Below are 72,089 nucleotides of genomic sequence, written 5' to 3' on the forward strand. Positions count from 1 at the left end.
TTTAACACTTGAAAAGATGTAAATTTTGAGAATGAAAAAAATATTAAATCATATCAAATTTTAAAAAAAAATTATATGACGTTCTATAGGAGAGAGTCTTCTCTAAAAATGTATAATTATTCTTTTGGTTATGATAGATTTATTTTGAAAAATGTGGTCGGAGATGAAAACTGTCGATTTCAGGCAAGTTCAATATTAAATCATTATAAAACAAAAAATATAGGTCTAAATCTATTTTTTTACTGTTTGATTGTTCTAGCTATATATGTTATCTATAATATAGTTAGAGATCAAAGGGAAGTAACTTCATTTCTGTATAATTTTGTGGTGGGAACTAGACCCCTAATTTTTAGCATTTTGTAGCAACTAAAAAATCATCTATGAAAATTAGGAAAATATATAAATTATTATTCTAAATAATTATTAAAAATTATAATCTTACAATTCATCCATTTCTACACATTTCATTAGTTTACTTGATTTTCAAATTCTAAATAATAATATTAGTTTTATGTCATTGAAGGTGAATAGTTACACTTTTATTAGCCTTTTCCTTTACAAAAGGGTGACATAGGTTTGTATTTTTAACCTACTAGTTTCTTGATGTCATTTTCTATTGAAAATAATTGTTTCATTTGTCCAGTAAATAGACACATTAGAAGTATCTTAGTATTGAAAATACCTACTAGCTACCACTAAAAAAAAAATAACCACTACTATTTTCTCCTGTTCAGAGGGCATTGCCAATCGTATAATATAATATGTCCAATTCATAACTCATATACACAATCAAAGTAAGCTTTGTCTTATTTAATTATCTATATAGTCTTTTGTTAGTGTAGTACCATATGTTTTTACATTGAAATAAGAATTTGCAATGTATACTCTTAAATATTGAGTGCAAAATTTCATAGTGAATAAGTCACATATTGCATGCAATAAACTTTCACCAAATGTACAATAGAACTTGATAAATATTTCCTTTGGGAATAGTTCAATTGCCATGTTCAACCATGTACATACCCAATGTATGCCAAAAAAGTTGCCCCATAGTCCCTCTTCTTGGCATGGTAGAGAAGGTCACACAAACATGTGCATTATACAAAGATAATTGGAGAATAAGGAGATGAGATAATTAGTAAAACCCATTTTGGATACTACTGGTTGTATTGATGGATGAGTAGAGGAATAGCAAAGTCAAAACACCAAACATCAGAAATAGATTTCTTACCATGCTTTGTTGTGACATTGATTACATATCTTTTCCACTTACTTCCACTATCTAATTATTTGCCTACTTCACTTCTAATTTAATTGATCTATCCAAGCTTTCAAAAAGCCCTTTGTTTCCTATCATATGATTGCTGCAACCACTATCTAGAAACCAAAAATCATTTGAACTCTCTTGAGCTACATTGCAAGTAATGAACAATGTATCAGAACTACTCTCAGAAAAAATATCATTTGGCTTACTCATATCAACTTTTTTCTTTCTACACTCATTTGCAAAATGTCCAAACTTCTTGCAATAATAACATTGAACATTTTTTTTATCATACCTTTGTGATGTCTAGTTGTTATTGCATCCCCTTGAGTTGAAGTATTGAATTCTCCTTCCTCTTGGATCTGGAATCTTTCCTTCTTCCTTTTGAAAATTATATCTGCCACTTCCTCTTCCTCTAAATTTGGAATTTTCTCTTCCTCTACCTCTACCAAATGTCATTTGTGTTTTGAATGCATTCTCTAGTGAATTACCATTATGCTTGTTTAACACATCTTCATGATTGTACAAGGATCCAAACACCTCATCTATAGATAATGTTGTTAAATCCTTAGATTCTCCAATTTCAACCATAATATTATCAAATTTAGGAGGAAAACTTCTTAAAATCGTTTCTTCAAATTTATGATCAGTAAGCTCATCACCATTCATCCTTACTTTATTAAACACATTTATAACACGATGTGAAAATTGCTCTATAGAATCATAATACTTCATTTACAAATTGTCAAATTCTCTTCTAAGTGCTTGCAATTTAACAATCTTTACCTTACTTGTACCTTGATATGCGCTCTCAAGAATGTCCCAAGCTTTCTTGGCTATAAGAGATGGTTTAATTTTTCCAAGAAAAATGTCATCTAGTGCTTGTCCAATAATCTACAAAGCTTTTTTATTCTTTTGTCTATTTTCATCAAGCTTTTTTTTTATTAGCATTTAAAGTAGACTCATCTATTGGTTCAACATAACACTTAAGATTATATCTAATAACTCATAGGAATCAAATATAAGCTTCATTCTATAAGCTCAATCATAATAATTCTTTCTAGAAAACATTGGAATTGAAGGCTAAAAATTCCCTTAAGCCATGTCTAATAAAAACACATAAAAAATACACAAATATACTAAACCTAACTAGGGCAGCAAGAAATTTACGGATCTCACAATGAAATAGTATTTGATGACTTTCTATCCGCTTTCTTAGCTGCAATCCTCCTTACACACAATTCTTTGAACTCCTCTTTTTAACCAAGCTCTGATACCACTTGTAGAAACCCATGACAACTTTGATATACCTTGTGAAAGGTGGATGGAAAAAATGGTTAATGAAATATATTAGTGCCACAAGACATTGAGTATTTTTCTTTTTAGTTTAATTTTTTCATTTGCCTTTCTCAAGGTGTATTAGAGTTGTTGTGGGTTTCTACATGTATAATAGTAATGAACTTAAACTTCAATATTGTAGAAAAAACAACTACCACATAGTGGCTTAGTACTTGCCTTTAGTTTATATATAAATATAGTTTTAGTTTAATAAATTTACTATAATTTATAAAATATTTTAATTAATAAAAATATTATATATTATATAATTTAAATTTATATTTAATTTATGAATATAATTATTGATATACATATGCTTTATTGTATATATATCATGTGATACTATTATATTATAAATAAATTATAATATCTTTATAATAATAATATTTTTTAAATGATTGCCAATAGTGGCATGTTGTGATGGTTAAGTTGTTGTGTTGTTATCCTTGCCATCAAAGTTCAAATGTCATGGGGATGAGTTCCCCCATTTGTGGTCTCACTGATTCATAGCTCCTAAAAAATGTAATATTAAAATATAAAAATATAAACCAACCCACTTACATTAAAAATAAAAATTGACTATACAATTCATCAAACCCAACCAATATAAAAGCTAAATGAATTCACCCTAGCAAATCTTAGTGAAATATTTTCTAAAAATTGTAAAGTTAAAAGTTCTTGAATTATGCTATGCAATTTGATAACAAAAGTAATTAACTCTAAGTCTACAAACCAAAATTCAAAATGTGTCACAATAGTACTTAGCCTATGGACAACTACTAATATTATCAAACTATATAATGGACTGGTTGTAGTCTAAACAAATGCTCATTTTCCAAAAAAAATCAATATAAAATATAATTTCTCTTTTACTATTTCACAATATTAGTCATTTTCATAAATTTCCAATAATTGTAATAAGGGTAAAAAGAATTATACTTATTTGAAATTATATACTAATGACTAAACAATTTTTTTGAAATATTCAATAATTTGTTAAGGGTAAAAGTAATTGTACATATATGAAAACTTTCACCATATTCTTCATAAATAATTCTAATGTGATTTTATTAGGTGTGTAGAATAAAAGGTTTTAGTCTCTTATGTAGAAGAGTTGTTTTGAAGTAAAAAAATCTATATTTTCTTGTGTTAAATCAATTTGTGTATTTTTTTTAATTCTTCCCTTATTTAAGATTTCTTAGGGTACATTTAGATTCTGGATTTGAGAAGGAATTATAATTCAAAATTTTCAAAAGTTTCTAATCCACTATTTAGGTCTGTAAAATGGGAAGAAAAAAATTAGATTTAATATCCTTATGTGAACCCCGAAACAAGAATTCTATCTCCCCTTAAAAAACTTGTTACTTGGAATCAATGTTTTAAATCCCATTTTATGAAAATCGGGATTCCAAATAATGCTCATTGTTATTCAATTATTTCTTTTGTTCAGATGTTTTCCTCGAGTATATAAGGGGTCTTCATCAAATAGATTCTACACATTGTTGAAATGGTAGCTAGTGTTTGAACAGGTTCGAAGACATTGTATCCTTAGTTGCAGGCTATGACTAAATGTCTTCTACAGCAAAAAAATGACACTCAAACCCTCACAATCATAGAAAAAATTTCTAGGGGAAGATACAATTGTTACAAATATTTTATCAAATTCTATATTTTAAATAAATGAAAACATAAATGTTGTATTTTCTGATCATTGCCAAGTCAGACTGTCGAATTATCATTTGAGAGAACCTTGCCAAAGCTCTTAGGAAAGGACTTAATTAAATTTTGAACCTATAATTTATGCTCAGGAGTAATGTAGAGAAGCTCTCCATTCGGTTTCATTTATCATGGGTTACAAAATTAGTAAGATTTCAATAAAGATAAATGGGTTTCTAGACGTTTTTGGAATGGATAGTGTTCGAAGCACCATGAAAAGGTCTTGAATAAATTGGAGATACAAACTACCTCTCTCACTGTAACTTTTATATTCATTTTCTCAATAACATATTTGTATTTTGAGTCAAAGAGGTTTGGAATAACAAATTCTGAGATTTTTAGGTTTGAACCAAATGGTCTCAAATTAAATTTTGGAAACCATAATCCATATTTCATGTTCTAGAATGCCAAATCCAAAATTCTAAATTTTAATTCTCAAATCATAGTCTCGCAACAGACCCTTAGTTATTTTCAATGATCACATTCTTGAATGCAACTAAAATGGTAAAGATGAAGCTTTTGACTAGAATAGACAAAATCTATTTGTTAATGTTAAGCTATGAAAACAATTAAAAATAAATTTGATGTTTTAATAAATAAAAAATTAAAATTAAGGAGGGATTTGAATGTTTCCTTTTGTGCGTCTACTTTTTACCACACTCATCTCTCCCATATGAAATTCATTTAGGGCTCATATCGATATATATTTGGTACAAATTATAGAGACCTATCATCCTTTGAAACTAGTTAATTACTCTAGGTTATTCATTAGAAAGATTTTAGCAGAGTGCAAGAGTTAGAGTATAATTTCAAATTTTCAAGAAGTCACCTCCCATCCACAATTTTGATCATGTATTCTTTTTGGATCAGCTTGTTTTCCTACCTTGATGAAAGTGGTTTGATGACAATCATCTTTCTCGGCTGTATTTTGTCATTTCCTCATGCAAATTTTCTATTATTTTTAATCTTTCTTCTATTTTTCTTTATCACTATTATTATTTCTACCACTAACAATATTCCTCATTTATTTTATTGGTTACATTTAACTGGAAAATGCCCTTTTCATAATCCCAACCATTGGTTTGTTTAGTCTATTCAATTCTCATCAATGTAAAACATGTGGAAACACTTAGGGTTGTTTGGTTGCTGTCATGGGAATTAGAAATTATAATTGAGAATAGGAATTGGGAATGAGAATTAAAAATTACAATTTTAGACCAGCCTCAAATTTGATTGAGAATATATTAGTCAAGTGTTTAGTTGTATAAAACTAGATTTAGAATGCGGTTAAGTTTATATTTTTTACCCACCCAAATGATAGAAACTCGATGTGATCTGAAATGCCCATTGAAAAAATGTGTATAATTGAAATAAACAGCACTAAATAATATTTTCATTCACTATGAAAAAGTCATAAATTCATACTTTTTTGCTATAATCATGTGATCTAGTGACTCATGTGAAGGTAACAAATGGATTTTTTACCTTCTAAGAATCTATGGAGGAGTAAACTGGAATGTAAATTTCACAAATCGTGAGATATTTTGTGTGAATTATCTTCTTGTCAGAAAGGGCATGCTTTGTGCTTTTGCTTTTGAGTTGTATACTACTTTGGAGTTTTCTTAATTTGTTTGGATAATGCACGTATGCGAGATGCCTTTTGACTAACTATAGTTTAATTTTGTTTTGTCTTCATGTTGATAAGGGATTTTGGATTGTAATATAAATATAAGCTCATTCATAAAAGCCAAAAATAGCAAGTCATTAAACTAGAAAGAAAGACTTTTTAATACAATCATTCATATTCTGTTGTGTGTTAAATATTGTACTTGCTAAAGATTGGAAGAATAAGAAGGTAATGACCATTGCTTCATCATCATTGTGTTGTGATGTGGAGTCTAGTCAGACTTAGAGGTTTATTTGGCACGGTTTCCCCTATATTATTTCTATGGGGGATTGGGTGAACCACATTGTGTCATGTGTTCTCTTCTATGTAATTTATTATTTTTTGATATTGATTATATTTGCATGTAACTGTTATTTTTGTCCATGATTAATCCTAACACATTGAAACACCTTCCATTGATTACAATGTTTCATGTTTTTTGGAGGCCCATTTCATAGGTGGTAAGTAGCAAAATTGTGTGGATGATCTAAAGAATACAAGGGTAATAAGTAGCATTCAAAAGAGGCATACATGGTACAAACTAGAGGCAGTCCTTTGTTGTAGTAATCCACTGGTCGAATGTACTATTTCATATCTAACCTATCATGATTATGTCAATATAGATTGTTTTGTCCACAAGTGAGTAATTATCCACTACCATGACTACTTGCTATATTCCTCCACAATGTAATTGGCAAGATATGGATTTAGAGTGACAAACCTCACAATGAACAATCTACAAGGGTGATCATCAATACATTTGATTAGATGCACACTTCTTATGTTCTCACACATCTCTACCTAGGTTTTCTTTTAAGAGACTTGATTGCCCTGAGAAAGGCAAAGGGAGGAACCGCCCCTACTTGGAGGACTTTGTCCTTCTATACCATTCCATGGAGTAATTGGTATAACATGCTCTACCTTAAAGTGCAATCCTAGGGTTTGTGTTGATGTTGAATTTGTCATGATGTCAATTTGGAAAATTTGTAATGTGTTCCCCAATACAAGGGTCGAGACTAAAATCAATTATATTAATATCTAGACCCATTTACATGAACAATCTTCATTTAAGCAGTTGAAGCGGACCGTTGATTCAAAGATTCAACACTAAAGAAGTAGAGTTCCTTGTTGAATCATCCAAATCTCTCTCTTTGCAAGAAAAATGAATTCATCCTTTAACCCTTGTATCCTAAAAAAGTACACAATTCAAGAAAGTGAGATTGGGAATAGAAATAGTGTTAGTAGATCATAATGCCTATCAACCCCCACTCAACAAAATGAATTTTAAACAGAGTCTTTTCACCACCCAGATTAGACCACCATCCATTGCAACTTTTTGTCATTTCTATTAATGGCGATTTAATTGTATAAGCTAACAACCTGCAACCATATTGAATACATGATTTGAATGTCAATAGAAATGAGAGGCTCTAGATTGATCCAAGCCCTCTATAAATATTTAGATGTAATCAGATTTTACATAAGCAATAAAGTTAAATTTACCTTACAACAACATAACTTTTGAGTTTATTTATGTCTTTGCCTACCAACATTGTGGTATTAGATCCAAGTTGAAGGAGACTATTGGAGATTGTGAAGGACTCTATTCGAGATTTCTTACAAGAGAAGATGTGGCTTTGAGCAGTGGTTTAGATTGTTAAGTCTAAGCTACCGATGTTAAAGGTGTATCTTAATCAAGGAAGTAAAGGTGCAAGGTGAATTAGCAATTTAAAAACCTAATTGGAGGTTTGAATTCTAATATGTTGTATGTTCATCCTCAAATTCTACTTCTCAGTGGTAAAAAATATGATACTTGGGTAATTAAATTAAAAATGTTGTTTAGATCTCAAGGGGTAATAGATATTCTTGAGAAAGGTTTTGAGGAGCCAGGTGATAAATCTGATATAAATGATTATCAAAGAAGGGAATTGCAAAAAAGAAAAGAAAAATATGGTAAAGCTATGATGTTTGTACAAATAGATATGGAAGAGTTAATATTTCAAATATTTAGAAATGTAAGTTTAGCTAAACAAGCTTAGGAGATTTTGGAAAGTAAATATCAAGATACATCTAAGGTTAAGATAGCCAAATTACAAGCACTTAGAAGAAGATTTGAAAATCTACAAGTGAATGAATGAGAGTCAATAGATCTTTTCTTCAGCTAATGTTATGAATATTGTCAACCAAATTTTAAAAAATGGTGAAGATTTATATGATCACAAAGTTATAGAAAATTTATTAATATTTTTTTCCAATAAAGCTTGATACTATTGTGGTTATGATTGAGGAAACTAAAGATCTATCATTGGTTTCTTTAGATGATATGTTTGGATCATTGATTGCACATGAATCCAAGGTGAATAAGAAAACTAACAAAAATTTGGAGAAATATTTGAAGAAGACATAGATTAAATTTGGCAATGGTGGAGGAAGAAAAAATTCTTGACTCAGAGGAAGAGGAAGAGGAAGAAACAACTATCAAAGAGAAGACAAAAAAGTGTCCTGATCCTAGAAGATAGAGAACTAAAATTCTAAATAAAAAGGAACACAATAATAATTATGCATCAAAAAGGTATGTAAAAGCAAAATTTCAATGTTATTACTGCAAGAAATTTGGACATTTTGCAAATGCATGTGGAAAGAAACAAGTAGATATAGGGAAGCAAAATTTAGTTTTTTCAAAGAGTAGTTCTAAGACATTGTTCATTACATGTCATGTTGCTCAAGAGTACCCAAGTGATTCTTGGTTTATAGATAGTGTTTTTAGTAATGATATGACAAGAAATAGAGATATATTTTAAACCTTAGATACTCTAGCCAAATCAGAAGTGAAGTTGGGTAAAGATAACATAGTAGAAGTACAAGGAAAAGGTACAATTAATGTGATGAAAAAGCTTGGTAAGAGATTTTATAATGTTGGAAAACTTACATAAATAGGTTACAAAGTTATTTTTATAATAATGTGTGCAGTATATTTGATATTTATCCTAGTAATATGGTGATTGCAAGGGTTGAAATGACATAAAATAGAATATTTCCACTTCATATGAAAAGTGGAGTAATGGAGGACAATGGACCAAGTTTCAAGACAACATGTCAAGATCAAGCATGGAAATGGAATTTTAGGTATGGTCATTTAAATTTCAAAGGGTTATGTTTGTTGCAAAGGAAAAATGAGGTGAGAGGTTTATCCCCAATAAAAAACCATTGAGTTCATGTGAAATTTTAATATTTTCTAAGCAACATGGAAAGTTTTCCAGAAGAAAATTCATATAGAGCTTGGTCACTTTTAGAAATTGTGCATATAGACTTGCGTGATCGAATAAAAACACCATCCCTAGGGATAACAGTTTCTTTTTAACATTCAATTATGATTATAGAAGGAGAGTTTGGATTTCCTTTCTCAAATATAAATAGGACACGTTTAGAAAATTCAAGGAGTTAAAAGGCATTGGTTGAAAAAGAAAGTGGCTTATCCATCAAGGTTTTGAGATTATATAGATGAAGTAAATACAAGTAAAATGAGTTTATGGATTATTCCAAGTATCATGGAATCAAGAAACAATTAAATACAACCTATACCTTAGCAAAATAGTCTTTCTTAAATGAAGAATAAAAATAATAATGGAGATGGAAAGGAACATGTTGAAATGTAAGAATCTACCTAATGAATATTAGGTTGAAACAGTAGCATGTGTTATTAATTTCTTGAATAGAAGTCCAACCAAGATTGTAAGGAACACGGTTCCACAACAAGCATGGAGTGATAAGCATCATTATGTCTCTCATTTAAGAGTATTTGTTTATATTGCATATGCACATGTTCCTAAAGAAAAAAGTGAAAAGTGAATATTTATTGGTTATGATGAACAATATAACGCTTACAAGTTATTAAATCCTATAACTAAGAAAAAAATTGTAAGCCAAGATGTTATATTCAAAGAAGAAGAATCTTCAAATGAAAGTATAGATAATATAATTGTAGGTAATCCAACAATATCACGTGATGAGAAAAAGTGAAACAATCAAGAAAATCAAGAAGATCAATCAAATAAGAAAAGATGAACTCCATCAAGAAGACTATAGGGAGATAACACATAAATGGGAGATAAGCAAGGAGAATTTTCTTGTCCACTAAGTAATGACTACAATCCTATAATTGCAAAATTAAGATAAAGGCATAGAAGTAATAAGACTATAAGTTTGCAAGATATTTATGATCTAGAGGATAGGATAAATTTATAATTAAATTCTTCTCTATTTTCTCAAGATCCTATATGTTTTAAAGATGTAATTAATGAATAACAATTAATTTATCCAATGAATGATGAAATGGAATCTATCAAAAAAAATGATAGATGGAAACTAGTTGATTTTGTTAAACATAGAGACTACATCGCTGTAAAATGGGTTTATAAAAAGTTAAGTATAAAGAAAACTTTCACCTATAGGTAGACTATATAGTTTTAGAATAATTCTAGTAATTGCATCTCAAAACAAATGGATGTAAAATCAACTTTCTTAAATGAATATTTGGAAGAAGAAATTTATGTGCAACAACCATTAAGTTATGAAATAAAAGACATGAAGGAAAGGTTTATAGGTTTAAGAAGGCACTCTATCCATTAAAGAAGGCATCAAGGTGTTGGTATAGTAGAATTTACTCATATATAATTAAGAGTGGACTCAATAGAAGCACTAATCAATTTAACATTTTATATGTTGAATCTTTAAAGTTAGAATCTAAAAATTTATTAAAATAAGTGAGTTCTAATTCACCCCCTCTCTTAGAACTCTAATACTTCCAACAGAAATACTTTCTTTAAATTAAAGTCACAAAAAATGATAAAGGTATTTTTTTTTGTCAAATAAAGTATGGAAAAGATGTCTTGAGAAAACTTAGAATGATAAATTGCAGTCTAGTTTCAACACCTATGGAAATTAGCACAAAACTAAGTAGAGAAGATGATAAGATGAATTTTGATATGACTATATTTAAAAAACTTGTTAGTATTTTGATGTTCTCACAACAACTAGGCTAGATATTATGTATATAGTGAGTGTAATTTCAAGATTTATGAATTTACCTCGAACTCACATTAGCAAGTAGGAAAGAGAATATTGAGGAACATTGCAAGGACTATTAATTATGGCTATGCATTTGATCTTGGAATAGGTGTTGTAGCATGAGCATCAAAGAAGTACACTATTTTGGCAATCCCATCAGTGGAAGCAAATTATGTAGTAGTACATCAGCAGCATGTCAAGTAGTATGGATGCAAAGAGTCCTTAAAGATCTAATGCACATGTGCAAGAGGAATGCACTACAATCTATTATGATAAAAAGTCCACCATTGGCCTATCCAAGCATCATATTTTGCACAAGAGGACAAAGCACATTAATACCACATATCACTTAATTCAAAATTTTGTTAACAATGGAGAAATAAATATTGAGGATTGCAAATCAAAATATCAATTGGAAGATATATTTATGAAAGCACTACCTCAAGAACAATTTCAAATTTTAAAAGATAAACTAAATATTGTTAATCTTAATGTAATTAGTGGTAAATATTAGGAGGGAGTGTTGATAGATCATTTTTTTTTTCTACCAGTGGTCAACAAAATGTATTTAAAACTACCTGAATCATACCCCCATCCTTTGCACACCACCATTCATACAATGTTTTATCAATTGTAGTTATGACAATTCACTTGTATAAGCTATGAACCTATAGCCATATTGAACACATGTTTTGAATGTCAATAGAAATGAGAGGTTTAGATTTTACACAAGGCAATAAAGTTGAGTTTATTTTGCAGCAATATAATTTTTGAGTTTATTTCTGTTTTATCTTCTTCCTAGACATATGCTCATTTTAGGTCAAAATGGGAGTACTCATTTCTATTTCCAATTCTATTTGGTTCACCATACAAAAAAATAAAAATTCAACCTACAATTCTATTCTGGTTGTGGATGTCTATGAGTTTTTTTTAATAGATTTTACTTTCTAATTCTATTGTTACGCTAGATTTTACTTTCTAATTCTTTTATTAAAATCATTTTCTTCCAACCATGTTCCTCATGTTTATTTTTGAAAGGAAAATTCAATTTTGTTAGGATAAAATAATACAAAATTAACGTTCTACCCTTTATTAAACGTGTTTAGGTATTACTCTATTGTTGATTGAAATGCATATCATTATCCTTATCTTGTTATTTTTAAAAATTATTTCTCTCCTAATGTTTTTCGCCAACAAGATTACCTATTTTTCTTTCTTTTTAAAATCAAACAACTCAAAAACAAGCCATGAGATATTGAAGAATAGTTAAAAACTGACCAAAAATACCAATAGGGTGGCTTTCACAAAGAAAATACCTTTTCAGATAAAACAAACTAAGAAAGGAGCTCCATGAGAGGTTGGCTATACTCCTCAAAGGACTTAAATGAATCTACAAGAGAAGGATCTGTACCTCCATGTTTGAGCTTAATGGTAGGGACTGTGTGCCCATCTTGGTGCAAAAGATAGACCATTTTGTACCAACACCATGCTCTATGACAAATTCCTTGCACCATCACAAAATGGGAATAGGGTTCTCTTTCCATTGGAGTCACCTAATACTAGCACTTGTACCTCAGAGGTTCAAGGTTACGCTGATTCATGATGTCACAATATTTATTCTAATCTCATAATTAATTGCGTTATTAATCTACAACTTACAGGCTTAAATAAATAATTTATTTTCATAAATATATATTCTTTATAGGCAATAAGCTTAACAAAGATATAAGAACATTCCAAGAATATTTTTATTTATTTGTAGCAAAGACCAAATAGTAGAAACACAATAGGCTCTATTTAATCCAAAAATATATACACAAACACGAAAGTACTTGTTTTAGCAAGAGATACATTCAAAGATGGTTGTTTAATACAACATTTGAACAATATTTTTTTACGAGAGTAGAGGCCAAAAAATATTTTCTAGTTTTTAGATTTATACAACTATTTTTTTAATCTATGCAAAGATTTTGTGCCATGCAAATTAAAAAAAATTATGGAATTCATGCTGGAGTGCTCCAGTATCTCCCATGGTGAAGTGTTTGTCATATCTTATTTCTCGTTCTAGAGTGCAGTATTTTTGTAGCGTCCAATATGCTATGTCAAGTCGTTGCATAGTTGTTTCAATTTTCTCTATTTCATCATCCTGTAGGCTCTGTGTACAGGCATTTGCCTGATTGAGTGCTTTTAATATTTCTTGGCTGTCAGTAGCGATATTTGCAGTGAGTTGTTTGATATGTTTTTCATCTGATTGCGTCCAGTTTGTGGAAGCGAAGTTTGTTGCGGAGACCTCTTTCTAAATGGTAGCAATATTGTTGCGTACATTTCTATTTACCATGTTGGGTAGGCTGCAAGCATCAATTATTATAGTTATGGTACATGGTCAATACAATATTCATTAAAATTAGGACTAATGTGACTACTTTAGCAACAATCTGAGAAAAGAAGCTACATAAGTGTTGTAAAATAATAAAATAGATAATATAATTTTACAGAAATGTAAACAGTAAAGAGTGGGTTGTATATAGGAGATGATTGTAGGCATTCAAGCTATTTGACTGATGAACAATAGATTTGTGAACTATTGAATAGAAGATGAGGGGTATGCAAAACAAGATTCTATTGCTGCAACGAAACATATTTGAGGTTTTATTTAATTCTGAAAATAAGAATTGAACCATGTATTGATAGCTAAAGTCCAAAAAAATTAAATATGTTCCAGATTTCAACCAATGACTATTATAGCCACCTATCAATTTTTGAACCAACAGACATAATGTCATTCTCCAGTTTGTGATTCAAAGAAATTGTAAACTAATTGGTTTTCGTGGTGGTATCTTGAACCTATTGAGATGTACCTTGACATTATTCATATATCTTTGGGATTAATAGTAAGCAATCTTTCAAAATTTAAATTCAAGTCATTTTATTGCATGTTCGGATCATGTCCCTGTTATTTACTAAATTCGACAATCTTCTTTACTGGTTATATGGGATACAATTTTTTGTTATTTTTGGGCCAGTTATAGGGTGGACACCAGTGTTGGTTCCATTAGCTATTGAAAGTGGAGTTTGCATAATTTGAGGAGATCAAATGTAAATTTGGAAGCTTTCTAAATATGTGTTCTTGCAAGTGCACTGGTAAATGGGCTAGATGAGAGTAGTAATTTTTGTGTTGTCTTCTTCAAAGGTGAACTATTGAAATGTCTATGTCATCCATGTTGTTAACCTAACTATTGTTTGAAGAATCAACTGAGAATATCAATCAAGAACTAATTAGGGACATAAGTTGGAAAAATATTTTGTGCTGTATACTAATGTAATTGACTACAAATGAAGACCTTTCTCTAGTTGTATGTGCCGAGCCAACTAGGAAAAACCTGAGCTCAGGTAGACTGATCGATGCAAAGGTCTTGTAACTCCAGAGTGCCTCTGTGTGTGCTTTGGGTGGTCCTATATTTTAAGGCCAGCATACGAAGATCTCTAGTTTGGACTTATACAATTCATATGCATATATATAAGTTGAAGAGAAAAGGCTAGTTCTTAGAATCTGTCCAGATTTAGACAAATAATAGTACTATAAAGCATAGATAAATTTTAAATAAAAGGGTACATGTAATTAAAGGGAACTACAATAATGTATACAAAACATCTCTGTTCATTTTTCTCATTCAGGGGCATACAACTATACATTTAATACAACATGGTTGGTAAGACAATATATACAATCATCTATAGTTCTTTTGCTATGTCAAACATTGTGGGCATCCATGTAATTGCTTGATTGTCAAATGATGGCCACTGGAAAACAAATAATTTGTAACATATTAGTGATTACGAGAGTAATTTAAAAGTAACGGAATCATTAAATTGAACTGAAAACAAATTTCTGAGAAGCATATTGATACATAGTAATGGACTCTACTCAATGGATCTAGCATATTTATTAAAGAGCAAGGGTTGTTGACACTGTTGTGCATTAATGGACCTTTCATACCATTGCGCAACTAAATTTTAGGAAAGAGACATGCTTTGAAGTCGAGCTTCCTCATTTATTCGCAGCATTGTGTATGGATGGTTTTGCATTCTGACAAGTCTTTGAAAGCTGAATACTGGGTGGAGACAAATGCTATCTAAATTCTTAACTCTAGATAGTGCTGTGAATGTTAACCCTTGCCTTTCTATCCTGCCAATGTCGATCGCAGCTTTATGTAGGGTTAGCCCTTGAGACTTGTGTATTGTCATTGCCCATGCCATTCTAATTGGTAGTTTCCTTCGGCTACTCAGAGAGACGGGTGTTATTGGTACCAATGTGGGGTCTGCAACATTTCACGGTGGCTCAACATATTTCTCCATTCTTGTGACTACATACAATGGTAGATCAGGTGGCCTCACTTTAGTACTATAAACAATGTCTATTACCTCACCCAGTGCTTCATTTACAAGGCCTTCTTGGGTCCATATATTCGTTGTTAACATGATCCACTACTCTATACAAAGTAACACTTCTATCTCTAGTTGTTCGTCCTCTGCAATACTATTAATTGTACACCTTGTTTTTGTTACCAAGCTCAACGCTACTGGGAGGTTTAACTGTTGTAGCATTTTTTTGTTGTGGTATTTCACCAGATCATTAGTAGCAAATAGGTGTGTCGCACTTTCAAATTCCTTTCAGATAGTGGAATTTTCATGTGGCCACGTGTCATTAGGAGCTCCCAATTTGTTTGTGTTGGACTTGCATTCCGTATATTTTCTAGTGTCTTATGAAATTGCATTTGCTGATCTAAATCTCCTTGTCGGTGGTACAACATTTCTAATGTGACAACCGTTGTAAACTTTTCCCATAATAATCATGCTCCTGCACGTGCACTATAAAAAGGCCTGTCCATTACAGGTGGTAATTGTGCAAGGTCTCCAACTAAGACTATGGAGATACCACCAAAACATAGGTTACTCTTGTATGGAAATGCCTGACGCAACCTGCTATCAATCTTTAGTAACAATTTTGGCCCTATAAAACTCATCTCATCAATGAGGATGTATCTTATGGTCTTCAACTCTTCTTGAAAGGCTATCAATGCTTGGCCTTGCAATGGTTGCATCTCCTTGATAGGAATACACAATGCAGAGTGTATTGTTGATGCATGTATGTTGAATACAAAAACTCTTATTGGAGCAAGTATTAGCAGCTGGGTTGTTTCTTGTTGCATACTCCCATTCAGTGTAAATCTTATACAATTAATTAAGTATGATTTTCCTGTACCCGCAGTGCCTCTTATGATCATGTGTAATGGTATGATAGGGGTACATTTATTTGGTTAACAATTATGTCCAGAGCTTGTTTCTACTGAATAGATAATGCATGTGCATGGTTGTTACCAAAGAATAGCATGTTCAAGGTCGATGAGGCCCTTTTTGCAATCTCTATAAACTTTGTTGCTATCTGGTGAAGGTGGGAAGCTACTAGGTTCTGTTCCCATCGGTTATTGTTATCAAAATCATGCCTGCCAAGCATGTCAATGTCATTTTAGTGATTATTTGATGTTGGCCCCAACCGCAATAGCATTTTCCATTCATTGATCTCAAGAGTGCTATTGCTGGTAGTATTGTTCTCTTCCTCACCATCTCCGTACACATTTTTCATTGCCTCTGAAGCAAGATGTTGGATATGGCAAACAGTGTAGTTCATTGCATTCATTTCTCGCCAATTCCTTTCAATCTCATGCTTTGTGAGGCCCACTTCGTGCTCAATGCAACGAAAATGTTTGTATAGGAACAATTCCCTCCAAAAAAATATTTCAAATTGGTCCAACTCTTCTTTTGGAATGCTGTAAAATTTGGGGTGTATACAAACAATGGCTTCAACTGGTCTTTTTCTCCATTGGCTTTGTTTACGTTTTGCAGAGTAGGTAAATAACCTTGTAGAATCAAATAGTGTCAATGTCTCTAACTCGGGAGACTATTTCATGTAGCTTTGTATGTAGTTATTCTCCACTATTGTGGTAGTTGCCATTCTTGTTATTCATTGGAGTACCTTGCTACCCACATTTAGCAAGGCAAAAGGGCGACTACATTCTACAAGCGGCAACTTTTGTAGCATGTGGCATGTTTCCTGTGCCCCCACATCGCGCTCTGCAATTATCACCACCATGAATTTTCTATATGTTGTTAGTGTCGGAGTATTTGAATCTTGGCCTACACACATCCTTGATAGCATATTTGTGCATGTCTCTGACATCCTCTCTGCTTTTGTAGCATACTTGGCTATGTATTTAAGGACTAATTCTCTTGAAAAAATTGGTTGGCAATCTATGTTAACCCTCTAGACTTGAAGCATTTGTTTGTTATGGATGTTTAATCTATCATCATTTCTTGTAGGTTCATACTTCTTATTTCCTGCACTATCACATGTTAGTGTTGATGTAGGTTGCTCGTTCCAAGGAGCCTTGTAACGACATTCCATCCTTTTTCCTTTCTTACAAAGGCATGTTCCCTCAGTGCACCTTGTATGCCTTTGGACATGATTAATAAGCTCTTCATAGTCCTCGGAAGGGTCCATAGAAAATATTTCTACCGTGTCCAACAAACATGGATCATCATGTGGCGATTGGAATATTGTATTATTTCTTTGATTTGCCTCACGGGGATTCCATGTCATTACAAATTGATCAAAGAATTCTTTTGCCTTGTCTAGCTCTATGTTGTTATCCCAATTGAGCTTATTCACATCTGGTGCATTAGGAAGCCAAATAAACCTGTGCACATGTCCTATACCTCTACTTTGCCATTCAGTTCTGTACTAGTAGTCCTTTGCACCTAGTAATTTATGGATAACCTCTTCTCGAAAGATCTAAAACTGCTAATGTAATTAAAGTGATGTAATGTGAGGGTTGTTGACAAAATTTTCTAACCATTGCTTATTAGATAATGAAGCTATTGGTCGTCCACTACTAAAGAGTTGTTAGAGATCTGGCCATTTTGTATCAGCTGCGCTTAATGTGAAGGATACAAAAGGTCGTCCCAACTAACGGATCATGTCTTTCAACTTTGAACGTCGTATATTCCAATATGGCCTATTTCCTCTAATCAAGCAGCCAAAGTGCATAAGCTCATTGGAAAGTTGTGTATCCAGTACATCTTGTAGATGTGCTTGGAGGTTTTCAATAGTAGTTGGTATATTTTCTTCTACATTCCTCTTTAGAAAAACAATTGCAATGCCTTGTGTACGGTGTCGTAACATAAGATTATAAATGAAGTATCAGAATCAAGGATGCCTCCCAAATCTATTATTATAAAACTGCAATAGGTGTACAACATACTCATGCAGTTCTACCTAGTCCAATTGTGCCTATACAAATTGGACAGCTCCAGTTGGAAAGAGCGTTGGAAATGCCATATCAAGCAAGGTTTTAGTGTTGTATTCATTTATCGAGCACACATCCACAGTAGGCCAACATATTGTACTATTTGTAGGATCATCAAGATGCAAGGTGTGACATATCATTTCAAGCTCACGACGTCGATTTGGCATTTTGTTGATGAATGATGAGGTGTGGGCTTTATTAGCTGTAGTTTGGTCTTCATCTATATCTATCTCATTCCCAAGAATGAGAAGGTCATCTTCAAATTCAATCATAGTTAACATTGTTGATACATCTATTCTCTGCTCCGACAAGGAAAGTAAACATGTTGCATCTAGAGTTACATCAGAGTAGTATGGATCATGTTTGATCTTGTACAGAAGTGCATCTCTGACATGGCTCCTACTCACATAGTAGTCATCACATTGTGTTTGACTTTGTTGTTTTTTGAGTATCAGCACATCCAACTCTATAATTCTACATGGCAAGGCATTTACTATACTTGTGATGTCCTGTGCAAAGCTAATGGTATGTCCATGATATTTATATTGTCCACCAAACACTTGTGTCACCTGTATGATCGGGCTGATTTTGGCAATCAACATTTCTTCAACCTGTGTTAATCTGCCCAAAACAGCAGGTTGCTCTCCTGGGTCCATGTTGTTCAATCCAGAAAACTGTGATATGCCCCATTGTTTAGAACACCTTTTGCAGGTAGGTTGCAAGGCAGATCTTTGTAGTGCCATACTTGAGTAAGATTCATTGCACATCATGCATCTCTATAAGATTTATAGTTCATCTATTCTTTTTCTGAACCTCCATGCTATAGATGTGCGATCTATATAGTCACTTTGCAGCAGTTGGACTGCTGGTAGGTCTTGTAAGGACGCATGTCTTTGAGGAGGGGTCGATGGTGAACCTGTATAGTTGTTCATGTTATCAATAGCCTACGCAACACCTTCATGTTCTTTGCAACATACACGATAGCACTACTTTCTTGTAGACTCTTTGAGGCGTTGCATCTGGATCTTTTCTGGGTGGTTTTGAATGGGGTCTGCTCTCTTTGCACATCTACGAGCTAGTATTGCATCTTTATGAACAACATAATATTGTCAATCTCTACTCCATCGATCTTCTGTAGTGAGCTCAATTTTTTGATTATATCATTTTTGTTCAGTGTTAGACATCTCTATATGTTTCCTGTTATAAATAGCAAGCCTGAATTATAGCCGCAACCCTAAATACAATACTAAACATCACAAAGAGTGTTGAACCAATAGATACTAAAATCCTTCGAGCTAAACCTAATGTTCAGTGAAATATTTTCACTTTGACATATCTTATGATCGTAAAATAAAAGACACAAGATTTCTAATTTTTCTGATACATCCAGGATTGAGTAGTATTCCCAAGATTAGGGCTTGACTAATCTAGAATTGTAGGCTAATTCAAGTATTTATGGATAATAAATAAATAATTTCCTATATTATACCTGAGCATATGGATTATTTACAGAGTGTAGGTACCTGAACTATATTGCAGCCTAATAAGCCCAATATGATTGATATAATTTAATCCGATAATGAATGTGATGAACATAAAATAATTGAAAATAAACAAACGTAAGTAAAGTATCTTTTTTCTACCAATATGCAAACTTGTGTCTTATGTGGGACACATTGTTAACATGAATATTGTTTATGAATCAGACAGAAACTGATACCAAGTCAACATCAAAAGAAGAGATAAAGATATTTTTATTGATGTGGATTGAGGAAAAAGATGAGGCATGTGAAATTGAAAGGTAAACAACAACTTTTCAAAAAGCACAACACTAATATCTTATAAATTGTCCGTATTAACTTGAAGGGTAAACTAAAATCGTTTAAAAAAATAAGTGAACATTGGAATATAAATTATACACTAAAATGAAAAGAAAGTGAAGATGTATATTGCATTTAGTACATAAGACATAGAAAGACAACTGAAGACATCAAAATGAAGTCTGTTGAGATACAACATAATAGCAACCGACAACTTTTACCTATGTTTGCAATTATAGTCTCTAAGTCCTATAACGTTTGCTCACCAAATTACAAGGAGGAAATAGAATAATTACAGAATCATGTCATGGGAATAACAATATTATGAATCTAATTATTGTATAAATTCGTCCGACTCTGGGTATAGAATGTCAAACCAATAAAGATGCTCAAATATGCGTCGTTGTAGGCTAGAGTTGCCTATAGCAGGATCGACTATTGGATAATATGCACGATCAGTTTGTGTCCGTGTTGGTATTTGCTCTATAGCAGTTATTCTGATTCGCTCATCAACTGGCAAGGATAGATAGACACCCTGGGGGGCCCATCTCTATATGATCTGTTGGTTCCATATTGTGTCTGAAGTGGATGCAAACTGCAATCTAAATATTTTACCATGGTAGTGCAAGCATTGTACACTGGTACCACTTAGGTTGGACAGTCGCAACATTTTTTCCAACCACATTAGTCCATTCCCAGCCAGCAAGAAAGCATTTTCTAGTTCAGATGTTATGGGTGTCAGTTGGAACCATATCTCACCCGGAGCACAATGTGTACTCGTTAGATCACAGGTATTGCACCTAATCATGTTTGATATTTCGGGATCCATAAACATATGGTCAAAATTCCGTTGTGATGGTGATTGGTATGTGATTAAACCTCTTTGAGTCAGCAGGCATTGTGCGGTCATGTGTGCACATATTTCTTCATCGTGAATTCTGTATGGATCCATGTGCTCGAAGAAGTCGTCTGTCACGATTGTCCTGCACCTTAGCATATCTGGGCAATAGATTAGAAGTTTAATACTCTGTGAGACTTCGTACATAGAAAATATGTTACGTTTACCATTAGTTTCATTGAGTAGTAAAGCGCAAGATAGTTTCCATGGTCAATCATTTATATAGGCCTGGTAGGAAATTGAGAGTACTATGTATCTAGAAGGTTGTACATAGCATTTATATTTTATGTCCCATTTCTTTCTCTAAATACCACAATACAAAATACTTGTTCTACTATTTTTTTTTAAAATATCAGTAAGGCAACAACATATAGTAATCTCCAAAGGCTGTCATTTAGACTACATCCATCGGTGAAATTACAATGACATATAATAAAGCATGGTAGCAAAATTACGGGCAACAAACCATGATGACTAAGGAGGAATTGAATTTATGAGTATAATCTTTAACTGAGACTTTCTTGTAAGCATTGAGATATAATAACCTCGAAAGATTATGCTTTAGTGTTTTTTCATCATGGCAATATTGCAGCCATATAAAACAAAACATAGAAACGGGAATTCAATTTATAATTGTAGTTCATAAGGTATGATTTTGTAAAGCTCTGAAGCAAATTGAACATTTTTAACAAGACATCATTTATTATGTACAATCACAGACATCGAACATGGAACAACCTGTATTTATCTACTGTACAATGGTGGACATACAAGATGGAGTGGCCTACGTCTCACTACTGTACAGTCGTGGATATACAAGATGCGATGTAGCATCTTGAGTTCCATACAGTTGGCGATATATGTTGTTGGACAGTGGACAGTTCACACCTCACTATGGATATTTGTACACATGTTTGTAATAGCTTTCAGAAGCCAAAATCTACAAGTTCAATATGATCAGCTATTACTTTAATTCGGTCTATGTTATTGTATGTTTCCTTTTTGCAAATTAGATTGAATAGATACTCTTTGTTCAAGGCTTGTCTTATGATGCGTCAGGAGAAGTATTCATCCTCTTATAAAGACTCAACAGAGCATAGTTCCTTCGCAGGGATGCCAAGAAACTGAGTGGAAACCTCATCAAATGCAATGGCCCACAGTTCATCAGTATGGTCTTGTACATTCATCTGTAGTAGATATCTATAGTTGTAGTCAGAGTGACTCAAATTGCACTTTGAACACAGCCACCTGGCATCTTCCTCTTCAGTAAGCTTCTTGTTACACAAACATTCCCCAATTTCAGTTGGGCAAGCTAGATGATATAGGTCATCTTGCTTGATAGTTAGTATAGTAGCCTTTACGGTGCAGTGAAGAGGTTCAGCAATGTTTTCCATGTTTTCTCGAATCTCCAAGATTGACATCCTTGCTATACACATTCCTAAAGTTGCAGTTGCTGCTTCCGAACCCGCTCCAATTTCATTGTACCAAGTTCGGATCTCTTGAGCCTCTTCAATGTCTGGGTCTATCATTAAATTGATGGCAGCTGATGTTGACACAAGCTTCCCATGATACTGACCAACACGTCCATTCTTTAGTGCAATCACAGTTTCTTGATGTTGCTCATATTGTCGATAGATTTGATTACCCTCTTTGCCTGCTAGCTGCCCCCAGAGAGTGAGATCTATAGTGGTACCAAACTTATCTAGGAGTCGTACAGCACGATGTTGCACCTCTGTATTGTCTCTTCTTCTTAATGTTGACGATGATCCCACGAACGTAACAACTCCAATTATGTCAACATTTGCATTATCACTCATATCTGCAATGTGAGTGATAGGAGTAAAATGAAACTGGTGAGCTGGGATGGTCTGGTCATCCTGACAAAGGCATACCTTTGAGTCCTTTGATAAGATGATCTCAAGTCCACTGTTCAACTTGTTATACATTTTATTGGCTGTCTTCACATCTCTACCTGAGATTGTATACGTTGCACCCTTTTCTATATTTGAGAAGTATAGGTCAACAACCTCATTGAAGCTTGTGACACGGGTTTCTGATCCCTCACTGTCTATTATATCAAAGCTAAACACTTGTCCAGGGCCTCTCTGGTTTGTGTATTGCCTCTTCTCCCCTTTACTTGTGACACGACCATCCACCTAGTCTGGTATGGATTTAAGTTCCTTATGGGTGTAGGTATATTTCTGCTTTGAGCTACTATTGTGGGAGGTGGTATACCAAAATGTATCCTTTGAGACCTTGTGGGGGCAACTGTGGTTCAAACCGTTAAGCCTTTGGCATCCTCTATCAGAGACCTTGGATGGACAATGAGTTCATGATTTGTTTCTAGAATCTCAATGTCCCCTATCACCACCCACCTATACAGTTAGCACATATCAGAATATCTGTATTGTAGGGTGTCATACTACAAAGTGTACAGAGAGCAACATTTTTATGAGCAGGTTCATTTGCACTTACTTAGTCGTAGTTGTGCGCGAGCTGTTGTACCTCTTCAGGCATAGTATTGTCCCAACTGACAGCTTATGCTCTGACACACTCATTGTACTTTGCTGGCAATGAAGCCCTTTGCTTGTGTTCACCATCTGATATATCCAACTAGAATCGCTTTGTCTCTTCCTGGCCAAGCCTAAAATCAAAGATTGCAACCACCTGCATGTCTGGGTTCAGGGGTACTTCTCCATTATGAATAAGTGCGATTGCATCCTTTGTTAGTAATGAATCCATGCGGCCAAAGATGTGACAATTCTTGCACACCCATTTTCCAAATGGGGTTTTAAGGCACGAATAGCTTCAATTAGTGACAAAAGGCCTTACCTGACAAACCCTACATTAGAAGAATAAACACCCTGGTTCAGGAACTAAAGGTCTCACTATACAACTTTAACATTAAAAGCTGCAGTTGCATCATTATGTGGATCACATATCGAGCCTGCACTATATATATATCTACAATCATGTTTGCATATATTAGTATGCTGTAACTAACAGTATTTGTGAGCAGTTCACATATCAAGCCTGGACTATATATATCTACAATCATGTTTGCAAATATTTGTACCCCGTAACTAATAGTATTTGTGAGCAGTTCACTTGGAAGCGATGATCATACGTGTGAATCTCTGCCCCCATCTTAATCTTTTACACACATCTATTCAGGCCTTCCCTAGCCTACAGAGCCCTCTCTTAGAGAGAGGATTTCAATTTAGCAATTTTCACAGAAAAATGACAAGTGGTGATGGTAGAAAGAAAGATACTACTATTTCTCTTCTGAAATGTTAACTTTATGGAGTGGACTCCACTAGAAAACTTGATATTCTTCTCTACAGACTGCAGCAAATGGCAAGCAAAAGGTGCCAGAATATTAGTTTGGGAGAGTACAGGCAGATGATCTTCTAGGTAGTGGTGGCTCTATTTTGTTCTAAAAGACGGGAAGATGGAAGTCTGGATGCATCAACAGAGTGGTTCTGGCTGGTGTATTTTCCAACCATTGGTATATACTATATACATTGTGTTAGAAACAATCAAAACAAAAATCACACTTACGATGAAGCAGTCAATTTCTGTTATAACCGCACTATACGTGTGCAACCATATTTCCTTTAACTTTGGTAACAGATATGGATGCTGTCTTCTAGAATAGGTCATACAGCTTTATCTCCTTATCCTCTAGAAACATCTTTTATTAATGCCCTCATCTCATAGGCTCTCTATATATAAAGGCCATTGCATAGGTTGTAAGCAATCAGTTTGATGAATAAAATTTGCTTCTCTCTTAAGTGTTTATTTCTGTTTTTTCCATTGCCAAGTATTTGTGCTTATTTCAGATCTTAGTAAATCTTAGATCTCTTATTTTTATAATGGTATCAGAGCCAGGTTTAGCCAAGTTCAGCTGGAGATTTATTTAGAAATTCAGCTAGAAATATTGCTAGAGGGTTTTGCTACAGTCAAATAGTTTGCTGAAAATGGTTTGTTTGCAGGGCTGATTTTTTTTTGGAGTGATATTTGGTTGCAGGGCTGTTGTGCTGCTGGAGTATTGCTAGATTTGTTTGAACTTGATCTTTTTGCTAACATGGGTTCTTCAAATGAAGTTTTGCCTATCTTTGATGGAAGTGGTTTTGCAGATTGGAAGATTACAGTTAGATTAATGAAATAATTTTGTTATCTGCTGTCACCATGTTTCTTTATAGTTTTAATTTTCAATACATTGTTGTTTTAAATGGTTACAAAATTGCTCATGCTCTAAAAGCCCTTGTAACTATACTTATTACGATCTTATGTTTCTATGACCCTCATACTCTAATGGGCCTTGTTTTAAGTTCTCTATCTTGCTATAGCGGTTGTAGGCTGCTCACCAGTCTTTTTTTGTGTGTTTTCATTGATCATAAAAAGCTGGAAGCATATATGAATTTATCAAAGTAATTTATGTCACAACCTACGAGACTTTATATACCCGTTTAGAGCCTTTCTGTTTTGTTGCTCAGTTAGCTTTTCTGTTTTGCTGCTCAGTTTTCTTATGAATTCTCTGGATGTGTTGTTTGATTGCTCTGATAGCTCTATTAATTTGCCTAATTAGTTATCTAAAGGTATTTAAACAACTACATAGTTTATCAGTATCTCTAATTGCAAAGGTGAAATTAGTCTCTTATCTAAATCTCCAATGATTTCTAATGTTGTGTACCCAAATGGGCATTGAATGTAGACGAAAAGTGATTATAACTTTTCCCATTGACAAAATCCAATAAGGATCAGTTGGTCTTTGACATTTCTTAATTCCCAAAGTAGTCTAATCATTGTAATGTACATTAGCTTGTAAATGCCGCCTCCTTGTCCACATTATATTTGTTGTAAGAGTAAACGAGATAGAACTCTCCATCTCAACAGGCTGGTTTCAAAACCTGACATTTGTCCTCTGTTCGACTGATGTAGCTATCTTAGTTTTGTAGTCATGCAGCTTCATTTGGAATTAGAATTTGTTAGAGGCTTTTTGGACTACATAACTGTCTGTTAGAGTAGTTTTTTCCACTATGGAGAACTGCCAAGAAATCCTTTAGAAATGATCATGTTTCTTGTCCAATTTGACGTTCTTTAAACAGCATAGAATTTGCACGCTATAGCAGACTTGTTTTATTATAGAGTTTGATGCAAAATTCACCATCTTTATTTTTATTCAATATTTAGGTTTTGAATTCTGGAGAGAAAGAGTGAAGTTGATCTTTTTTAACACGCAAGAAAGAAAGGAAGGGATTTTTTTATTTAGCTCTGAGAAATAATCTAATGTCGGATTCATACATTTATGGTGCCCTAATTAATCCCGACAGTTGTTTTATGTCGGAGTTACTTGAATTCTAATCTGGAAGAGGTGAAGGTTTTCACTTTGAATACTTTATGTGAATGTTTATATTGATAAAAATCTCATCTTTTCTAAAAAGTTTGGACAATGTAGGTTTAATCCCCCAATTTAGCGATGGATTTGGTTGTAATCTAAAGAATCTCCTTTTGAAATGTTTTTCAATTGTAATAAATAACACACCAGACAGAACTGTGAGTGTTTTTAAATTACTATATTAAGAATGGATTTTGGAAGATATTCTATTGGTGATTCCACGAGCTATAGTGCTAACAACAAATGAATAACGTTCAGCGAACTGGCAGGAAGAGATGGATGTAGCTCATGAATATAAATGATGCTATTTCGACGAGGTTGATTGTAGGGAATTTGTAGCTTTAGGTGAAGCTATATCTCATAACTATGAAGCCTGTTGGTATAAGGAACTCGATTTTAGATAAAGAGACTAGGCCACAGAATGTTTTATAAAGAATGTGACAATGTCTTTCTACTGTAGCTTTCACAGTGGAAGATTTAAGGTTAACCAATAATAAGCTCATATTTAACTTATCCTGTACAAATCTGGTGATGGTTAGAGTCTAGGAGAGTACATTTCTTTCAGGCATTCTATCAAAATGTTCATGAATACAAATATAGAAACATTCAACCATGAAAACTTATAGTCAACATACATGTAGCGATCCAGTTTATCTAATACTCTTGATTCCATAAGAGTGGTAATCTCAAGGTCATTCCCAGTGGAAATTATTTCTACTTAGAATAGGTAGAGTTTACAAGAGAAGCTCTGAAAATTCAATCTGATTCAATAGATTATGGACTTGATTTGGAGTTTCAGTTGAACAAGCACTGTCAAAACCAGTTGCACTAAAATTTTTTAACACTTGCTTGAGAGTGCAAAATAAGTTGGGATTTCGTAGCATCAGAGAATGCAAATTATCTGATTTTTTTACAGAATGGACAAAGGACTGAAATGGATTTATCTCAAATCTACCGAGAAACTATTCAAACGAACCAAGCTCAAAAATATTTATTCACGAATACAAGATGGTGACAGTAAAAAATACACACAATTGAATCTAGAAAAATAACTAATTTTAATTCTTGTAATGGTCATCAATGCAAAGATAGACATGAAAGAAATCAGAATATAACAAAACAGCAAGGAGTCATCATTACCTGGAGGAATAACCGGTTGTCTTGTATTTGGATGTGGCTTGTGAACACCTGTCCTTGTATTGTCTTTGTATCTTCTAGAAAGCTACAAAATGGAAATGCATGGAATTAGTCAAAGGGACAGAGCAATCAAGCGTCTTCACCATATCACTACGAGATATTACCAGACAAAGTAAACATCCATGCATGTTCACTTACCAAAGAAAAACTATAACTCTCCCACAAATCTTTATCGATCAACAAAACATAATAATGTAAAGAAGAGTTATACTAACACTATACCAACATCCTATGTACTTACAGTTGATTATATTTCATATTATTGATTACATTTCTTCATAATCTATGGACACAGTTATTAAGAAGAAAAGCCCAACGTATGGAAACACAATAAACAGAGAAGACCTGGGAGGAGGAAAACATCAATCACAGGTTATAGATATTACTGATTAATGTTTGAAGACTCTAAGTTGGATGGTGATTAATGGTATCTACAAACATGCCTGCCATTACCTATATCTTAATGTTTAACATTAAATGTCTTAACCCAGCTGTGTGATTAGGAAATTTGTGAATGTCATTGCTGGAAGTAAAATGGTATGATAGTTTTGAGAACAACCGTAGTCCCAAACAAGATTCTAATGGCAACCTTGGGCTGTAGATTTTCCTTAAAGAACTTCGACAGGTGTAATGGAAATAAATTGGTAGTTCAGGAATCAAGATGAAGCCAATGTAAGGAATTAGGATTAGTTTCTGAGTCGATTAAAATTTCTTAATTAGTAACCCTTTTTTTGGGGTAGACCTTTGCTTGAGAATGATTTCAAATATTGCTTTGACAAGAAAGACAAGAGTAGAGAGATTGAACAAATCAATCTAAAAATCATTATAAAGTACGGTTCTTTACTTAAGACGAAAACTGGGAACCTCTACAGCTGTCTAGTACTGATGTTGAATTTTGAAATATTTGTTTAGCTAGGCATGCTGGATCAAAAAATGAATATTTCATTTCTGGAGAACAATCAGAATATGCAACAGTTGAATGACCTGCAAACCAGCCAACCTATCCATGGTGCCATTCATACACGAACTTCCCATTGGGCAGCATCCACAGTCAACTCCCTCTAAATGGAATGCTACTTGAGATTTGACATTTCTTTCTGTAAAAACATGAAATTGACATGGCTCAAAGTGCACAGCTGTGCAAACTGCTAATATGCTGTCCTATGCACCTGATTTATACGAATCGCAGTTGAACTAAGAAAATAATGACATGGCATTAAGGTTATGGGCAGCAGAGTAATCATTTCACGAATCTTGCTGATCGTTGATTCAGGGGAACAAAAAGATGGTGGCAAAGTTTGGTTTCACATTGTCCCCTGCTGTAGCGAGAAATTCCCATTTTAACCAAAGGAGGAATTTAGTGACAAGGAGCTGCCACTAGAGGGAATGGAATATGGCCACCATTAAGAAAATGGACTGATGTGTGGAAGCTCTTGGTATTTTAATCTTTAAAGATAAATAATGTTAAATTGTCCCATCTATGAGCATAATTATGTACAGATGAAAGCTAGTTGCACAATACACATACTCAACAAACCATTAGTATTATAGTAAGTATTCATAATCTGTTAAGGGTGCCTTAAAATAACAAGAGAGCAGCATTGAGGCCGTCTTAGGTAGTTGTCCGGTTGAGTGAGTTTGCTACAAAATTTTCAGAAATCACAAGACAATAACATAAAGAAGTAATTTGTAGCAAAATCCTCCGGTTGCTCATTCAACTTTCTATTCAGCTATAGCATTATTAAGAATTTGTATCCAACACAAAATTACTCTTCCTAAAATCTCTCCAGAAGGTGATCAAAACTTTCAGCAACGTGGAAATTCTCTTCCTAAAACAGCGCTCTCATGGAGAAGAGCTGCTATTTTCCTCTACGGTACTACTAGGAAAATCCATGAGCGTTTTGTATTGAGACGATTTGTTTGCAACTTTTTAGGGATAATGTATAAAGATTACAACTAAACAATTGCATCAAAAGTCCTATGAAAGCTGCCACTCAACAATAATGTTTACTTAAACTGTCTCTGTGGGTACTGCAAGAATCCAGCCACTCTGTTCAAAAGCTTGCTCATGTTTCCCCTGGAAAAAATTTCTCTGAATGATAAGCTAAAAGACAATTTTCCAAGCTTGGGACCACATCCTAAGCAATTCATTGTTTTGAATTTGAAGGGGAAATTCTATTTTGTTTTGATTTTAGTGACACGACATTTGTAGGACCCTGCAATAAAATATTGGCAAAAGCATCTGGATATGTCATTTGCAAAAGACAGCTAAAAGATTTATTTGTAAGTATAGATCTTTCATGCCTTATTGTTTTAACTTTAAGCAACTGTTCACTATGGACCTAACTAGGTTGACCGACATTCAAATCTGCAAACCAGATATAATGGGGTTTGCCCTGAAACCTTCTTCCCCAGAGTGTCTTCCGATGCCAATCCCACGATCTGTTATTCCTGTGCTTGATAATAATTCTGATTGTCCATCAGAGGCAGAGGAAGGAGGTTCATATTCAGAAGGTACTTTTCCAGTTATGGAGGATTTGAATCCTTAATTTGATTGTGATTCTGTGGTGGCGCCTCCATGAAGGTGTGGGATTTCTTAGACTGTGAGCAGCAAATCCAAACTAGACTATGGTGCGACTAAGAAGATGAAAGGGAGGAAGTCAGAGGCTGAAAAACCTCGAATCGGAGTCGAGAAAGATGTTGAGGAGGGATCCCAGTCGACTATGGATGCTCTCCCTCATCAGAACACTAGAGTTTAGTTTCATTTTGGCGTTGTGATTTTAGCTGTTAGCTTCCTGAATACTCAGGTCGATCCAGCGGCATGTAAACGCTCATCCACCCCCGAATTATTGAAAATTAAATGAACAAAATAAAAAGAAATTGCCCAATTGATCTTAACTTGAGGGCACAAGCAGATGAAGACATCAATATCAACTAGCTTATATATACCTCTATATATATTGCGCGGAAACTAATTGTTCTCGAGGCACTTATTTTCATTTAATCCCAAGATTATTTTAATCATAGTTGAGATTTATGAAAATGAAAATAGGCGCATCGAAAACGATTACTCTCGGCGTAATAAATACAGAGTAATATATATAGAAGTATATATAAGCGAGTGGCAATCGCGGCGCAATAAGAAAAGTAATTTAAAAAAATTTTCTATTTTTTTAAGGTTAGTGCTGAATTATTTATTTCCTTTTAAATACAATTGTATAAACTTACTATAAAAATGTAATAGTGTAAACTTACTATTATTCATGAATATTTTATTTTTTAATTCTATATATGGTATTTATTTGCATCACTTTAATTCAGTTTTATTTTAAGCATATTGTTACGTAAAATGTTATATTGAAGAGTAGAGTTATAATTAGGGTTAGGGTTAGTGTTAGGGTTGGGGCTATTGTTAGGGTTTGAGTTATGGATAGGGTTAGAGTTATGGTTAGGAATAGAATTACAATTAGAGTTAGGATTAGCATTAGGGTTAGGGCTAGGGTTATTTTTAGGATTACGAATCTTGTTAGGGTTATAATTAGGGTTAGGTTTAGAATTAGAGTTAGAGTTAATGTTAGGATTAGGGTTAGAATTAGGGTTACAAATATAGTTAAGGTTAGAATTAGAGTTACGGTTAGGGTTAAGGTAAGGGCGAGGGTAACAATAAGGGTTTAGGTTACAAATATAGTTAGGGTTAGGATTAGAATTAGAGTTAGGGTTTGAGTTAGAGGTAGAGTTAGAATCGGAACTCGAATAAGGGCTAGAGTTAGAGTTGAAATTAGGGTTATAATTAGGGTTAAAATTAGGATTAGAGTTAGGGTTAAAATTAGATTTATGGTTAGAATTAGAGAAAGGGGTAGAGAAAGGGTTAGTTTTAGGGTGATGGTTAAGGTTAGGTTTATATTTAGAGTTAGGGTTGTATATAGAGTTACATCATGGTTAAGGTTAGGGTAAGGGTTTGAGTTGGGGTTAAGATTAGGGTTAGGGTTAGGTCTATGGTTTTCATCTAGATTAAAGTAAGGGTTAAGGTTAGAGTTAGAGTTTTGAGTCAGGGTTAAGGTTAGAGTTAGGGTTAGGTTATGGTTTTAGTGAAGGTTAAACTAAGGATTAGGGTTAGGATTAGAGTCTAATTATGGTAGAGTTAGATTTACAGTTAGGGTTATATTTAGGGTTAGAGTTAGGGGTAGGATAATGGTTAAAAAAAAGTAATTTTCTTTTTGGCATATTGTAATGTAAAGTGTTATAGTCAAACATAGATATATGGTTAGGGACAAAGTTACCATTATAGTTAATGTTAACCTTAGGGATAGAATAAGGGTTAGGGTTAGCATTAGGGTTAGGGCTGGAGTTAGGGTTAGGGTTTGAGTTATGGTTAAGGTTAGGGTTAGAGTTACGGTTATGGTTATTGTTAAGAGTTATGGTTAAGGTTTGGGTTAGAGTTATGTTTATGGTTAAGGTTAGGGTTAGAGATATGGTTATGATTAAGGTTCGGATTAGAGTTATGTTTATGGTTAAGTTTAGGGTTAGAGTTATGGTCATAGTTAATGTTAGGGTTAGAGTTATGGTTATGGTTAGGGTTAGTGTTATAGTAAGGCTAGGTTTAGGGTTTGAGTCAGGGTTAAAGTTAGAGTCAAGGTTAGGGTTTGAGTCAGGATTAAAGTAAGGGTTAGGGTTAGAGTCCATTTATGGTAGAGTTAGATTTAGGGTTAGAGTTATGCTCATGGTTAAGGTTAGGGTTAGGGTTAGGGTTATTATAGGGCTCGAGTTAGGGTTATTGTAGGGATAGGGTTAGGTTTGAGTCAGGGTTAAGGTTAGATTTAGGATTAGGGTTAAGGTTTTAGTTAGGATTAAAGTTAAGATTAGGGTTAGGGTTAGAGTCTAATTATGGTAGAGTTAGATTTAGGGTTAGAGTTAGGGATAGAGTTATGTTTATGGTTAATCTTAGGGTTAGAGTTATGCTCATGGTTAAGGTTAGGGTTAGACTTATGGTTATGGTTAGGGTTAGGGTTATAGTAGGGCTAGGGTTAGGGTTAGGGTTAGGGCTAGGGCTTGAGTAAGGGTTAAGGTTCTAGAGTTATGGTCAGGGAAAATTTTTGAGCCAAGATTAAAGTTAGGGTTAGGGTTATGGTTAGAGTCCAATTATGGTAGAGTTAGATTTAGGGTTAGAGTTAGGGAAAAATTAATGTTTATGGTTAAGGTTAGTATTAAGGTGAGGGTTAGGGTTAGAGTTAGAGTTAATGTTAGGGTTAAGGTTAGAATTAAGGTTAGGGTTAGTGTTAAGGTTAGGGTTAGGATTAGAGTTAGAGTTAGGGTTAGCATTAGGATGAAAATTAGGGTAAGGGATAGGGTTTGAATTAGAGTTAGGGTTCTTGTTAGGGTTAGGTTTACAATTAGAGCTATAGTTAGGGTCAAGGTTAGAGTTACAGTCATGGTTAGAGTTAGAGTTAGGGTTAGGTTTAAAATTACAGTTAGAGTTGGGATTAGGGTTAGTGTTAGAATTAGGGTTAGAAATATAGTTAAGATTGGAGATAGAGTTAGGGTTAGGGTAAGGGTTAGAATTAGGGTTACAAATATAGTTAGGGTTAGTGTTAGGGTTACAAATCATTAACTTTAATAAAATATAAATTGTATTGATATGGTGGCATTCTCATCCAGATTAATGATAAAATTATGCTTTGAAACATGAAAATATAAATACTTAGAAACATGCAAATGTAAAACTATTGTGAAACATTCAAATCTAAAACATGCAAACCAAAACTATTTTGAAATATACAAATCTAAAACTAATATGAAACATGCAAATATAAAACTAATTTGAAACATACACTTTTAAAATATGTAAATGAAAAGTATTATAAAATATATCAATCAAATAGATTTTGAATACAAATCTAAATCTAAATCTAAATCAAACATGCAAGACTAAACTATTAAATGCAAGCCTAAATAGTTATGAATAGAATCCTAAATTTAAATGAAATTAATTAAAATTGAAATTTAAATCAAAGTAGAATATTATAACTAATTTTGAATTTCAATTTACATCTACATCTAAATGAAAATGAAAATAAAAAATAGAAATCTCACCTGCAAAAATGTTACTCCAAAACTTCAATCTACTCCTATTCAAAAACTCCAATCTAATCCTCCAATAACCTCCACCTCTTCCTTCTTGCAAAAACATAAAATGAAAATGAAATGAGGAGCCTTGGTTTTATAACTTCTGAGAGGCTCCTCATATCCCCCCACAGACATCTCTTCACATTCCACGAATTTGTTTCAAATTCTCCCACTCTCCACAAAAAATAAGCATGAATGTGCATGCAAAATTATATTTAACAAAAAAAAACATATTGAAACTATTTCGCCCCTATTTTTTTGAGCCTATTTTTTCGGACCCTATTTTTTGGTTCCTATTTTTTCAAGCCCTACTTTTTCGGGCCCTATTATTTTGGGCCTATTAGTTCGGCCTCCATTTGGCTTCCTATTATTTCGGCCAGCTATTATTTTGAGAATTCTTTTTTAATATTTAATTTGAAAGTTTGTAACCGCTTCCAATTTTTTTTATTGACGAAATTTTTTTTTTTGACATTTTCTCATACTGAATATTTGTGCTGTGATTGTATAAAATGCCTCTCAACGTAATTATAAACATTAAAACTTTATAAATCTAAAGATATACATATTGATATGGGTGCACTCTAATAACACACTGAACAAATAGTCACAACGATTAATTATAAATGCGGAGTCCATCATACAACATAGCAATCCCGTTCACCTTAGAGCATACAAAAGAGTGAATGAAGAGAAAATAAAATTAACAGCAAAGTCAAATCATAAAATTAACCAAAACAAACCCTGTTCGGAAGCATATACAGCAAGAGCGAAACGACAAACAAGGAAGAATGCAAAATAAAAATGAGCGCAAAATACCTCGTTACCGAAAAATCATCAAACGCAAAATGTGGTAGGAAGCAAGAAAAAGCCCTACAAATATGCAGAATAAGGCAGTTGGTCGATGCACATACCAAACGCCAGTCTGCCACGAATCGGAAGACCATAGCAGGTCGCGGATCAACTCTATCGGCAGCCGGCCACGTGAGCAGGAGGCCATAGCAGGTCCGTGGCGAACACTGCACGGAGGGAGCAAGAAGCTGTGACAAATACGTCGCGCCATCCATATCCCCAATCGAGCACTGTTCCGAAGCCGAGCATGCCTGACCGGCACCTGAGAAAGGGATTCCGATTTGGACGGGACAATTCCCGGTCGAGAATCCCGTAGTAAATAGCCTAATCGGCTAATTACCTATTTTTCTTACCTTGAATGCATGGAGAATTGTGATATTTAAACATTGAAATGTTCCGTGTCTCTTGCTCACCCATAATGGTAACATTTGTCTTAATTTTATGTTTTCCACGTTCTTTCCAGTTTTATCTAGGTTCAAATAATTACTATATCCTTAAAGGAATTTAGAAATAATTATATTAGATAGCTACTAATATCTTTCCTCTACTTTTTGTAGTCTATGTTTTTAATCAGAGAATTGCATTTGAAAACAGAGTAATATTCGTCGAAATTAAAAATTAGATAAGGGGAAAATGGAAATGCATTTCTAAGTCATATATTGTATTATGTTAGACTATTTGATGTTGAAGAATCCAACTATAATGAATCTAAATACAGCACCAGGAACATTTTATTTGTTGAATCTCGAACCCTAACTAAAAACCATTAGAAACAGTCTTACTTTACTTGTCCGAAGAAGCATTAAAAGGATTGGGCTCTCAACTATAGCGAGCAAAAAGACCAGCGCGTGAATGTGCGTCAATGGATTAGAAAAAACAAACAAACATCTAATATTTCTTTGTAACTTTGTCAAACACTTAACCACAAACCTCTGTATAAATAGTTGATATTGTCTCCATAGCTCGCTCTTAATACTAACAAACTCATGTTTAGTGATAGAGAACTCCATAACTATGCTGCTGTTAGGAAAAATTCAACAATAACTAGATAACTTAATCAGAAATGGATGACAAAACATGCAAACCATAACTCCAAAATTTTACTTGGAGAAATCCATTTGGGTAAAAACTCCACCACCAAAGCACTAACACTTTTTTAGTTTCATCATGATAGGATTACATTGCTATTACATTGCTACATTGCTCTAACTTGCTCTAAAATGCTCTAATGTTACAAATTCAAGCACTGAATATATAGTCATGAGAGAAACAGTCATATACGACAATTTAAGATAATTACAAGTATAAGACAAATATGATATGAAGTGAATGTCTGAATTAAATATAGATTTTAAATGCAAATCAAACAAATGTATAGAATAACTATCTAAACGGCGGTAGATTGCATAATGCTAATGCTAAGATTACATATTGTCTAGACCCGTACATTACATAATGCTAATGCTAAGATTACATACTGTCTAGACCAATGAAGTTTAAATTCTAATGCTAATATAAAACTCAATTCATAACTCTATAACTCTTTAGGGGAGCAATTAAGAAATGTCATATAGTACTTGGTCTATCAACAAATACTAACAAAAATAAATAAAAGTACTATTCGATATAGAAAAATATTGAGAATTTTTGAAATTTTTTTAAATTTAAAAAACACCTTTTGTTTTTTTCTTTTGAAAAAATTATAAGTAAATAATAAATATATTAAGTAAAATAAATTAAATCTTTTTTTAAATACTTATTTTGATGTTAAATATTAAATAATTTTTTTACTTTCAAATATAGAATAAATTTCCTCTAATTTTTCTTTAAAATTGGTCCATCGATTCTTAAAATTGTTTCCTTATTAACCCAAACTATCTTAACCATCAAGTGTGAAATAATAATTTATCATATTAACTTAACCAAAGTTTAAAAAATAATAATATGTAATTTGATGATTTGTTTTAATAATCAACTAAACCATAAATAAATTAATGCCAATATTACTATCATAATGATAAGTAGTATTAAAGGTAATTTTATTTTAAAAGATGGATTAAAATTTATTCATACACACATGAGATATAGTTGATTTTGACATCTTATTATGAATTATTTTAATACAATATAAAAAAATTAATAAAAATGTTATTTTTTTAATGAAATTTCACTTTCTTTATTGAATATAAAGGAGAATGAAAATCTAGATTATTAGATTTTCAAATTCAACTAAAACTTTTTTTAAAATTTATTTAAGGAAAAGACCTCTATAAAAAAAATTCAATAATAAATTGTTTCTCTAACCCTTAAACTCATTATAAGCAAGACAAAACGATCTCTTATTATAAGCATAACCTCTTATTAATCATTTCCTTTACACTAAAAGCCTCCTTCCTCTTACACGATGATATCATCAAAAGTTTTTGTACTACTTCAACTATCAACCCTTTCAACATCTATGATATACCATTTACATCTTTTCTAATACTAGATGTCTCCTCTCTTTCATTTCCCCTCTCCATAATCGTTGATATATGATCAAAACGTTTTGTAACACTAAAACTCTCATTTCTTTCATTTTCGCTATCCATAGTCAATGACATATTATTGAAACCCTTTGTAACACGTAAAATCTCATCCTTCCCATCCTTTTCTACATTATCCAAGTTCAGTGTAACATTGGAAGGTGAAAACTTAGTAGCAAAGTAGTAGTGAGAACCACCAACATCATCAAAATCTTCCCTTAAACTTAAACTTTCTTTGAACCAATTTAACTCCATAATCCCGTTAATGGTAATCCTGTTTTCAGGTTCAGGCTCAAGAATCTTATGTAAGATAACCTGCATTTCATTGCCAAGCCATCCAGGACAAACTAAAATCAGCCGCCATGATTTGTTTCAAAAGCTGTGGTCTATTGGCACTCTCAAATGGAAAACTTCCCGTCAAAAAATTGTAGAGAAGAACACCACATGCCCATATATCTGTCTTTGCAACGTCATAACCTCCGTGGTAAAACATCTCTGGAGCAACGTATTGAATAGTTCCACACGTTGTTTTCTGTAATAATTTTCTCTTCATTTCTTCTTTTGTTTGTAACGCACATAGGCCAAAGTCAGACACCTTTAAGTTGCCATCTCCGTCTATCAACAGATTGTCTGTTTTCAAATCTTTGTGGAACACTCCTTTCTTGTGACAGTATTGCAATCCGCAGATCAGCTGTTGGAAATATAATCTTGCCCGATTTTCTTCGAGCCTTCCACCTTCATGGTTATGGAGACAAATATTCAAATTTTTAAAAATAAAACCTATATTTTAGATGATTTTCTACTTTCATCTCAAATCCAATGACTAAAACCTATGTTAAAACTAATAATTCTACTTTTCCCGACATAGAAATTGATTTACGTTCTAACAATGATGTATGATTGTAATTGATAACATAAGCACTCAAATGCGGTAAAAAAGAGAGAGAATAGAATGATACCTTTAGAGTGGAGAAGATCGGTCAATGTACCGCCATCTACGTAGTCCATTACCAGGTAAACATATTTTTCAGTGGAGATTGTGTCATGCAAACGCACTACGTTTGGAGGCAACGGCTACCCAGCCAGTTATTTCGACTGGCTGGGTATGACGCCGTTCATCTCTTCCGTCTGCTTCCTTCCGCCTCTCCCATGCATGGACCCCACGACAAACTGTCCCGTACTGTCAGCCATGCACGGACCCCGCGGCAGTATAGTCTGACAAACGTATTGCATTTTATGAGTTGATTGATTTTTTTTTATGGTAAATTTAACAAATTAAGTTAGAAATATCAAATTGATTTGTGTTCTTTTAATATTTTCTTTTTATTACTTGTACATTAAATTTGTATTATAATATCTTATATATAAATAAACTTAAGGATTGTTTATGATCAACCAAAAAGATATTTAGTTTAAATATTTATATATGTACGTTAATGTTTTGGGTAATAAATTTTAAAAAATATTAAATTGTATGTTTAATGAATATCATATATTAATTTTTAATAACTTGTTGAATTTTTATTTTATTTTAAGACCTTATTTCATTTATTTTAATTACTTGTATTTAAAATGAAAAGATAATTATATATTGCTGATACTTTTGTAAAAAGTAGTCTGCATCTATTTATTTTATTTATAAAATTATTTGATTTAGAAATTAATATAAAGATATAAGAAAATTATCGTATTTATAATGTATTATCAAATTTAAACTTATAAGTTATTAAAATATTAAATGAAATATAATGATAAATTTCATAAAATAATATAATTACTATGTAAAATGGAATGAGAAAGTTTATTGTATATTGTTGTATATTAGTACATTTGTAAAAAGTGCCACCTAGTGGCCAGTATTTACTGTCATGTTTAAATTTAGTATTTTTTAAATATGATTTAAAACTTTTTAAAAAAACTATACAAGACATTAAAAGAACATATTAGAAATATCAAATTGATTTGTGTTCTTTTAATAGGTTCTTTTTATTACTTAAATAAATTTATAATTTTTTATTGTTAGTAATCTCTTTTTTTAAAATTTAGTTATTTAATTTTATATTTTTAATATTATTTTAACTGCACAATATGATTACATTTCATTTATAATTTTGAATTTTAAAATTTAAAATTCTCCAAATAAGATTAAGATTAAACATAATATAATATCCACTTAAGATAAGACATTCTATTGATTATTTGATTTTATTTATTTTTTATTATATTTAATCATTTTAATGAAATGCATCATTATAATTTTTAGTATTTGGCCAAAGGCTACATACTGTAAATCATTTCCACCAATTACAATTTAGTATTTTTATTCTTATTTTTAAAAATATTCTTACAAAGTCTACATGCTAATTTTTTAAGTTAGATAATTTTTTAAATGATTTATTTTGACATTGATTGGATAATACATTTAATACACAAATTTGTTTGAAACAATGCAATATTTTAGGATCCACTAGGTGCATTTATAGAGCAAATATGTAAAACTACATTATAATTATTTATTAATATTATTAATGAATGCTTACAAAAAATAATTTATAGTAAACTATAATGTATTAAAGTTTTTGTCTTTTAATTCTTTTACTTATTACAAGAGTTTTTTTACTTGTAATTTCTAAATATTAACTTTCCTTTCTAAATTTAAATATTTTTATATACATCATTGAAACACAAATAGATATCTTCTTATTAAAAAAATTAAAAACTATTTATTTATTATAAAATAATTTATCATATCATAGATAACTCCTCTTATTAAGTTGTTAAATTTCATAACTATTTAATATATGGTTTCTTTTTTTCAACTTAAATAAATAATAATACAAAAAATGGATTTAAATTCGTTAACAATATCATATTTTACTAAAGATCTAGAAAGAAATTTTTTATTTTTTAAAAATTGACAATGTCTATATTTTTATTTAAATGACAATTATTAAAATTTAAAATATAATTAAAAAATATTAAAAAATTATTTAAATCATACAATTTTCAAAATAAATTTCACTAAAAAAATACAATGTCTAGTAAATATTTAAAATATAAATATTAAATAGACTATTTAATATCTTGTATAGTTTTTAAAAAAAGTTTTAAATCATATTTAAAAAATACTAAAATTAAACATGACGGTAAATACTAGCCACTAGGTGGTAAACTTGTTACCAACATACTAATATACAACAATATACAATAAACTTTCTCATTTCATTTTACATAGTAATTATATTATTTTATGAAATGTATCATTATACTTCATTTAATGTTTTAATAACTTATAAGTTTAAATTTGATAATAGATTATAAATATGATAACTTTGCTTATATCTTTATATTAATTTCTAAATCAAATAATTTTAAAAATAAAATAAATAGATGCAAACTATTTTTTACAAATGTATCAGCAATATATAATTATCTTTTCGTTTTAAATACAAATAATTAAAATAAATGAAATAAGGTCTTAAAATAAAAAAAATTTCAACAAGTTATTAAAAATTAATATATGATATTCATTTAGCATACAATTTAATATTTTTTAAAATTTATTACCCAAAACATTAACGTACATACATAAATATTTAAACTAAATATCTTGTTGGTTGATCATAAACAATTCTTAAGTTTATTTATATATAAGATATTATAATACAAATTTAATACACAAGTAATAAAAAGAACATATTAAAAGAACACAAATCAATTTGATATTTCGAACTTAACTTGTTAAATTTACCATTAAAAAAATTCAATCAAATCATAAAATGCAATACATTTTCATCAGGCTGTACTGCTGCGAGGTCCTAAATGGGGAGAGGCGGAAGGAAGTAGATAGAGGAGATGAACGACCTCATACCCAGCTAGTCGAAATAATTGGCTGGGTAGTTGTTGCCACGTTTGGATGCTTTAGACATTCCATGGCTTTGATTTCTTTCTCTATATGCTTCGGTATTCCTCTTTTCTTTTTCTCCAAGCATTTTATTCCATAGATTTTATCAGTTGTGCAATGACTTGCACTGTATACTTTTGCATACACACCTTTCCCTATCAGACTTTCCAATTTATAATCTCCAATCACAGTTGGCATATCCATGGCTACAATATATTTAATTTTGATAAAAGTGTTCATTGGTAGTAGAGTAATCATTGTATTAAATATTTGTCTTCCTTGACCCAAGAGGTGCAATAGTGTAGCCAATGGTGATTGGTCATGTCCTTTTGATTTTATTTTCAGAAACTGACAAATGCTTTTGTTATTAACTTATATATTCAAATAACTTCTTTTATAGATTCAGTTACACTTTTATATTTTAATTCACAATAATGGCCTGTCTTAACCATCACACACTAAGCTTTGACCGCTTAGGTGGCTGGTGTGGACCCATCCAACATTTTGTCCCTATTTCATTTTCATTACCTATCTTTTTAACTCTTGCGAGTGATAGGGACAGCTCTGGTTAGACGATGATAGGGATAGCTACAGTTAGATTTGAATTTCATTTTTGAATTTGTACTCCCACCTATGAGAAGGGGTTATTACTTTGCTGCTCATTTCGAGTCCAGTCACACCATTTGGTAATTTATTTCAAGAGTTTTGTACTAGTATTGTATCTGAAGCTTTGTGCTTACGAGATCTTGAGATTATTAACAATGACAGGAGCAGATCAGATTGTTCTTGTTGTAGCCATGGTTGTGATGATGATGGCGAGTGTGGCTTTTGCTGTAGAAGTTGAGGCATCTTCTCCGAGCCCTTCTTTGACCATGTCCCTATGTCTTCGTTGGACTTCATTTTATTTTCCATCAATAGTGTCTATGCACACAAGATTGACCCTCTCACTCAAAACGAAGCTTCCATGGAGATTTATATCTGCTATCGCTTTCTACAACATTACGAGACGTGGGTGTTTTTGTTTTTCCTGCAAAAGGGTGATTCATTGCTGCATTGGAAATAATGGGAGATTTAGAAACGGGCATGGGTATTCATCGAATCATACTGGAAGACTGTTTATTTTGTGAACATTACAGTTGGAAAGTCTTCGGCACTCATCTACACAAACTGTGGAAGTATAGATTAAAAAAAATGTGTTTGTAATGCTTTCATTGCAGGATATGCACAAAATGCATGTTCTAACAATAATTTTACAACTTTCAATGAAATGTAATTGGTAGTTGTGAATTTAAACTATGCGTAATCTTTGCCAGGCCAAAATCAGAGCTTAGCGATGTTTGGATAGGGAAGAGTTATTTTTTTTAATGATGTATTTGCAACTGGGGCGCTTAGACAATATACTTCTTTTAAAAGTTTCTGTATTGAATAATTTGGGCAGACGCAAGGGAATCTTAAAACCAAAGAGAGACCAACTTAAGAGCTGTCTTTGGATCATTTGTAGGTATGATAAATATTATGTGGCTCTACAACATCCACATCCATTGTCGTACAAACAGAATATGACAACCAATTTTCATTGTAGACACGCGTTAGAAAAATCAACTTTGGTGGAATCTAATCAATAAGTGCCTAATTTGTATGAAATAAGTTATTTTTGACAATAACATTTGCAAACATGATTGGCTGTATCATGTGTGACAACAAATTAAGGGTATCAAATGTGATAGAAAAAAACTTTATATTGATAAGACTGCAAGATAATACACAAAAATGTAACATGTTACAAAAATGTAGCATGTGGATTTTCGAGTGGCTTACATACGCATAGTATCGTTCAAGGATGAAACATTTCAATGAAAGTAGGAACCTGAGTCTGGTGAGAGTTGTTCTAGTTATCGTTTAATATTAAAATCTATATTGACCAATAGATTTGTGGAAGATTAAAATCAATATTCCTTTTAGCATTGAGGGTGTAGTTGAGGTGAGGGAAATGTGTGTAATAAATTACTTCATACAAATTAAATCTATTAACTATCATTATTTTCTTATTTCATTTTGTTTACATCAATATTTTTTATAATAGTTTTTAAAAAGTTTTGTATATTTGATTTTATTATTGAGTTAGAATTGTTTATTCTATTCTAGAACAATATACACATTAATATTTTTTATGAAATAATTAAATTTTCTTATCAAATCTTTTTTATGTTAAATCCTATGTAACTTTGACCTTACATCAATATTTGTATAATAATGTACTAAACAATCTACTTATCATTTAAAAACTATGTATTTTTACTTACATATTAGAACTTATTATTGGAGTAAATTATTATTTACTTTTGCTTAAGTTTGACTCGGACATGTGTTGTAATTTGTATCTTCTAGTTGAGTAAGTATAGTTTATTAATATTTTACTATCTATATTTTTAAATAAGTCTACTTGGTTTTTATAAATATATGATCTTGACAAAATAAATAGAGATTAAATGGCCATTGTTTGATCTATCGTGTAAATATCATTTTTCATTTGTTTATGATACAATATTTCTCTCTACTTGTGTATGGTATAACATCCATCGATCATAACATTAGGTGTTTGCAAACTCTAATATGGTATCAAAGAAATGAAAGGGGGCTTAGGTGGTTGCAAACTCTAACATGGTATCAAAGAAATGAAAGGGGGTGCCTACATTATGAGAAAATAAAGTATTTGCACAAAAGTGTAAGTTACTCTTTGATTTGTATCCCCATCCAAAAAATGAGATAAAGGTGTTGGAATTTTAAATTAAAATATATTTTTGTTCAACGAACCTCCCACATTTCATTGCTACTTTCCTATTAGGAGAAACCAATGAAGTTATTTGCATCTATAACTTTGGATTTGTTGCTAATTGGCACTTGACATTTCAAGTGCACCTTTTTTTTTATCGGTAAAAGGAAATTGCCTAGTTTTTTCATTAAATTTATTATAATTTTTTTAAATATGTTTATTTTTTCCCCATTCATGTGCAAGCATTGGGGGAAAAGAACGAGGAAGAAAACCCCCAATCTAGCCTTATGACACAAGCATCCTATCTAAGGTATATAGTTACCCCTTTGTATTGAGATGACTTTGAGAAGGCATTCCTTACAACTCTATTAAATCAATAGTTTATATAACTTTCTCCTATGGAGAGAGAATACATGTTAAATTTTCTTGTAATTTACATTTAGAAAATTTTGGCTTCATGTCTCTTCGTTCCCCAAGTGTGTGGTGAAAGGTGCTGTTCTTCATAATATTGAACCTTCATTTCTATCATTTTAGCCAAGATCATTTGTTAGTTTTCTTGAAAACATAGATACAGAAATCAATCTATTAAAACATATAGAGTAGCATTAGTAAGTTAAAATTCTACAAAGATACTTTCTATATTATCCTAATAGTTTTAAACTTAATGAGATATAACCATTAGAAGAAGAATTTTTAGGTTCATTTTTGTTTTTATTTATTATCTCCGAGTAAAAGGACCTTCCATTTAAGCCCAATGTTCATTAAAAAAAGTGAATTCATAGGTATCTATATTGGTACCTTTGATTGGCTTTAATATTCTAACTAGGTTAATTTTATAGAGTAAATACATCATTGTATGGATTTAATATTCCTTTATTAAATACTTTCGAGTTCTTCCCCCATGTTTAATCCTTTATGTCCCTTAAAAGGGTATGAAACCATCCAAAAATGTGGAAAGGCCAAGTATTAATGTCAACCCAACTACAAAAAAACTTTCAAACATTCTTGTAGCAGAGAAAATTTCTTATAAGCTAGTTGTTTCTGATATTTCCATTGTAGTTTGTCCACCTATGGATTCCTTCAATAGTAGAATCTCCAGCGATACAAATTTGGAACCAAGTGCATAGTTGGGTGCCAGAACCAATAGATGTGGAGTGGGAGTTAAGTACAACATCACAGATGCAAGTCTTAGAGGACAAGAAGAGGGTAAGGCTCAACCTACTGGTTTGAAAAATCTCTCCCTCTCTCCCTATAGTAATATGGTAAGAGCTATTAAGAATGGGAAATCTACATTGAAAAGTGTTGCCATTTTATTTATGTGTATGGATAACAAATTTCTTCTTGCGCATAAATTTTTAGATGATTGGATGAACAATGTTTGGGGGTGTAAGTTAGGAATTCATGTGAGTTTCATCTGAATGATTCAAAGGGGGTTGTTTGTTGTGTTTCTTGAAACCCATGCTATGCGGGAAAATACTCTTAAGAAGGGCTTTTGGAATGTGTAACATACATTGTGTAGGGTCTCCCTGTGGAACCCTTAGGGAGACTTTGAGCGATTTTTGGCTAGGTATTCTCCAAACTGCTTGGAGGTCAAAAACCTCCAACCTAAATTATGGCCTTTTCTCCCATAGATTCTTAAAACTATTGGATCAGTTTTGCAAGTTCAAGAGTCCACAATGATTCTTCCTCATCTCAATGCAAGAGGTTTGATTGCTCTTCAACCATAAATTGACATACCTGATCAAATTCAAGTGGAGTTTGAAGATGAATTATTCACTTGGGAAATTTCTTTACATGGAAATCTTGTAGCCTATTTTCATTGCAAGCCTAATCGCCATAATAAAAAAGATTGCTCGACCCTTAAAAATATCCAGAAAGATTTTAATGGTAATAATGAGATAAAAGATCCTCATGATGAGTTAACTTTGCAACCATCTAGGGTTATTCAAGCCCTAAGAGTCAAGATAATTCTAGGGTGTCTCCTCCAAAGAACACACCTAAAGCTTTGAGGTTTATTTCCCTTGCCAACCCCCTCTATGAAGAGGAATGTGATGTTAGCCAAGAAGGGTATGATTTTACTTGTAATTCCTAGACCCCTTTTGGTTGTTCCCCTTAAGCCCATCAATTGACACTCGTAGGAGATAATTTTTCAATTTAACAAGTAAAATTGTGATATAGCTACCAAGATTTAACTATGCAATTTTTTAGTCAAACTCATTGACCTATATTTCATAAGTACTAATTCACATGAACCAAGAATAAATGGAACACTTAGAACTCATTGGATCTAGGTGATTCTAAAAAATATGAAGCACAGAGAATTCTTGGGAGATCACCCATCCCAATACTATTCTAGCTTGAGGGCACATAATTACAAAGTTTCCTACATGGTTAAACCCAGTCTTCTTGCAACCCCATTAGCAAAACCTTCACCAAGTGTTGTCCTTATGAACCATTCATTAGAAATCCCCTTAAGCTCATCAATTGATAAGTAGGAGATATATTTCCACAAGTCAAATTGTAATATTTCTATCATGATTTAACTGTGTAGTTTTTGAGTCAAACTCATTGACCCATGTTTCATGAGTGACCAAAATTTGAAATGTATACAAATAAAAACCAGAATGTAAATTTGACTTGTGGCTTGCAAAACTTCATGATAGCTTAATTTCAAATTTTTAGATCATTAAAATATATAATAGAAGTTGTCAAAATGAGGAGAGATTATTGGAGTTAACAATGGGAAAGTAAACTCTAAGGGGGGGTGAATCAATACTTCAAAACTTTAACCATAAAAAAATACATCCATCTCATAATTTGCATGTAATTGAAATAGCTAGCTACACATGTTCATCCATAGCATGAAACAAATAACACATGACACAATAAATTTGTTATCTAGAAACCCTCTAATGAGAAGGTAAAATTGGAGTGGGGATGACACCCACAAATCTGCACTACTGCAATTGTAAAGTGTATCCAATGAAGGTTACAATAAGTTTGATCATAAACTATGATCTACTATGTGAAAGGTTTTCCCTATTAAATACTTACAAAGACTGTTAAATCTTACCTATTAAAAGATTTTAACACCTTGCTAAAAGTGTGCCTTGTTAGAGGACTTCAACTTACAATAAAGTAAGCACCCTGTTAAAGGATTTACAAAAGCCTACTAGGACTATTCGATTAAGAGATTTTTACTAGTTCACCTCTTAGAATATTTCAGCTTTGATTCTTCGATTAGCACCTCTCTACTAGATATCAAATCTCCTCTTTCCTGATGTGTACTTGATCGTCCTGATCAAATGTATATGTTTTGTCCTTTAACTACTCTGCTATGTTCTCTCTAATTTATTTTATGATTCATTGCTCTCTCACAACCTCCTTAGTCACCATGAATTCTCTCTCTATACTTAGCATTCACCCTTCTCTTCTCATCTGCACATTCAAAATCTTTAGGGTTTTACCTCCTCAAGAAGACTCGGGTGAGCTAGGGCTAGGTAGGAATCAATGATTGTGATTCACCCATTTTGCGACTTAGAACATCCCTTAATCTAATTGGTTGCATGCACTGCATAGGGAGTCATAATATACCTTCGTATATATTTTCTAGAATCATAAAACAATCTTCAAGTTGGCCCAAAAATGGTTTACATAGGAGTTTGTGCAATTACAAAACTATGTCCAAAATTATTTACTCGACACTTGAAGGCTTTGATGCTTAACATCTATTACATCTTCAATGTTGTAACTCGTCTTCTGAATGACCTGGCATACTCTGTTTACTCAGCTCATGAGTGACTTGGCACTCACTATCTTCTCAACACATATTGATGATCAACACTATGTATATCACTTAGCATGCATTGTCTAGCAACTAATGCTCGGCATACTTTGATCACTCGGCTCACACTAATTACTCGGCTTGCTCTAATCACTCAACATACATTATGAATATGACTAAGTGTGTTGTTACTTATTTGTCAAAACCAATCTTAGATTAACAGAGATATGGGGTTTTTATTCTTAATACATAATTTTGGGATTTAAAAATAATCTAGGTTGACTATATGATCAAATATCTCGCTAATACTTTGATATATGGCCTTTGATAAAATTGTAGCACAATGCTCTAGGACAAAATACCATTGGCATTTCTTACCTTGGAGAATAAGCCAAACTTTGGATAGGGTGTCAAGATAGGTGAAAAGATGTGAGGGGAAGAATAAAAGGTTTTCAAAGTCAACCATAATAGGCATTCATGCCTCAAAATCACCCAAATGGGGTATAATATGTCCTAATAAAGTATCCAACTATGGGTTCTAACTATTTAGAATGATATAGTATGTATGCATAAATATATTAGATTGCAAGTGAAATATGGTGGGTCTAATCATGTACACTACATATCAAACCTACTAGATTATTCTATTTTTTCTCATTAGGGAGGATCAATGCTTGATTCAACTATAATCCAATTAGATTAGGCAAGAGTTGAATGCAAAGTGGTTTGGAATGATGCAATCCCTTTTATTTATTTAATGATATGATATGTAATAAGACTAGATGCAAAAGATGTGAGATTGAATAATAATTAGAATAAATAGAGAGTAATAAGTCTAATAGAATAATATAGAGAACATATAGAAAATGGATATTCAAATAGGAATTTGACATCACAATTTGGGTTCAAACTATTAGGACTAATCTAGATTCTTTCATTTCTAGTTTAAATTGTTCATAATTTTTCATCATCAACTTTTTTTTTTATCATACTACATGATCCATCATCAAGATGAAGCAATGGCTAGAGATAAATAAATCCACATCATCAAATTTTTGGATCATACTACAACATCAAAAATCCACACAATATTCACACATGACACAATAATTTTTGTATGTGGAAATCCTCAACTAGAGGGAGAAAGTCCTACAGTGATAATGACACCCATAAAGCCCTTCACCACAATATATTGGTTTTTCCTCTTAGGAGGTACAAATACCATTTTAGAGGGTTCAACCTGTTAGGAATGGTTTCTACACTATTAGGCTCATACAATGATATTTTTTAGAATCTATCTTGCTAGAGGATTTTAGAACTCCTTTTGGGAGTCCATCCTATTAAATGAATTACACGAAGATACCAATTAAAGTCTACCCAATTAAGGGATTTCCTAATTTGGACCTATTAGGAAATAATAAGTCATGTGATCTTAGATATAACACTCATTTCTTGTCAAATCCAATCTATCGTGCACACTCTAACTCTTATCTATGCTCAATATCTTGATCACAACCCTAGAAAGCTTAAATCTCATTCACAAATTCATCCAACTTCATGCATATCAATACTAAGAACAACTCTTTATATGAACATCACTTTCACTTCTTAATACTCCCCATTCATTCAACTTTCAACTTTGGCTCTCATTTACCACATTCAATTTACATATCTTGATGTCCTATAACATTTTCCTTCATTGCCTAGATTCATATTGGCATTTGCATGATATTCATCCAAGAGTAGTCAAAATGTGTTTGACCAACTCTAACATCCTTCTAGAATCTTATCTTCCCACTTAATTCTTTGATAGCCAACTTCCACCTTAGCATATCTTCATTGATTAAGGGACATCACCATAACATCTAATCTCACCATATCAATCATACTAATAATCAATCATCAATTTAAGATTGGTATCTGAAGAACATGAAAAATTTATTATTCAACTTCATTTGTTACTAAGATCCTTGCTCACCCATGATCACCTTGATTTGAGGTTGTATTTGTAGTCTGTACTAGGCATGTATATATTGTATTTGTGATTGGTTCACTTCATTCTCACTGAACACTGATTGTCATCATAATAATCTTGTGTTGTTGGTCTGTTTGTATAAAATATGTTTGACCAACTCTAATATCCTTCCAAAATCTTATCTTCCCACTTTCTTTGATCGCCACCTTCCATCTTAGCATATCTTCATTTATTAAGGTACAACACCATAGCATCTAATCTCACCACATCACTTGTAATAATCACCAATCATCAGTTTAAGATTTGTATCTCAAAAACATGAATGATTTATTATTCAACTTCATTTATTACTAATATCCTTTCTCACCCATCATCACCTTAAGTTCAGGTTATATCCATAGTCTATACTAGGCATGTACATATTGTATTTTTTATCAATCCACTTCATTGTCATTGAACATTGATTGTCATCATAATAATCTTGTGTTGTTGATCTGTCTATATATTGGTCGCTATACTTAACTTCTTTCCTTTTTCATGATTTGGTTAGATACCTATTGATCATCCACTTGTCTTACTGGTTTATTACCTCAATTCATGTGACCAAGTTTCCATCAATGACAACCAAATACATCATTACATTTGATCACTTTAGAAAAATCCAGCATAATGCCAACAATCCTAGACTAGGGTGATCTATTTGGTCTATTCTCAATAGTTTTCAATGAAAATACTTGGAAATTGTATTGCATATACACATGCACATAGGCTTATGCACACATATATAGTAATTCCAAGATAATTAAATATTTATATGAATTGATTGATTAAAAAATCATCTGTAATTCCATTAAAGATAAGTATGTGTGTGGAGGAACTTAATAAGTAAAGAGCATATGCATGAAAAGTCCTTTGAATATCTCAATTTAGATCACAAAGTTACAAAGTTTTTCACTTTGTAAATTTGTGAATTTTACAAAGGAGAATTAATTTTCTATGATTTTATAGAATATAACATGATCTAAATTTTAAAAATGTAGAAAATATTACTAGAAAGAAAAAAAAACATGTACACAACTCTGTAGTGCTTAAAATAAATTTCTCTTTAAAAAAATGGCTCGTTTGAGATTTTTTTAATAAAATTATGATGCCTAAAATCTCTAATAATTTTGAATGTGGAGTAAAATATTATAGCAATTTATATTATATAATATTGACTTTTAAACTTTTCTATCAAATTTGAAAATATAGTTAAAGAGGGTTACCTTTGGTCAAATAGTAGGTGGATGTCACTAGGTCATAATTTGGGAGCATTATTGGTTGATGTGGTTGTTGGATGACTCATTTTGGTGGCATATTCATTGAGCCATTTGCATGACATGTTGGTGGAGGATTGATATTATAAAGATGGGCTCTGTAGTGCACAATAAATTATTCATTATGGTAGTAGAGTCGAGAGAAGATCTCATCCTTGTATGCCAAAGTTGTGTGCTAACTTGAAAAGTGAATCATGCCCTATATCATACTACTTGGGATATTATAGTAGACCATGTTTCCTCCTTTACTAATTGTTTAATTTAGCTTTTAAAAGTTTCAATTTTGAAGAAAATAAAAAAATAATCAAATAATTAAAAACTAATGCAATGCTAACTATTTAGTTTATATGCAGTTATTTTTTCTCATGAGCTCATTTTACTAAATAATAGCATCATCCAAATATAATGTAATTTATATAATTTAATTAAGACATAAATGCAATAATATAATACTATTCAATTATGATTTTATTTAAGCTATAACACAAATCTTTTTATTATTTATATAATATAATAATATCGAACCCTAAAATATTTTATAGAAAAAGAGTTAACCATGAACACAATTTGATTCTTAAATTTAATGAGGCCACAGACACAATTATTTGTGATTTTATATTTCCACTATGTGAAAATTTTGAATTGAATGCTTTTTAGTATTTTTTTTTTCTTGAATGCAAATTAGTTACTTGAAGTTATTAGAAAAATTTAATTATTTATTAGGTAGTAATATGAAAATGTTTTATTAATTGAATTTTTATCAACAAGTTTAATTTGAAAGGGACTTAATATTAAAATATTAAGTAAAAAGTATGGGTTGTAAAATAAGATATATCTAGCAAATTTTTAATGGAAACATGTTATAATATATAGATGTTGGCCTTTATATAGGAGATTATAACTTTTTTTAACCAACTTAAATTGAACGTATTTTTAAGGTTCACATCTAGATGGATTGCAATTCTTTATCTCATATTGTCATTCAAATAAATTGAACTCAATCAATTTAACTGCAACCCTTTGACTATATTAAATATTATTTCTTTAAAAAATTACAATTCTCTTTATTAAAAAATAATAATACCAATAATAAATAAATAAAATATCTGTGTCAAAAATTATTTAACTCAACAAAATGAAAATGAGGAAAATGAGATTATATGAAATAAAAATCCATAGATAATTTCAATTTAAATCTATAGTCAAAGTTTGAAAAACTGTGTATACTTTCTTGTGAATTTGTAATCTATCAAAAGTAGTGTTCTCATAGGAGAAATTATGGAGCTGGTGAATGAGAAATATGACCCTAATCTAAATTGTGGTAAGAAGGTTTAATTTATGTTTTACATTTAAATTTGGGTTTTTTACTTAGAAGTGATGTCTACTAGGCGAGTTGCAAATACATCACAAAAAAGAACTCCTCTTTCCCTATCCAAACACCACTCTGGCTTGGCAAAGATTGCACACAGTTAAGATTCACGACTGCCAATTACATCTGATTGAAACTCGTAAAATTATTTTCAAAAATGCATATCCTGCAATGAAAGCATTACAAACACATTTTTTCCTGATGGATTCAGTCAAGTAGTTCACGTGCTTTATCTATACTTCCACAGTTTGCATATATGAGTGCTGGAGACTTTCCAATTTTAATGTTCATAAAATAAACAGTCTTCCAGTATGATTCGATGAATACCCATGCTTGTTTCTAAATCTCCCATTATTTCCACTGCAGCAATGAATCGCCCTTTTGGAGGAAAAACAAAAACACCCATGTTTCGTAATGTTGTAGAAAGTGATAGCAGATATAAATCTCCATGGAACCTTCGTTTTGAGTGAGAGGGTCGATCCTGTGTGCATAGACACTATTGATGGAAAACAAAATGAAGTCCAATGAAGACATAGGGACATGGTCAAAGAAGGGCTCAGAGAAGATTCCTTAGCTTCTGTAGCAAAAGCCACACTCGCCATGATCATCACAACCATGCCTGCAACAAGAACAATATGATCTACTCCTGCCATTGTTAATAATCTCAAGATCTCGTAAGCACAAAGCTTTAGATACAATACTAGTACAAAACTCCTAAAATAAATTACCAAATGGTGTGAGTGGAGTCGAAATGAGTGGAAAAGTAATAACCCTTTCTCATAGGTGGGAGTGCAAATTCAAAAATGAAATTCAAATCTAACTGCAACTGTCCCTATCACTGTCTAATTGTAGCTGCCCCTATCACTAGCGAGAGTTAAAAAGATCCGTAATGGGAAATGGAATAGGGATAGAATGTTGGATGGGCCCACACTAGCCACCTAAGTGGTCAAAGCTTAGTGTGTGATGGTTAAGCCAGGCCCACAATAATATGGTAAGTTTAGATTAACTGTATTTACACAGGTTTAATATTTTTTACATAATGCTTCACAGTTAAAATGCAATATAATTTTAAGTCTTGCTTTGGTTGCATAATGTTTTTCACCATTATATGTTTCTTTTTTAATAAAAGGTGCTCAGAAAAAATTAAATGTTTAATAAGAAATTAAACTCATAACTAGTTGTTTCTTCTTTCAGATTTACATTTAATTTAATAATATATCTAGTCACATAGTTATTGCACTTCCTTGCACTTGTGTAATCAATAGCAAGATGGATTTTCAGAAGCAAATTTTTAAAGTATTTAAAATTATATATTCTAATTATAATATTTTATTAATAGAAAATGGGCTATTCATAAATTTAAAAAACTAATATCTATTGTATGTAGTCAGTAAAGTCAATAATAATATATATGGTATTATGGATAGTAATAATATATATGGCTAGTATAATTCATTTTGTTTTTATTAAGATAACTATTTTTTATTTAAGTTAAGAATTGAAGCTTATTTTAAGATGATAAAAAAATCTGAATAAGGTAATCGCTATATTAACATGAAACTATAAAACATTAATGATAAAATAAAATGGAGGTTTGAGGCCTACCCTAACCAAAGCGATCTCAATTAGAGAAATATCTTTGATGATACATTATTATACTTAAAAGGGGATCCCAAACTTTTAAATAGTATCCACAAATAATGTGGTCTTAGATTTTACCTTGAATAGGAGAACCATGAAAGAAATAAATCTGGAGAACTTCATAAATTAGGGAAGAAACTTAATATTTTCATATGTTTTGGACTAAGTAGGAATTTTAACTTTGAAATCTTGTGATGAGTGTGAAAAATGTTCAATTATTTATGGATGAGAAAAACATCCCCAAGAAGAATCATAGTGGCTAATATGTTAGGGATATATAACTAACATGGAGTAAAAGTTAAATCCTAGAAACAAAAATATTCCCTCTCTCTCACCACCCTATATATGTTGTTTGTAATAAAGAAAGAGCATTGACAATTCTAGCTAATAATTCTTCATCCCAGTATTGGAAACAACAAATTTGGAACCTCAACTAGGTGGGAATCTAACGAGATATTTTTATTAGAGATGTTGAATCTAAAATATCATTTTTTATTTTAAGTTAAGGATAAATTTTCAAAATGTGTCATATAGCTTTTACCAAACATGCCTTTTCACCTCAAGGTGGAGGAATAAGGATAAGAAAAACATTGTAGCCACTTGAAGTTGATCTACAACATTTAATATTTTCAAAATCCATCAATGAATGGGTTCTACATGGAGAGATACAAAGAACTTCCTTACTAGAGAAATTATAATGGAGTGAGAGATTTTTTGTCCAAGGAATTTGGGTTCCTAACAATGAGTCAAGAGGTAACTCTTACAAGGGTAGATATGAATTTTGTATAAAAATAGTATTAGTTGAAAGAGAGAAGACATAGATTATAAATTTAATAGAGGAAATCTTTGATAATGCATTAGGTTGTTCCTTGTTAGAACCTCCATGAAAATAACACAATCTTGAAGCTACAACAAGTCTAGATGAGAGCTAAAAGACTTAACAACACAAAGACCTTCCAAAATAAGTTTCACTCATTTAAAAACTAAACAAAAGAAGATTTTTCACATAGAAAATTCTCAATGTAAGTACATTCATTTTGACATTTGACCTTACCATGAATAAACACAACACTTGTATGATTCTTGTCTTGAGAAATATAATTATTTCACTTCAAAAATGTAAACTTGTCTTTGAAGGATAATAAAAATCATTGAATTCTCAATTAATAGAGGCTTATTCTGAATTATCCTCTGGCAAAATCAACATCACCCTCAACTACCCCACAAAATCCCACTACTATCCATTTCCCATACTCTCTTCTCCATATCTAGATATTAATTATAGTGGAACTAAACCACACACATTTACTCCTCACACACATCACCATACTTGTTCAAATGTTAATCTTATTCCTTTTCATGTTCCCACACTTAATTCCACTCAATGAGTCATTAATGCAATAGTATATGCTTTCAGTAATATATTCTTTCTTGATTAACTATTTTTGTATTATTATCTACATATTGAATATGAAGATTCAATATCGTTATACAAGAATTAGAATCATTTTCATTTGGTCAAGTTTTTTTATCAGAAAATCCTAAATGTATTATAATAAAATGTTAGGTAATTTGATAATGTAAGTTTTCAAATTTCACTTTGGAATTATAATACGATAGTTTGATTTGGAAGCTATTCTTTATTACACTTTTTTATTTATTAAAGAGATGTTTCTCTTGTTGTAATTTTGTGAATTGAGAAAGGGAATGAATCGAATGAGTAAAATAACATAATCTCTTAGATATAGTTCAAAATTAACTTACAACAAGTGAATTAAATCAAACACTAAAAAACATTATCTAAAGAATTAGAAAAAAAAATAGTACCATTCTTCAAGAAGTAAATATAGAGAAGAGTCGTTCATTTCCAATTTTAATTAAGATCCTAGAATTTATTCAAAAATATTGCAAGGGTAGATAGAGGACTTATATACAAATGCATTTATTAGAAGAGAAAAGAATTCCACATTATAGGTTTGAAGGAAAAATAATTTGATAACATGTTAGGTTGTGTCTTGTTATAACCTCAACCAAATCAACATCATCTTTAAGCCACATAAAATATGTATGTGAAGTAGAAGACTTAACATCATAAAGATATTTAATAAAGCTATTACAAATTGAAAATCTAAAAAAAGAAATATTTTCATATAGAAAATATAGATTTGAAGTAAGACTCTGGCTACACATGAACTAATTATTCAAAAACAATACCCTTTATGATTCTGGAGAAGACAAATAGATATCTCAAAAAGAGAATTATTTCACATGACGATTCAAAAATTATCTTTGAAGGAATCTGATCATCATATGCACAAATAATAGAAAATTATTTCAAATTATCCTTTAATTTAAAGTTTCTAAAATAATCTCATGGAAATTTATGCAAAAGTACTGTAGGAATAATATTTTTTTCTTGTCCTCTTCTCTGTAATTTCTATTTTTGTGTGTATATTATGCTAATATTACTTGTTGGGGAATTAAAACCTAGGCATATGGTGTTCTTCATACTTGTAAAAATTTATTCTCACTCTTTCTCATGATCCCACTCTAACTTCAACTAAATTATTCAATAATACAAATTTTAACCATATTTTATGCTTTCATAGAGAACTTTATCTTGATTAACTATTATTTATTCAATATGTCCATGAAGATCTAATATGTCTCTATAGGAATTAGAATAATTTGAATGAGATCAAGTTTTTGGAAAAATAAATAAAAGATAGCCTATGATATCATATTACGTAATTGTTAAACATAAGATGTGGAGTTATTACTTTAAATTAGTAGTAGGAAAATGTAATTTTTAAGATGCGTCTTATTCAACCAATTTTATTTCTTAAAGTGGTGTTGTTCTTATTCATATTCAATTAATTGGGAAAGGTCCTAAAACTATGAACTAAAATAACACCATGTCTTAGATATCCAACTTGAAAAGAACAATTTAGAAGATAATGAAACTAGAAACCAAAAAACAATACACTCCAAAAGAATGGAAAAAAATAATACCAATTATATGGAATGATAGCGGGATCAGAAGATTAATCCCTTTCAAATATTTTTAATGTTCATAGTACTTATCTAGAAAATAAGTCCTCATGGGAATTATAAAATAATGGGTCATCTTGTCTATAATATGTAAGCTAGGATAAATGAAATTGTATATTTTTATTGAACTCATATTTATTATATTTTAACTTACCTAAATAACTAAGCATTTAATTCATATTCTCATACAAGGTAATGAGGACTTAAATTTTATTAATGTGGTGTTATGTTATCGAGTCTAATTATTAAAATTTTGTGCAAAAAATCTTCCACCACAACTAAATTAGTGACATCCCCCTTGTTGTCAGTTTGGAACCTCATCTTAGGTTCAATCTATGTACTTTCTTCAAGTGTATTTATACTTTTCTTGGTACTATAAAATTATGATATCAATAATTTGGTAATTCCAATTTTTCTATTGTATAGGACACATACTTTATCCATGTCATCCTAATCTAGCCCAAATTTGAATTCTCTAAAGAAAGGATTTGCTTTCTTTAAGAGTGAATTTGTTTATTATGTGTGCTTGGGATCACCAAGTTTCACATGAGGGATAGAAATAGGAGATCATAGTTTTGGGAAGCATGAGAGACTTTGAAACTTTACTCCTTTCTAATCCAATTAAAAATTTTAGACTATGATGACTAGGAATCCTCAAATACAACCATTAGCTTCTTGTAAATTTTCTCAATGTGAAGAACCTTATACTTTTACTTAGTGGGTCAAACCTAGGAGACCTAGGATTATGGATACAACTATTATTAAGATTATAATTATTCATAAACAAAAAAGAAAAGTGCCTACTTAATGGGTTAGTACCAAGTGGAATTTGTTTAAATAGAGGATAAGCTCTTGGTGAAAAGGGTGGGGGGGGGGGGGGGGGGGGGGGGGCAAATAATTGTGTATTTCAAATTTAAATGTAATAAGGAAAAAAAGTAGAATAAAATTAATGTAACTTAATATCATGATGAAAGTGATTAAACATAGGAGAAATATGAGATTTCTTGAACCTTCCTGCTAAAGTAATCAACTTGGTTAGAATGATTTCTACATCCTACCACATTCCTAATAATTTCTCTATGTTATAACTATTATACAATTAAGGAATACTTTTTGCAAGCTTAACAAACCTCTCAATATCTTGTACTTGTAATAAAAAAAATTATTTTGTGTAATTTTCTTTCATTTTTCAACCAAATCAATAGTTGAAATAATAGTCTCCACATTCACTAAAAATAAAATAGCACTAATATCCACTTTTCCATTCACCTAGGTGTGTAAAAATTTCTTAGGAAAATCCCATTTAAATCCTTTTATGCCTTAAACATATTGTTACACTATCCTAACATGTAATATAAGTAAAGGGTGGATTATTATTTGAATTAATCATAGGTGTAAAGTTCAGTTTGAGTTATATCTATTGAAGTTGATGAAAGATCAACCACATAGCTTCTAAGAATCACGTGCATACAAACACTTGTCATAGAAAGAGAGAAGAAAAACTATATAGGTTGGAACTCCCAGATCCATAGATGAAGCATTCTTGATTAGCAAAATAGAGATTGTTATTATCAAAAGTGAATTAATCTTAACTTATGTTTACAATGAGATATCATCCTTATAAAGGAGATTGAAAACCTAAAAAGGTCTAACCTAGGTTGCATCATAATAATTAATAAAAGAATTAGCTATTAGATGCCTAAAGTTTAGCTTAAGCAAACTAGAGTTAATTAGGAAATATCTAATTACTCTAACACACCCCCTTAAGATAAACTTAGGGAGTATCTAAAAACCTAGAAACTACTACAAAAAGTAGATTTGGGCCCTGAGAAACAAGACCTAATGAGGTACCCAAGCACAAAAAAAATCTCTACTAAGAGGAGAAATAGAAAAAATCACACGGAAAAAACCCTACTCCAAAAAGAGATGGATAACATGCTAAAAGAAACTAGTGAAGGAATGAAGAAGACTCCAAACTAGGAAATTTCCCAGAAGATAGGAATAGAAGATGATCATGAAGAACCTCATTGAAGCATGTAGAAGCTAGAGAGCTCTATCAAATTTTTGATATGAAGAACCCCCACTAAACTAGAACATAATCAAGTAGAAAAGATTTTAATTTGCATTGATTCAGGAGACACGCAAAGGTAAACGAATGAACTCGAAGATACAGATGGCAAGAAATACCAAAGCCTAAAGATTTGATCAATTGAACCAAGGAAGCATGAGAAACAATAGAAGAACCCCCCTAATGCAGACATGGGGTGAGGTGACATGCAACTAGTAAAGTGGGCCAAAAGAATTGCATGTCAAGGAACAATGATCAAGATGCAAAAAATAGTACATATATGTGTACTAAGGTGCTCAACCTCAGACACATCATGAGGCTAATGTCATGGAAGGGACACTCACTAGAAAAAGGAAGATGAAAAATAAAAAGAAAACACCAACCCCCCATGACACTTTAATCATGAGTAGTGCATATACAATACATCACAAGATATAATAAATATCAAGAATACAGTAATCCGTATGAGTGTCCTCAGATGACATTGCTCAAATCATAAGGCAAAACAAGTAAAAACAATTGAAATGAAAATACAAATGTAGTATGACACTTTATCTCAGTGCATTTGCAAGAATGCATACATATGATGTCTAAAGAGACCAGAAGAGACATAAGGTTAATACAATAGATAGTACAAGTCACAACGAATCATCTGAAGCAACAAAATTGATCCCTGGACTTGAAACAACCAAGATATCTACTTAAATGCAAAAGATTGAATAAAATGTTCTTGCAGCAAAATTTGGAAAAGTAACTAGCATCACTAGAAAGATCTCAAAAAGATCTTTCTAATGATATAAAGAATTCCCAAATTGAAGATCAGATGCTCAAGATATGTCTCCCAGAGTGCAAAACTATACCCCTAATTTTGACAGAACAAAAAGCCATAAAAAATGAATTAAAATTGAAAATGAATTGTACTAATATAACAAGCTTAGAACCAACTTTTTAGTGATATCTCATTTGTAAAAAATGGAGTCTATATGCCCAAGATATGAGCACACATATGAAGGTAGGTCCAAATAGAGTCTAAGGAGGTGATAGTATATGCTAATGCAGTGTTGAAATGGTGCTGACGTCAAAAAGTGATGAGCCCAAATTTGACTGTCAAGGAAAAAAATGCCTGAAAAATGACCCTAGTCAGAAAAGATATCCAGCCTTCACAAACAAGCCAAAAAACAAAGGGTTGATGCCAGATTAAAAGCTGGTGGACAATTGCATGTGACAAATGCCATAAAAAAGAACTCCACATGGCAAGAAGTGATTGGGTGACAAATAATTTAGCAACCAAGAAAAATCCTCTCAAATCCATGCCAAAAAAGTTGCTGAATTTGCGTGTGTAAACACATGAACATGTCATTCCAAAGAAAGGAATTGATAGTCCGCATGGCAAAAAAGAACAAGCCAGGCAAAAGAAAGTGGATGGATGCTTTGACTTTAAGACCAAACCACGAAGCAAAAAAAAGTGCCCATTACAAGTCATTCATTTTTTTTAAAACCTAAACCCTTTGCAAAATGAGACACCAGTTGGTGACATGACAAGTGGGGCCGAAGGCATTTGGGAAACTTCATAAAGAGGTGCCAATCATGCAAAAGAATGAGAAACCTCTACTCCTAATGTTAAAGAAGGCCATCAAATGAACTGCACAAGCATGTTTGTGGCAAAAAGAAGCCACTGGCTATGATGCAACATATTTGCACTGGGTCGTGCCATTAAACATCACAGTTCTGTCTTTTCCATTTCATCTGATACATGCACGATCCCATTTTATCATACTATTAGTACATTTATATATTCAAATCACATTTGCGTCTGAGTTGACATGCAAAAACAAATATGGTAAAGTGCACCGCATAGGTTGAATTAAGATTAGTATAATTTAAATTTAATAAGTAAATGAATTTGATTTATTTGGGGTATGTAAATTTTGAATTTTTTAAGATAATTTTAAATTTAAAAAGATTAAGATTATTTTATTGTTTTAATAATAACAGATTATTATATTTTTCATTTAATAATTTGAGAGAACATAAGAATAATTTTTATATTTTTATATTGATTTGGAGTTAAATCAAGTAATACAAGTCTTGAATAATTTATATTTACTTTAATAATTAGAATATTAAAAATATTAGTACTAATTATTTAATAAAACTATCACTTAACAAATTTTTGACACCCCTAAATATGTAGTAATTTTCGAATGTCAAAAGAATGGACAACTATTTAAAGAAACTAACAAAATAAAATAATTTTCATTCTCACTTTTATTTTTTTTCAAAAATAACAATTGCTAAAAAATAGTAAATTTAATTTTATTTATTTGTCTTTAATTTTAATTATTAATATGCAAAATAAAAAAATTATAATAGATTTTTGTACAAAAGTACTTTTGTACAAAGTAGCTTAGATATATTTATTTAAATATTATTATTCCCCCTACCTATTTTCTCCTCAACTTTTTACTATTCTAATGTTTTGGTTTTTTTTACTTTTATTTGTTCCTGCTGACAGGCAGGATACTAACACAATTGTTAGATCCCTATTTCTTAATTTGACTTGGTCAGTGAACCAATCATCATACCGTATTAACTTCTATTGTGCAAAAACATTATAGTTCAATATAAATATTCATTTTTAAGAATTGAAAAATCTGATTTTTCTCAATTTCCATTTGTTGAAGCATGCAAAAAAATGATTTTTTTCAATAAAAATACAAAATTTTCAAACTGTTAAAACAATTGGAAAATCTAGAAAACATTTGAGAAGCTTCTTGTCCACCTTCTAGATAGAATGTCATTGTGCTCCATGCCCAGAAATATTCCTTCCTCTACAATCACCCCATGCTTATCCATGTTTGAAAGAAAAATTGTAAAGAAATAGTATGTGTACCGTTTAACCACAAAAAAAATCTGTAAAAAAAGCCATTAATTACTCCCTAAGAACACTGTAACACTTGTGGCATTTTAGCAGCGCAATTTGAGGTTCCAATCTTTTTGGGATGACTTCCTACGAGCCGTAAGTTGTAGCACAAATGTGATCCCCTGGCCCATCCATAGAAGACGCCAATTCCATGACATTCATATATTCATTTAGGGATATGTCCTAGCCTATAGTTGTATGCCCATTCTCTTTACTCTCTTCAATTCTAGCTGCTGTTTGCAACCCATTTTCTTAGCATTTTGTAGAATAGTTTGCACATAAATATAAATGCATTTGTAATTATCATTTTACCATTCTATCATATATGCCAAGTTGAGCCCCATGTTTAGCCTTCTAGCACTTCTTCCAGAATGTTTTATTTCTCTATCAAATTGATGCATCTATAGTTAAGAGTAAAGCACAAGTAAGATACTTGCATGTATAGTCAAGTGCAGCTACAAACTTTTCATTCATCTATTTGGGCCAGTCAATGCCTTAGCGAGAAAATAGAATGAGACAACATTGTTGCAACCTACTATAATCCTTTATAATTGTAGAATATGAGAAATCTTTTGGTAACAAACATAACTTAGAAAATCTACCAGAGATTTAGGGATTTCAGGAATTTGTGGGCTTGGAATCAGAATCTCTTTGTTGGTTTGCAACTAATTCATCAAATTTTTTATTTCCGGCTGAGGCTCTAGTGTCACAATTTTTCCCTGAATCCTCTACAAACCCTCCTTCCAATAGATTATAAAAGCTTTATTATCATCAAAATCTTGGAGTTTTTTTTAAATCTTTTTTATTATAGTTCATGTGTTATTTCAAGATTTTAAAGAAATAAGTGATTAATGGCTTCTCTTTAATGTACAGTTTAAAAATCAATTTAAATAAGCATCATGAAGAACTAATCAATGAGTTCTACATTCAAACTGGAAGCCTAAAATCAACTCTTATCAAGAGAAGATGAACGATAATTACTAAATCCTACTACTTCTCACTTTTGTCTACTTTTAAATTTCATATAACTGACAAATCAAAAATTAGAAACAAATCAAACATTCCACATTAAAATTGTTTCAAATGTGCAAACACACCTTCCTCATCTCAATATATAATCTTTGACTGGGAAGCATAATGGATTCTCCACAAGAACAACTTAACCTGCACACAATTAGTAACTTACAAAAACCAACCCTAATATACGATGATTAGGCGACCATCTCCTTTCAAAGATTGTACATAATGCACATGCATCAATTTACTAGTATTTGTTATGCTTTGTGTGAGATGTATAAGACCATTATTCTAGAGTTTGAATAGGAGAATCTTTTCCTCTCAAACAAAGAATGATCTAGACATGGCTTACACCAAATTGCAGCCAACACCACAATCACATTTACCCACTTTACTCGCTTACTTAAATAGTATCACCAATAATAAATCCACTACATTGTCTCTGCATACATTTCTTAAGATTCAATCCTAGCATATCAGTGCAAGAGGAGATAAAGCACACAAAAACCCAGAATAAAACAAATTCAAGCATAGACAAAGAGAAATCAAAACCATAGATTCAAACGTTGATTTCCAAGGTTGGTTGATGCATTATGTCTATTGTGAAGTTTCTTGTGAAGTGTTTGGAAAATAATAGGGGAGTGAAAATCATTAAGAATTCTCTCTTGGGCTACTACCATAGGCTTTCTAAGCCCTCTTCCTTTCATATATTTCACAGTAGTTACTTCCATAAACTCAAGATGTCCTAATTCATAATGAAGACTTTCCACAATGCATGGCCATCTAAATAAATGTGGAAAGGCATGGAATTGTTCAAGCCACCTGTTTACCATGTTATTTTTTATTAACATCTAAAGCTAGAAAACTTAATTACTTTTTTCTTTGCCTAAATATTTCCATGTAAGCATGAAAATTTGAGTTGAAAGTAATTAAATAAATGGTATACTTTGACATTTTCAAGAGAAATTTAAGTTCCAATGTGATAAATTGGGTTTAATAAACTTTAAATATATCACATTAAATTCTTTTGGTGTTAGATTAATCTTTATTCTCTTACCAACATTTTTTTTTACTCTTTTGCTTAGTTCTTAGAATCATTCTAGGATGTGTGTGTGTTATACTTTTGATATTTTTGAATTTCTAAATCTAATTTTGAAAAATCTTTGTAGATTCATTTTTTTAAAACTTTATATATAATATTAGAGTGATTTGTTAGAACGTGTGCACATAGGTTTGAATAGAAAGGTTTTCAATAAAGAAAGCATTTACAAGTGAAGTAGATAAAGCAAGAATATATTAAAATATAAATTTATACAAGTTGTAACATCTATATTCCTTATTTTTCGTGTTCTTTTTTTCCAATTCCACTTTCATTTCTATTTACAATCGGCAAGAACTTCAATGCTTGCGTCACTTGTTTTGAATTTGTTGACAATTCAAAATAACATAGTAACACAATTCACTAGTTTATATATAATTTTTTACTTTTATTTGGGGGTCTTATTGGTATATTAAATACAATAACACAACTCACTAATTTATATATAATTTTTCTTTTAAATGTATCTTTAAATTAATAATCTATACTTCACAAATTTGTTTCTCTTATTGTACAACTCAATAATTGTACCCTATTAATATGATTTCATTGACATGACACTACATGTTGTTAGTATGATTCGATTGATTTAGTACTCAATGATACATGTCTATGTATTGACATTGAAATGGCATCTATTTGGTGCAAATTTGTTGCACTATAGCCAGTGCCCACATTTAGGGCCACAAAATTATCTTCTATTGCCCCAGTCAAAGATACTACTTGAAATTAATTTTTCCTTTTTTTGAATTATACTCTCTGATTTGGATGCCTTAATTAGGGCATTGGGTATTGGTTTTAAATATGTTTATGGGACAAAACAGTTCATGGTATCATGGGATCTTAGAAAAAAAAATCAAGTATTTTTGTTTGATGTAGGGAGAAAAAATAAATCATTAATTCTATAATTCTATAATTTTTAAATCATTTATATATGTGATATTGCTATCAAGATTTAAATTTTTATTCTGATAGCAATATCACAATTTGACTTGATGTGGAAATTGTGTTTGTCTTATCATTCATGTATGTTTTTATAGACAAGGCATAGAACTAAATATACAAATTATAAGTGATAGTGAACTGAGAATGTGCTCAAAGCTATCATTACTTATCATATTTTTGTTTAGTAAAATTAAATTTATATCTTAGAAATGACTTTATAAATGGAATAAATTAACTTTATTTATCTTTTTGAGTTGGGGGTCTTATTGGTAAGAGATTCTTGTTATAAAGAACGAGCTCATGAAGTTTGCTCTCTCCCAAACCCGCATGGTACAAACATATGTGTGGCAATCATTTTAAAGAGTTTACTTTTATAAAAAGTACTATACCCAATTCAACATACCTTCATTTGACAACCACTAATTCATGCAAGTTTGTTGAAGTATTTTTAAAAACATATTTAACAACAACAATGGTCATGCTTTCCTCTACAATAAAAACCATCTACTTAACATAGATATATAAATTTGAGATTTAACTTCAATTTACTCCAACTAAATTCCAAATGCCCAAAGAAAAAAACCTAAAAAACTTTATACTAACAAAAAAAAATTGCTACTACTTTAAATCTCAACCTTGTCCTAGACATCTAGTGCTCCCCAAAAAACTAATCAACTAATATTTGCAAAAAAATGACCTATAAAACAAAAAATACACAATAGATTAAAATTCACCACCCTTCATACATAAGCATGCATCATTCAATACCATATTAATCAAATCATAGTAATATTGTGTCAATCGAATCATATTAATAGGGTACACTTATTGAGTTGTCCAACAAGAAAAACAAATTTGTAAAATATAGATTATTAACTTAAAGATACATTTATAAAACAATATTATCAATAATTAGTAAGTTATGTTAAGGGGAAATCAAATATTATCAATATTGTATTTAATATAAAAACTATCAATATTGTATTTTACAATTTTACATAATTTTAAATAAATTTATTTAAAACAAATCATTTACACTATATTTTTATTTTAGACAATTTTAAATTTTATAATTATATTTTAATAATTTGTAAGTTTAAATTGTCTAATAGATTGTAAATCTTATAACTCTAGTTATAATAATTTTTTAAATTAAACAAGAGAGTGTAATGTCAAATCTAAGGCAACCAATTTTATATTTAAAATATGTAAATTTTGTATGCTTATTTTTATATCAAGAATAAGGTTAATTTTAAACAATTTTTGGAATTGTCTTAAATCTTCTATCTAAATATTTTTTTAAAAAAAATTAAAAAAATTGTGATATATTTTGAAATCTAACTTTTTAACCATTGAAAAATAATTTTTAAAACTTATAGAAATATACAACAATATATTTTATTTTTGACTTATTTGTCATTGACTACAAAATATATTTTTTGAAATTTTAAATAGAAAATTATAAAAACCACACTAGAGAAGTATGAAAAGCCAATAGAAAAAGAGAAAAAAAATCTCAAAACAATAAAATAATTTTAATTTTTTTAGATTTAAAATTATCTAAAAACTTTCAAACTTTTCACTTCAACTAAATACAAGTTACATACTCCAAATATATCAAATTCATGTACATATTAAATTCAAATTATATTAATCCTAATACAACCTATATGGTGCACTTTGCCATATTTATTTTGTCTGTCAACTCAGACCCGAAGGTGATTTGAATATATAAATGTATTGACAGTACAGTACAATGAGATCGTGCATGTGTCAGATGAAACGGCAAAGACGGAACTATGATGTTTAACGGCACCGCCCAGTGCAAATATGTTGCACCGTAGCCGGTGCCCAAAAAAACTCCCCACCAAAACACTCTGTGGGAACCGCTTGTCAAATCCATCACTAATAATTGTGCAAATTGTGCAAAGTGGCATACGGGTTTTGGACTGAGAATCGCGCTCCCACATTCACAAAAACCAACACCAAATCAGTGCCAAATCAGCGCAGCCTACAAAAAGGAGACCTCGGTTGAAATTCACAATCCATGCATGAAAACCAAGGCACTGACAATCCAAGAAGGAGCCTGCATATCCGGAGCCTGCATATCCGCTGACTAGTTGAATGGAATGAGCAAAAATATAAAGATTGGGTGATCAATACTCTCCCACACCATTACAGAAGCTTTTGCACCATTCCAAACAAACTGCCAAAGATGAAACGCTTTGCAAGCTACAAAATCATAGACTCCAAATAACAATAACCACTTCACTTTCTCCACATTCTCATCTCCACGCATGCCAGTCCACAAATACGGGAAAGCCCTGAAAGCCATGAGGCTGCTGACAGATGAATTGAAAGGCCTATTAAATGCATGCTAAAAAATGTCTGTTAGAAATTAACCAAAATATTTAGTCCTAATACGCATGAGTGGCCGGTGGCTTTCTCAAAGTCTGAGATGAATAGGATAGGAGGCATTTACATCATCCCACAAACAAAACTTCTCCCAAAAAAAGGCTACCAATCTGGAGAGGCATTTACATCATACTACCAATCATTCCACCAAAGATAGATAGATAGATAAAATTTTAACGTCCACGAGGCTAAAAATAGCCTATGGGACAACAAGACAACTCAAGCAGACTTAAGTAACAATGTTTGTTGCTTGTGCAGGATGATGATGAGTCCACCCAATTGCTCAATGTACTCTTCGTTGAATAGGTTATGCCAAGAACTGTCACATATAGTGTCCACAAATTTATCTCTACTACTCTTGTAAGCTTCACATTCTAAAATAAAGTGCTGTTCAGTTTCCACTTTCCCAGAATTGCAAAATCTGCAAATTCTCTCTTCCCAAGCCTCCTTTGGCCTCTTCCAACGTCCGGTCTCACAACGAAGTTGGTGAGAGTTGGTTCTCAGCTAAGCAATAAGAATTTTAGCCCTCCAAGAAATATTGTGGCTCCTATGTATGCTTTTTGGAGTTGATCACAAGCAAGGTTGAACTCATTTATATAATATAATTTCTTCTTTCTGATCTCGCTTCCCCAATTTCTCTTGTATAATTTCTCCATGACAAAGACATTTATTTCTTTATTATTTGTGGGGCAAATTAGGCATGGAGTCTTTGAAGTCGAGCAGTCAAGGCTTGGAAAGAGCATGCGCATATGATTAGAGGCGCAAACGGAGGTCCAACTCCCATGTGTCAATGCGGAAGCCCAAACAAAACTTTCTCTTTGCACGTTGCCCAAAAATGGACTCGCAGCCCCAAAAATATCACAACACATCCTCACTATGACATCCGGCAGCATATTTCCTTCGGTCTTCTACAAATCCAAGCATGACCCCACACCCACAATTCAATCTTTAGAAAAGTGTGCCTCTTCCAAACAATAGAAGTCGACAAAGATAGAGGGGTGATTGTTGGGATCAATGCCTCCACAAAAAAAATCATACAAACATGGACGATAAAGGCAATCAATCTACATAAATTGACATTGGACAAAAGTCAAACTCAAGAAATGCTGCGAAGAGAGGAGAGAGGAGGACGTGAGACCCAAAACAAAACACCACCTTGTTTTGTGTGCCTAGGTCAAAATGTTCTAGATGTAAAAAGTTTTTGCTTTAGATTTTGAGAGCATCCCAACTAGACATATTTTATATGGAAATGGGAGTTTTCAGTGCTCTGAGCTCAACGGTGATGTCTATTTGGGATCAAAGTGCTTTGAAAATTAGTGACCCCCAAGATCCAATTAAAAAATGCATAAAGCTCAGATCTAAAAATCAATGCACAATCTCTCACAAATAGAACAGGGGCATAAAGATCTAGAGCTCTAATACCATGTTGAAGTTGATGAAAGATCAATCCACAACTCTCAAGAATCAACTGCATGCAAACACCTATCACAGAAAGAGAGAAGAAAAAACTATGGAGACTGGAATTCCAGATCCATAGATGAAACATTATTAATGAACAAAAAAGAGATTATTATTATCAAAAGTGAATCAATCTCAATTTATGTTTATAATGAGAGATCATCCTTATAAACCAGATCAAAACCCTAAAAAGGTCTAACTTAGGTTGCATTATAATATTTAATAAAAGAATTAATTATTAGATGCCTAAACTTTAGTTTAAGCAAACTAGAGTTAATTAGGAAATATCTAATTACTTTAACAATATATCTCCCGTAGTAGAACTAGTAACACCACAACAAATAAAAATCATGGTAGATAACTAAAAGGAGGTGTGAATTAGTTATCCTTGGGCCATTTCAATTTATTCACCACACTTATAAAAATATTAAATTATCACTAAAATAACTCAATAATCACATTAAAATTAATCTTTCATATGCATCAAACTAATTTTCTTGCAATATTAAATATCAGCCCCATTAACCAACTTCTATGAATAACAAAATTTTCAACATGTAAAGGAAAATAACATTTAAAGCATCCATGAACATATGAACACCATCTTTTTTAATGTGGAAACCCATTTAGGCTAAAAACCACCTAGAACTAGTCAAGCAAAATAATTTCACTTTTTTGAAGTGAGATTAGCTAAGAACCAACCTTGTTAATGGTTATAAACACACTACTAGGTGACCCTATTAGGGGTTTTTCATGAAAGTTCATCTAGCCCTTATCAACCTTCAACAAGTTGCCTATATAAAGGACATACATACATTCAATGAAATGTTACCCTGCAATTTAAGGATTTATTAAAAAAAGGCTATTAAATCCACTCGTTCAAGATGTTTTTGCTACAATAGTTAGAGAGAAATAGTCAAATGATTGATAAAAATGTATCTCACTCTAATTGCTCTTCAAATATCTATTCTTCTTAATATCTCTTCTCACTGACTGGCTATCACAACAACACTTCACTTTGCTTCGACTTCATACTTTGATCTTCTCAATAGGATCTCCTTCAACAACTTTGCATCCAATTTTCTTTTAATTGGACTATCAAAATTTCCTTCCTTTTCCCTTTCCTGAATAGATATATATTTTTCTACTTCACCTCATGTATTAGGGTTTCAATGAAATTCTATCATCCATAAAATCTTCAGTTCGTTGAATTTGGTGGTAGGCTTTAAAATTATATTTGAATCATGCTAAGTGTAAGCCCTTCATGGAACTTGTATTGTGTCTTGGATCTCCCAATTCTTCTTATTTATCTTTAAAATTAGAACTTTCTTAAATTATTCCTTTTGTTGATCTTTCTAACAAACTTTATTTTTATCTTGGAATCTTTTGGAATAGTCTCAATCTTCACTTTATGTTGTCCCTTACTCAATTTCTCACAAACTATTTTTTATTTAATAAATGATGTTCTTCTTTTACTAACATTCTTCACTCTTAGTTAATACTGCACTAGGCTAATACTTCACCCATATAATACTATAGTAGATTAACACTAGAGCCTTGTTTGTTTAACATTGTATTCACTCATTTCAACTTTAACCCTCTTCACTTACTGACCACTATCTCTAGCTCAATGTAAATTATCTTTTCACTCTCCAACATTCTAAATTTATTATACATCATCTCAACACCTCTTGAAATCATTTGAAGTAGTCAATCCAATATTATACTATCATGGACTAATTCATTGATTGCCTAATTAGTTTCACATATTTAACATGAGTTCTTCATCTTAGTCTCAAAATTTATTTTCAACCTTTTTTTTCCAACATCGCATCCTTTACATGATTGCAACTTAAATGGCTTAGTAATATGCCAAATAGCTTGACATGAATGACAACACAATAACTGATCTAACTCTTTCTCATACACTTTGTAGCTCTATTCTATCATATTTTTTTTCATTTTCTTTTCTTCTATCAAACAACCTCTCATCATCATTAGTTGTGTCCAACAATCTCCATCTTTGGCATTAATAGAAACACATTATGAAACATACGGTCCAATAAAAAATATTAGCTTCTCCTCAATTATACATCAATTCTCTGACAGTTGATCATCTATCTTCATCTTTGTTCTCCATCATGTTCTTATTAATTATGTTCTTCTACAACTCATAACTCGATTCATGTTGTATCATCTCCTTTTTTCATTAACTCCCACTTATGATATATCTCATTCACTATTTAGATCATAGTAATCTTTTCTTAGTTATTCTCATATATTCTCCTCTTTGACAATTATTGCAATTCTCCTGTTCACTAATCATCTCTCCCTTCAACAACAATGCCAAAGGTAAAGATAAGATTTAGTTAGAAACTTTTAACCTTTTAGTTATACCATTGCATATAGTGATCACTTAATCTTCATTATTGAACTCTTGCATCGAATCAATAAATAGATCATTTTGATAAACCATGAGCAATCCTACATCTTCACTTAGTGAACATTATATAGGGGAAGGAACAATAATTTACTTCTTAAATATTCAAATGTGTCCTTAGGAAATATCTTAGTAAATATATCATCTATTTTATCCTTTTACTTCACATGCTCCAATCTGACTTGTTTCTCCTTAACTTACTCTCTCAAATATTGGTAGTTGATAGATATATGCTTTGTCTTTGTATGAACCCTCAGATTATTTGAAATGTTTAGAGCACTTGTATTGTCACAATAAATTGTTACATGACTAGTCACTTCCTCTTTCATTCCTTCCAACAACTCTTTGATCTACACAATATAAAATAAATTAATAGAGCAGCTACATATTCATCTTTAGAAGTGAACTACGAGATATAACTTTGTTTCTTACTTATCCATGCCACAAGACTTTCTTCAAAAAACAAAGCTCTGCGGGTACTTTTTTTGTCATTAATATTTCTAGCACTATTGGAATTAGTATAAATTCTCAACTCAAAATCTCAATATTTCTTGTACCAAAAACCATAGTCTTATGTTCCTTTCAATTATCTAAAGACTCTCTTTGCAATAATCATGTGTATCTCTTTAGTATTAGAAGAAAATCTTGCCATAATTCCTCTAGCATGAGAAATATTTGGTCTA

General features: G+C 31.6%; 1 protein-coding gene and 1 pseudogene across 1 annotated transcript; both read right to left on the reverse strand.

Moving 5' to 3' along the window:
• Positions 1 to 22,209: 22,209 nt before the first annotated feature.
• On the reverse strand, positions 22,210 to 29,070 carry LOC149565906 (replication protein A 70 kDa DNA-binding subunit A-like). The gene is made up of 6 exons (XM_089816403.1): positions 28,981 to 29,070; positions 28,716 to 28,892; positions 27,675 to 27,756; positions 23,609 to 23,777; positions 23,415 to 23,508; positions 22,210 to 23,289 (listed from the first exon to the last, which is right to left on the reverse strand). Exons 1-6 carry the CDS (start codon positions 29,068 to 29,070, stop codon positions 22,210 to 22,212), a joined length of 1,692 nt encoding a protein of 563 aa, XP_089672529.1.
• Positions 29,071 to 37,550: 8,480 nt separating this feature from the next.
• LOC149565907 (CBL-interacting protein kinase 23 pseudogene) lies at positions 37,551 to 38,236 on the reverse strand (annotated as a pseudogene).
• Positions 38,237 to 72,089: the final 33,853 nt, after the last annotated feature.

This window comes from Cupressus sempervirens, chromosome 3, assembly GCF_028749045.1.
Source record: "Cupressus sempervirens isolate cs-2001-9-10 chromosome 3, ASM2874904v1, whole genome shotgun sequence".
In the NCBI taxonomy this organism is placed as follows: Eukaryota; Viridiplantae; Streptophyta; class Pinopsida; order Cupressales; family Cupressaceae; genus Cupressus; species Cupressus sempervirens.

What these genes read in the sequence shown, in the direction of transcription:
- LOC149565906 (XM_089816403.1), bottom strand. Translation starts at nt 29,070, where the DNA reads ATGGGAATTTCTCGCTACAGCAGGGGACAATGTGAAACCAAACTTTGC. An exon ending in ATCAACGATCAGCAAGATTC is followed by an intron (nt 28,893 to 28,980) that starts GTGAAATGATTA and finishes TCAGGTGCATAG; the next exon opens with GACAGCATATTAGCAGTTTG. An exon ending in ACAACCGGTTATTCCTCCAG is followed by an intron (nt 23,778 to 27,674) that starts GTAATGATGACT and finishes CTTTGATTTTAG; the next exon opens with GCTTGGCCAGGAAGAGACAA.